The following is a 72,089-nucleotide window of genomic DNA, read 5'->3' on the forward strand; positions in this document are numbered from 1 at the left end:
GGGAGTGCCATGGAGGGTTCACGTTTTATTGCTGGCGAGTGCTCCATAATATCTGCATGCATTTCAGGCTGCCATAACCCTTCAATTAGGGTGTCTTTAAAGGGTGTGGGTGGTCTCTGGTTCATTTCTTCTGTGTGTGGTGCAGGCAATGTTTAGCTGCTTTATGAGAAACCTGAAAAAGTGAAGAAAGCTTAACACCTCTTCGTTGCTCATCACATCACATAGCCTTTGTCGCCAGGACACAATGGTGATGCAAGAAACAGACAGATTTATCAAACTGAAATTCTGGAGCCAATGCTTGGCACTCTTCACTCACATGACTCTCATTTGACATATTTATGTATTGTTTTAGCTGCTGACAAGCACCTACAAACTCCAAGGACCGGCAACCTAAAAGGAGCCAATGCGGCACTTCCAATTCTCTCTTCACCTGTGCTCAAGCTGCGACTACTGTTGCACCAAGTCATGCATGTATTGGCCATGTTAACTGCTCCCACTATCACTGTAACCACTTTTTCTGTTAAGTTAGTGCTGTTTTTTGTGTGCTTTGTGTTGCAGTAGAGTTGTAACTGTGAGGATTGCAAACATGAAATAAAGAACGCCTGATTTTTCTGGCATTTTTTTGTTGCTTTTTGTTGCAAAGCAAACAAGTTGAATTTTTTACTGGGGATACCTGAACCCTGCCTATCGGGCCGAGGGAAATGCATTTCGTATTTCGCCTACTGCACAGCTTGGCAGCCCCACGCGATTTCTGCGGCGCAGCCAAATCCACACCCGTCGGGTTAACTGTCTGTACGCCATGTACCTGTATCTCCTAGTTATAAGAGAAAGAAAAAAAACTGATTAGCAAGCATATGGAACTAGACTGGCAAGGCATCACCATGGACAATGACCAGCTGTCTTATTCCTTTTTGCAAATGCTGACAGCTACTGCTATTTTTGGGCATGTATGCTAGGTAATGGCTGAATTTTTATTTTCGCATGGCATGACGGGAAATGAGAATGCATGCATGGAGTCTGTTTATGCCCAGTATGTGCATATAAATTCTCGGATTTGCTTACAAAATTCGGGGGTTGAAGAAATGCATCGTTTGATTTATATAGTTAAATTCCGACTTGTAAGATGAAATATAGTGATAGAGAGAGAACACATATACATTGAAAAAAAAAAGTTGTGGTGGCCATGGCGTTCTGCATTACGCAAAAGGAAGCTAAATCAAGCCGCTCTATCGTTGCGGTGCGCCGAAAAATCGCTTGTATTTATGAGGTATCTTCTGCTGCACGTAAACATGACGAACGCTTAATAAATAAAGCTCATTTGCTTAAGTGTGGATATTTGGTGCATCGACAAGCGATGGTCCATTTTCCCTGAGGGCGTAGTACGCCACCTCTAAAGCATGCACATTCAGGCATGCGTGCACGAATGTGGGGTGGCTTGTTACGCACTCTGCCCCGTCAGGCACACGGGCGGCCACTCGCGGGATTTCGCGGCAGCGCACTGACTCCCGTTCGCTATCCATCGGCAGACAGTGACCGCAGGTGCACCTGCAATAAATATACATTTCATTGTAACGCGTAGTGTACCGTATGCCATGCAGACAGAAAGCGCCATAATGAAGACTGCGTGCGCCCGCTGATTGTGTACTACATACTCCGAAGTAAACACCGCAAAGTGGAAAACGTTACATCAGCGTTACCGTTCGTAGTGTCTGTAATGACCGACTATACCGCAATAGGCACTGACGATGAAGACGTAAATACGTTTCTCTTATAAGCACTAGTAATAGTGCACAGCAGCGGGAAGAAAATTGATTTCACAGAGCGACAGGGCAATATGCATGAAATATATACTACTCCGATGAATACCCCGTCTATCGGGCTGCGCCGCCAACGTTGAAGTGGGTGGTGCAGCGCGAAGACACGAAGCACACAAGAAGAGAAGCACTACAGACCAGCGCTCCGTCTGTTGTACTTCTCTTCTCTAGTGCTTCGTGTCTTCGCGCTGCACCACCCACTATGCAAATGTACCAACTCGCCCAACTGTCCATCCTACTTGAAAACGCCAACAGTCTTACCAGTCAACGTTGCCACTGCGCGGAACTTGTTGCGCCGGAACTTGCTGAGCATCCATCGCTTCGCTGTCGTCATAGTTGGCGAGCGGATCGACGCGCTAATGATTCTCCGGATTTTCAATTGCGTTTTCACCGCCGTCCTTGCTGAAAAAGGCCTCGATGTCCTCGTATTCCGAAGACGAAACACTTTTATCGGAATCCGATTCTAACATAGAGCTTGCTTGGCTGGGTGCGCCAGTGCAGCACGTGTATGCGAGAGCAGACGATGACCAGCAGATTGTGCCACTGCTATTTGTCCCCACGTGACCAAGCCGGTGTGTCGCTTTCCCAGCTGTGACGTCAAGGCCTAACCCGGCGCTCAGAAACCGAAACGAAAATCGCTCAGTATAAACATGCAATAATAAATTATTCATCGGACATAAATGATACCTAGGTCGTGCATCATGCTCCCTGAAACAAAACGCGACATTTCAAACAAAGAACGCGCAAACGAAAAATGAGGCGTCCCAACCCCTTTAACATATTTTGATTCATAACCAAAGTTGTCCAAAAGAACAGAGAAGATAAGCGCGGAACTCCGCTACTTCATTATTATTTTATTTTGCCCCGAAACGATTTTGGCAGAAAACCCAGTTGCAGATCTCGTCTTTCCAGTCATCGGGCCATAATATATAAAATTTTCAAATAAATATAAAAGGTTGACCATGCATCTTTTTTGATCTTACGTGGAAACACTCTACTATTTCTTTATTCCTTTTCCACCACGCAGCGTGGTTGAAATCATCGAATCTAAACTAATAGGAATATGAAAATAGCAAGAAGAATAAGATTGAGATGGAGCGCATTTGGCAAGCACAAGCAGATTATGACTAGCAGCATGCCGGTATCGCTCAAGAGGAAAGTGTGCAACAGTTGCATCTTACCTGTACTGACCTATTGGGCTGAAACGTGGAGGCTAAAAAAGGGTTCTACTTAAGTTGAGGGCAACGCAAAGGGCTATGGAACGAAACATGGTAGGGGTAACATTAAGAGATAGGAAGCGTGCAGAGTGGGTCAAACAAATAACTCAAGTTACTGACATTCCAGTGGAAATAAAGAAGAAATGGGCATGGGCACCGGGGCTTCTCATGCTCACAGTCTGCGTGAGAAACTGCTGTTTTTTTTTCTTTTTTTACCACTGTGTGAATGCCCAAACTAAAATGTAACATCAAGAGTCTTCCTGCTTTTCATTTTAATAATAATAATAATAATGTTTTATTTACACCCAATGTGTACATAGGATGAGGGAGCACAGCAGAAAAAGTTGTAATGACAACTTGACAAGGCCGCAGGCCCCCAAAACAATAAAAATGACAGCTTCACATCGGCAGTGCAGAAAATATACAATCACAAAGTATACACACTAAAATTAACATAACGTTGCAACAGACAACATTCTTCACAGGGCGGGAATAGAATGAGAGAAAAGACAACACTAGTACAACTAATACAACACTAGCACAGACTTCTAGCATAGGAAAATAATAATGCAAACCTCTAAACGGTCAAAAAATGTTTTCTAAGCTCTTTATAAGTGATTGATTCAAGTTTAATGTGTTTTCTATCCAGATTGTTTAATGTTCGTGGCAGTATGTTGCGTAATGTTTGGAGACCATAGTTTGTTCTGTATGTGTGTACCTTCCATTGTTCATTTTTGCGTGTAGCGCACGCGCTGTCGTTTGCTTTCAGTTCAGCTAGTGACTGCAGAAATCTAGAATTATTTATGAAATCTCGTTTAAGTGACTTGCATAGTCGATAGTCGTAAGCTTTAGTAACTGGCATAATATTGTATTTTTTAAAGAGATCATGAGTATGAAAATAACGTGGGACATTTTCAATAATCCGAAGAAACTGCTTTTGTAATACATAAACGTTTTGCGTGTTTTCTTTTGTGGTTGAACCCCACACTAAGCCACAGTAGTTAAGCCGCGATGTAAATAGGGAGTTATATATTAGTGTCATAATATAATTATGACACTAATATAATATTAATAATATAATATATAACATAATATAGTTATATATTAGTGCCAGGGCTTATATCTAGAAATTACACACAGCGTATTTGGTTCTTTCCCCAGGTCAACAGACGATGAAGCGCGAAGTGCCTTATGAATAATGCAAAATCGCTAGAACAAAAATGTGACTGGGAACATGGTCATTTGTTCGATCAACTTCCCTTGAGGCAACGTTTTCCTTTTTGGCACTGTAAAGCTACCTTCTAATCACTAATTTAATGTCACATGATCGTGAAATGACTGCACGGCTTCGTTTTGTATGCACATTCTCACTGACAACTTGATTTGTTACTAGAGGTTAAGTAGATACAGGCATGTAATCGGCGGCCAATACAGGCATATTGGGTCGTGAGTGCTAGCCGGCTTCCTGGCCAAATGCCCGAGCAACCGTTGTCAAACAGGTCGGCATTCAGTTGAGATTACAAGCTCGGGCCATGGATGTTGTCCGACTTCTGCCCAACCTAGTACATGGCCGACCACGGGCCGCCCAATGGCCGAGCTACCTTTGCCGAATTGGTTGGAGTTCAGTCGGGTGCCTCGGCTTGGGCCTTGGTTGATGGCCGACTTCTGCCCAACTTAGTACATGGCCGACCATAGGCCGCCTAGTGGCCTAGATACCATGACCGAATTGGTAAGCGTTCAGTCGGGTGCCGGAGCTTGGGCCTTGGTTGATGGCCACTTCCGCCCTACCTGGTACATGGCCAACCATGAGCCGTCATTCGGCCGAGCACCAAATGCCGGCCAGGTCGGCTGCCGACCAGCTGCCGAAGATCGGCTATAGGTCGTCAGTCGGCCAATGCTGTCTGGGAAGCGCTGGCCGATTGCTTAGATGGAGGAACCACTTCCCTCCTGGTGTGTTCAGGCGACATTTATCATCGTTCGCTTTAAGCAATGGCCTCCTCGTGAAGTACTTCTCACCCGACAGGACAGCGCAGCTGCTTGTTGTGCGTAAGACCTCCGGCAGGAAATTGTGCAGGCGTTGCATGATGAGCCCACAGCAGGCAATCTCGGGTTTGCGCGCACATTGCGTCGAATCCAGAAGTACTACTGGCCGCGACTGCCTGTCAAAGTCGCCCACTACGTGAAGAAGTGTAGTGAGTGCCAACGACGCAAGACGCCGCCAATCAGACTAGCAGGACTACTAAACCCGATTCCGCCCCCAATCCTGCCCTTTAAAGAAATTGGGGTGGATCTCCCCTGCCCCTTCACATCTTTGTCTATGGATAACAAGTGGATAATCGTGGCCACCGACTACCTTACCCGTTACGCCGAAGCAAAATTACTACCCAACGGTACCGCGGCAGAAGTCGCCAAATATTCTGTCGAACAAATTTTCTTCCGACACAGTGCCCCAGAAGTGCTCATCGCGGACAGGGGAATGATGTTTATGGCAGATTTGACGCAAGCCATCCTGGCATACAGTCATAAAGGCCATCGACGAACACCTGCGTACCATCCCGAGACCAATAGTCTTACTGAGCGCCTGAACAAAATGATCGCGGACATGATCGCCATGTTCGTCGATGCTGAACACAAGACCTGGAACGCCATATTGCCATACGTGATCTTTGCATATAACACGGCAGTCAAGGAGACGACCAGAGCGACCTTGTTAAAGCTTGTGTACGGCAGGGAGCCCGCGATGACGCTCGACGCAATGCTGCCTCACGTAACCAATTAGGAGAACTTTGACGTCGCCACCTACCTGCAGCATGCAGAGGAAGCCCGACGACTCACACGGCTGCGCGTTAAAGACCAACAGCTCGCCGACACCCGACGATACTACTTATGACGACGCCACACAGAGTACAATCCAGGAGAACAAGTGTGGGTTTGGACTCCAACTAGCCGCCGTGAACTAAGTGAAAAACTACTACGTTTATACTATGGGCCGTACAAAACCATTCGCTGCATCGGACAACTTGACTATGAAGTCCTTGCGGACGGTACGACAGCATCACAATGGCGACGCGCGCGCCCAGAAATCGTACACGTTGTTCGTCTCAAGCCTTATTACGCGCGTTAAGTAATCCGTGATGTTTAAACGTTTTAATGTTTCAATAGAAGTTGCTTTTTGTTTATTTTTGAACATCGAGGCGATGCTTTTTAAGGCGGGGGTAATGCCGCGAAACCTACAAATCTGTATTTGTTGTTTTTTGGAAGCCGCCGGCATGCGGCCTTATCACTCTGATTCTGGATCGCGTATCAGTTCTGTATTCTTTGTTTGTTAATGCTCGATGTCGCAAGACGCACTTTTATCAGTTTCGTTGTCGTGCAAGATGCGCCGAGATGTGTCTCGAAGATTCCGATCACTCGTGTATGTTTCTACAATGTCCCAGATTGTACTAGTAGCAGTTTCGGACGTTATCTAGATTTTTCTGAGCAGTCTTTAAATTGACCCGTGTGTGTCAATGCGCTCGTGTGTGACCCGTGCGCTCGTGAACTGTTGTGTGCGTTTCTTCCTGTGTCCTGTTTAAGTTGTTGCGCATTTTTCTTATATACTTTAAATTGAGCGTTGATGAGTGCGACGGGCATTCTTTGTTCGACGATCGACGAGCACGTTTGTTGCTATCGCCGCCACCGAGGTACGTAGTGCTTTTACAGGCGCAAGTCAGCCCAATTAAGTTCTTCATCAGTGCAATCACAGACTCTTCATTTGTGCCATCGACCTTGTCACCACCACGTGACAATATGAATGTGACATAAAACAGCACGTGAAGACACTTAAATTACCAATAACACACACACACGCACAAAAGGTAGAAATCACTGTGACAGAACACTGTTGGTAGTGTTTTGGTATAGATCAGCTTCTTACATAATTTAGCAAATAATGAAGAGTATGGCGAAACATTTGGCGACCATATTTTGTTCTAGTTTTCGGCAGAGTCCATGCAAAACGAGCTCGAATAGAATACTTCTGGTCTTTTGCTTTTAAAAGGGACGGCTGCGCCATAAATGAGCTTTGTTGTAAAATACCAGTCTCGTAGTACCTCCTAAAAAGTTTGCTGTCTTACAGCTGGGGAATAGGGATTATGCCAAGTGCCCCAAAAATTGGTTTAGTGTGTTCAAATCACGAAGCATTGCTCATACTACGAACAATTATCTTTTGAATTAGATGCAGCCGTTTATAAACATTAAACGAGGCTTAGGTGGGGTGCAAAATCTATATTTCTTTCGTTGTAGCTACTGTAGCTGCGCTGATGTCAAATTAAAGGTTCTAAAGGCGAAATACTTGAAAGCGATAATGATATCATAAAGTTCTAACTCGGTCATAATTGCCGACAAGAGAGCTTCACTAACTTCGGCCTACAGCTCTGCCTTCCCTTGAAAATGAATTCATCTCGGCCCGCCACTGTCGTCTGCTCTTCGTGAACGGTGTTAAATCATTGTTTAACTATATGCTAGTTACGATAAGTAAAAACACACGATAACTGCATGTGATTTTACTCTTAGAAAGAAACCCCCAATACTATGCCTTATTCTGGCTGTGTTGATGTTTGATCGCCAACAAAATGCCAATTTATTCATCATAGTATAAGCTTTAAAATTGATTTTTTTTTTCCATGCCGCTTCATTCAAACATAGGTCGTCAGTACAGAAGCACAACTACGTAACTAGCATTTTTAAGCTGTAAACACCTTACCTATGTTCAAAGCTACGCATGGGTAAACTATATAGACGTCATCGCCCTTCTTTTGCGAAAATGACCTATGACAGCATTGACTCCGTTTTATATATTTTCTTCTTCGAGATTATAAAAACAGTGTTTGCAAAAAAAACTAGCCTCTGACATAAGGCGGCAATATATAAATACAGGTTAACCTCAATTTCTGGCTAATGTCTCCAGCGTAACACGGCTTGCACCTATTCAGGGTATACCTGTGAATGTCACTGCACTGAGCCTTGATACATGGTCTTTTTGAGGTATAAAGATGACTTCTATTGCATAGCAATACCACTTTCTGAGGACATTGAAAACGCCGAATCATGTTTAGTAACTTGGTTACGTAATTTGTTTGGATTGCTTTGGTTTACGGGATTTAAAAAAAGCATAGACGCCAACTTTGAAGCATCGAAAGGAATACCTTTGGTTTCTTGGTTAACAGAGATGCTCTTCGGGCGATCCCAGCCTCGCATGTTGCCGGGAAAATATTTTAATGCGATTTTAAATACAAGCCAGGTGAATTCTCCGTTTTGAAAACCCATCGCCACTGACATCTCAATGACGAAAACGTGTCCATAGGTAAATACATTGACGTCATCAAACAGCTTTGACGTGGAGTTTACAAGGCAATGAGCAGTGACGACACAGGATGGCTCCCTATGCCGGACTAGAGCTGTGGTGGTGGCGCCGCCGCTCGAGTCCACTCCCCCGCCAGTCGGTGCAACATGCACCTGAGACATGTAGGTGCATGTTGCACCTGGCGTTGATTCCACGGTCAGCGTGTTTTTTAAGCGCGAAGTTTGGGTGTACTTTGTGGGCGCGCGTGGGCACACCTCGTGCTCCGAAAAGGGGAATCAGAATTTACTCCTTTTATATTACTCCGCACTCGTGCAACGTGAACCATAACAACTTGAACAGCATGCTTAAGCATGCTTGCACAGGTGGCGAACGTTGTGCAGCGGCGCCTCCCGCTGGCGCGCCGGAAGACGAACTGCGCCGCTCCCCGCTTGCCCTAGACGACACTAGTAACTGGTTTCAAATCGAAGCGGCAGCGGTTGACGGCGCTTCGGAACGCGCTAATGCTGTAATAAGCATTGGTCTTTCGCGCCGCCGTACTGGGAAACCCATATCATAATAAAATGCGCTAATTATTTTCATGACGCCTTCAGCAGCGGAGCTAGCAAACGCCAGGCGCGTCGCACCGGGTAATAGCAGCAGCAGCAAAATGATTGCGGGAAAGAAGGCTCGCTTGTATCTCTGTTATCACTTCAGTACATCAGTATTTGCCGAACAATCCTTCCAATTTATCCGTTATTAATAGTCATTTGTACAGCGAGTTGTTATGTAAGCGAATAAACTGTGATTCGCGATAGATTGCCCGATCGCGGCGGCCACGGCTTTACCACTGTCGGACTGAATGTAGCGGCGCGTGCTCTCATTACAGCCTGAGCAATGGAGGTAGCACATGCGGCCGCAGTTTGGAGGAGGGCACTACAGCCCTGACCCTGCGCCACCGCCACTCACGCTTTGGATTGCATTCGCACAGGCGCTGCTGCATCCAGTTTGAGAGGGTTCTATATGATTTCCCGGCTTGACAGAGCAGACGTGCAGAAATCTTTCTACAGTGGCTTAGTATCAGGAAAGCAACAAGCTGTGAAATGACAACACAACCACCCCGCGACGCATTTCCGGCGAGTTTGGTGATTTTTCAGTCTCAATAACCGAAGAAGATAAATACAGCACCTAAGCAGTCCGTCGCCGATTGAAAATGCCTTTTTTGCCTGTTGCGGAGTAAATAGGATGTGTACGGGCCTGCGTTCGTGCTAGTATATCGGGATCGAATTCCCTAGAAGTAACTCCTACAGCAAGCTGTGGCTGCCCATCCCTACACAGTAAAGATTCCGAATGACAAAAACGAAGATCAAAATCTTTGGTCTCTGGCGTATGTATCAATTACAGTGACAAAATTTATCGGTTATCGGTTCACACCATTCACATGAAAAAAAAAACTACGAATGATGAAATACGTTTTTTTTTATCACAAAGTAAACTTTGCTACGGAACCTATCACACAAGCAAGCGAGCAGGAGTAATTATAGATCACGGATTTCTTCTATCAAATATTTGGGTGTTCAATTGCATTTTAATCTATCTTGGAATATTCATATAGACCTCATCACCGGCAAAGCTTTTAGGAAACTTGCCATGCTAAGGCGCCGTTTTCACCTCGCAAATTCTAACACAAGACATCAAGCTCCTTAGAATATGCTTCCGTCATATTGCATCCTCACCAGGAATCCCTTTCCAACCTTCTTGAATTCGTGTAGAATAAAGCAGCAAGATTCATCAAATCATCCTACTCATGATTTTAGAGTGTATCATCAATTAAAGAAGTTCTAAACCTACCATCGCTCTCTTTCAGAAAGAAGTTTGCGCGATTATCATTCCTTCTCACATTATACTACAGCAATTCGTGTTTTGCTCGCTCCCATCTTCTTCCTGCTCCTCACGTCTCATCCTGCCTTGAGCATGCAAATAAAATCCTCCCAATTTTCGCACGAACAAAAAAATACCAATTTTCACCATTCTCTTTAGCAATAAATGAATGGAATCTGTTGGCATCAAATATCGCAGTTTTGACTGATTTATCAGTTTCCAGCAGCATTGCTAGCTTCTTCAGACGCATCGTAGTCAATTTGCGCGGTTTTTTCGTTCCCTTTGTAGAGTTTCCTTTCCTTGATTCTTTCGGTGTCATCTGTTTTCTGAGTTGGTGAGATCTGAAATGTTTCATTTATCATCTTTTTTCTGGATTTAGTTTCTATATTCGTGGTCAGCTCTGTAGTGTCTGTCATGCGCGATATGCATGTTTTTCTTTTTTGCTGAAATTGCTGAAGATTTTTTCTTTTTACAGTTATCATATTATGTTGAAACGTTGCTTTCCCGACTATTTTTTCTTAGTTCTGTATAAAGATTACTATGACTACTTATATATTTCCCTTATATGCCACCATAACATATCACCTGTTATCCTGTTTTTGTTCTACCCTGATTTGCTTCCACATCCCCCCCCCCCCCCCCCTATGTGATGCCCTATTGGGTTTTTAGGGTGTTTCAAATAAATAAATAAATAAGCCTTGAAAATGTTTCCTTGAATGCTTGTGTACATAATTAGATGACATATATTTTTCAGCGATAGCTTTCGTTTAATTAATAAGTATTCTACGAATTTCTCAGCAATTAAAAATACAAGGTTGTTGTCCGCCTTCTGTGCATCTGAGCAGAGCTGACCATTCAAGCTTCGGTTCGGTTGTTGTCGGGATTCTGAAGCACATTAGGAATATTGTTTTCAAGATCACTGCTCCACAGCCTTTTCAAAGAAATTCAGATGTCTGTCTAAAACAGCCATGAACTCCGGCTTAGGATAACAAAGTCCACTTCTTCCTCGGCTCTCCAGATAATTGAAAAGTGAATCACGCTAATTACTGGTCGTGACAAGCAGAGTGCAGACACCCAATTACCGCGATTGACTTTGCTATTGTCATATAAAAATTACAACAGCGCCTCCTCATATTTTCTGAGATGAAACTTAGTCCAGGGCTCACAATCTTGGTTTCTGCCATGGCACTAGTATTGAAGCAACGAAGCCTGCAGCCACAAAGACACGCTCAAAGCGAAGGCAGTGAGATTGAAGTTAGGTGGCCAAACCCATCATTGCACAATGCTAATATGTCTGCTGTTGCGGTTGAAAGAGGTAGTTGTAACCGCCACTCGATGCACACAGGTGGCCCAACAGAGTACGGGAGAGGCTGGACAGTATTATACTGAAGTTAAATTTGAAGTAAGAGGACAAGCGGCGCGAGTGGCAAGCAGTACCTCCAGATATAGACTAGGGCGCCTGTTTCTTTTGCTGTATTGGTTGTGCTGTCAGGGAAATGCTAACAATAAAGTGGTGCGATCATGCTCCATCACCAGCTTTATCGTTCCGGCAGCATACCTGTTCTCTGGTAGGAACCCTCCTAGATCTCCTACAGCTTGCATCCGGCTCCAATTCAACGGGCCACTGGCGCTACTACGGCAGTGCAGAGGGCAAGCCTGACCACGCTCGGTCTCGAGGCACACGTGCGTGCTTTGTTAAGAAAAGCGCGCGCCGCTGCATTAAGTCCGGCCGTGGCCTGGTATCGAGCTCACACGACGATTGGTGGCCGAGGCGCTAATAACTTTCATTTGCTCTCTGGGGGGAATGTGAAGGCCGTAATCAGAGGTGGGCAAAAGTCCTCATTTTGGCCTTCCATCAGGCCTCAACCTCGATTTTCCATCAGTGGCCCTTCCTCCCCCCCAACCTAACTTAAAAAAAATCCGCTCCTCACTCGCCTTCACCCTCATTTCGTCCGCCCGGACTCAGCATCATTATCAGCTAGCAGGCTTAATATTCAAAATATTTTACATTATTTTCGACCTATGCCAATCTTATTAGGTCGAAGTAGGCGTAAAGTGTTCTTCTCTACGTCCGCTTTCAGCGGTGTCAAGTCGCGTTCACCATTTGTGCTTAAAACCTGAATTTGTCAAAGCTAACATCATACTTAAAAAAATGACGAAAGCTCACTCATGCTGTAGCGAATCACTGGCAAGTGTCATCTGGTACTTGTTACGACAGCCGCTGAGAATAGGATATGCAATGCGCAGTGAAACCAGGGGCCGTGAAAAGTCCAAATAACCACCTTTACAGTGCGCTAAGCAGCTAATAAAAGCTGAAACTGCTAGGAGGAAGAAAAAAAGCCTCCGCCATTAGTGACCGGGCAAACTTGGCCACCCTTCACACTCCACGTGCTTGAAGGGGATTGGAGCGATGAAATATCCCCACCGCATCTGTAAGGGCTGTATTCGAACCTATAACCAGCAGCACACGGAAGCACGGTGGAAGAATAGACTATTCTTCCACCGTGCACGGAAGGCATGGGGCGTATAAGTCCTACCAGACAGCAGAACAAAATAATTCAATGCAAGTAACAGCAAAATGCTATCACAACGAAGCGTAAATTTCGAGGCAGTGAGGGGGCCCTGATTCTCAATCGTTTCGCTCAGTGGTGGGCAAGGAAGGGAATAGCATGCAAGCCTGACGCTATGCGCTACAGCTTCAGATATGTACAGTCGTGAGCAAAAGTGGTATGGAACACTCAGCCAGTGAGAGGACTCAGGAAAACTGCTTCGAAGTGCCATCTATAATGACAGCGTAAGGGACAGCGGAAACGGCACATGCATGGGGATAAAGGAGGGCACCATTAGCATTGTCTAGATCTTAGATAGCTGTTGCTAGATAAAGTTTTGATGCAGTTTTCTCGAGCTCCACCCCCCGCTGAATGTTGCATACTTTTTCTCACGACTGTACTTAGAGTGTCATCTCGGATACGCCGCTTAAAAGACCGGTTGTTTGGACACGGCGAAGCATGAAACCCCGAACGATGCGATCCGATCGCTTGCTGACTTCCCCCAAGAGCAAACAGAAAATGTAAAGTAAAACACATAATTCTGCTGTGCTTCTGATTTGCACGAACACCGCCGCAATAGTGCTTAAGATGTTTTTTTTTCCCTTTCATATGGAAGTTACACGAGAACAGACCGAGAGAGAACAGTACAACGGGCAAGGTGAACTGGTCAGCACTTCCTGCATAATGTTTGATTACGCTTCCTGGAGAGAGCGCTTAAAGCTAGGTTCGCGTAAGAAAAGAAAGCAGTGCTAAGAACGGCGACAGAAAAGCCACATATGCGCGAACTAGCCTGAATCCGAACTCTGCATCAGATCACTGATGTTCACATCTCCTCATCTACTTCATTCTGGACAGTAGCCGCATATGCAAAAACCGGAGGCCTGATTGCCTGCACTGTGAAGGCAAAACCCGCAAAAGAATGAAACTCACCTAAAAACCTGCATGACGTCGTACACACCTTTCACTTGGACCACGCATTCCCCAAAAATATCCAAGAACACTCCCGCATTAGAAACTTATTCGCCCACGTTGTACATGGACGCCCTTGAGCACATATAGTTTGCAACAGCGAACCAAAATGTTGTTTTTAACATAAACGTCAACATCTTGAGCGATCCGATCAAAATCTTCACAGCAACACAAACTGGGGAACTTGCCCTGTTGTTCACTGTTTTTTTTTCTTTCTTGAAGGGGAAGACTGGGGGCTGAAGGAAGGCCCTAGGTTCCGTTTAGACAGAGAGAGCAGGAAAGGAACGAACGGCGGTAGACGCGTGTGTACCCTTCTTAGAGCAATGCTGCGCCGTGCACCCATGTCTCCATCCGGCGCCTCAGGGAGATCTGATAAGGCCAGCCACAGCCGCCGCCTGAGTCCGGCAGTGCACCAGCGTTACGTCGGATAGATGCCAAGAAAAAAGTGGCACCGAGCTATCAAAAGAACCCCCTCCAAACAATAGCTGCCGAGCTGTACCAGAACGTCAAGGCCGACAGTCTTGCACCTACGAGTAGCGGTTGGAACGCGGTTTCTTCGAGTGAGTCAGTGCTGGTAAATAGTTCCTAAATGCTTCATGAGTTCCAGAAAAAAAGCATACCTTTACTGAATTCAATGGATAGTCGTTTGCTCATCACAGTACAACAGGTGAAAAGACGATTCTGATGGTGAATTTCAGCACTTTCGAGTTTTCACGAAACCGTTTCGTTGTCCTGCGCTTCACTGTATCTTTTCTCCGCCATACAGCCCTAAGAAGTGACACCACTGACGACACCGACCAGCGCCTGCATCGACGGACGGACGCGACAACCCGAGGCGGCCGTTTGGCCAAACGTCCGTGAGCTCGTGAGCGCAGAACACGTTTTTTTTTGTCTTTTCTCGTGTCTTTCGTGACGTCACACATTTGGAGCGATGCACTGGCTGGAGGGGGTACTTTGAGGTCTTTATGGCGCTTTTGTCTTGACCTGTATCCGACTTATTGGTGCGCAATATGCCCGTTGCTCCGAAGAGTTTTGAAACAGCTTTACTAATGATAGCTGCCCTCGCTGTAGGGGCGGGGGGGGGGGGGGGGGAGTACAGCTTGTTGTCTGCGCATTGCCACAGAGAGCAAAGCCCAGCACACATTTGCTTGGTTTGCACTTTATCTGTCGCCTCCCATGTAGTGTGGCTTACTGTTCTTGTGCAAAGTCAGTCTTCAAAAGAGCTACAAAAGAAGCACCGCCAGACAGAGCTCTCGGGCGTACAGGCCGAGGTGCACCCCGGCTACCAACGGTCCGGCTACAGCCTTCTTGAACACAGTACACCGCCGAAAAATTATGCTCCGGGCCATATACGAGTACTGACTTTTGTTGCCTCATTTTTAGTTTATTTTGCAACACAGACGTAGTGCATGCGTGTGTTTGGCACAAGGCAGAAAAGGGACCGGACGCTATCTGAAACCAGTCATCTTCCTGCTTTTCTAAGGCGAGGCCTGACCTTCTGCCCAACGAATGACAGTTTTAATGAATATGAACTTCACCGAGATATAACTGAATTCGCAAGAAGAATGCGTATTAAGGAATTCTTTGCTGAAAATCCAAACAATGCACCGGAAGCTTCTAACCTACTCAGAGCTGCCAGCACATGGTTTGCTGATGCAGAGCGCAGCGCCGAAATGGACCTATACATTAAATACGGCTGAAAAGAAATTATTGAAAAAACAAAGCTGGCTCGAAAGCCCCAAAACCTCTCTATAACTGAACTAGAACTCTTGACAACCTAGCTTCTAGAACTGACTTAGTTATCAAGCCTGCAGACAAAGGTGGTAGCATAGTGATTCTCCCTGTTGAAAATTACAAAAAAGAGGCATATAGACAGCTTAGCAACTTTCGCCACTACGAAAAGTTAAATACCGATCCGACAGAACTGTTCAGTGAAGTCATCCTGAATAAAATAAGAGATCTATTAGCCGGGGAACTAATTACCGAGATGGACTATAAATTTCTTAAGCCGTCAAACAAACAAGCAGGTCGATTTTACCTACTACCCGACATCCATAAGGTTTCCGCAGAAGCATTGTTTACCAAGGCATGTCAGGAAGACCAATTGTTTTTAACTATAATACGTACACAGGAAACCTCTCAATATTCCTAAATCACCACCTAGCAGACCTCCCGACCCAGCTTCCTTCGTTTGTGCAAAATTCACCTCACTTTCTCCTAATTATTGAATGTATTAATAACCCACCATTCTTGCAGATGATTGTATACTTGTCACACTTGAGGTCGCGGCACTCTACACTAATATTCCTATCAATGAAGGCATCGACGCCCTCTCCCAAGTATTAATCAGCAACCACCATCCACATGCCTCTGAAGTTTATCTCTCGCTCCTTAAACTAGTCCTAACTTTAAATTATTTCGAGTTCGATTCATCCTATTATTTGCAGTTATTTGGAACCAGCATGTCTACTCCATTCGCGCCGACTTATGCGAATATATTCATGGGAGTTCTAGAATCCAATATGCTAAATTCATTTCTGGAAAAGCCACTTACATACTTTCGCTACATTGACGATATTTTCATGATATGGCAGCATGGATAGGAATCACTTCAGTCGTTTGTCTCGGATCTTAATAATCATCACACTAGCATTAACGTCACTTGTCAGGCGTCGCAATTAAAAGTCGACTTTCTCGACACCACGGTGTCAGTGGAAAATGGAAAACTTAAAACTTCTTTGTACAGAAAGCCAGCGGATAAGCAACAATACCTAGAGTTTACGAGTCATCAACCGAGGCATTGTAAGCAAGGAATATTTGTAGGACAGGCAACACGGCTTAGAAGAATATGTAGCGATTATAGTGACTACCTAAACGAACTACATTCATTGAAAGAAACACTAATCCAGAGAAACTATCCCGGTCATTCCCTTAATATGGCCCTCGAAAAAGCAAGCACTTTAAACCGCAACGATGCGCTCACGAAACGACCAAAGGCCAACACTGAACACAGCCTTCTTTTGTAACTAACTACTCCAATGCCCTTCCAAACATAAACAATATTCTGCGGAAATACCATTCCATGCTAACGTGTAATGAACGCCTCAAGAAAATATTTCCGGAGGCACCAAGAGTAACATACAAACGTAACGCAAACCTCAGAGATATTCTAGTACATTCTAAACTCGGCAACAAGCATCCAACACAACCACGCCCTTGCTCTCGACCTAGATGTAAGACGTGCAGTCATATACAAAAAGACACCACGGTTAAAAGCAATGCAAGCGATTTCACTTTTCACATAAAATCAGGCTTTAATTGCGCATCTTCAAACGTTATCTATCTTCTAGAATGCTCAATCTGTCATAAACAGTACATCGGAGAGACAGGGCAACCAATGAACATACGGATTAATGACATCGGGCAGACGCAGACAAAAACCTCCCGAAAGCAGTTTCCCAGCATTTCAATCAGAGAGACCATAAGTTCGAAGAAATTAAATTATATATTCTCCAGTCATGCTCTAAATCTGCCAGGGACAGAAAATATAGAGAGGCATATCTAATTCATAAATTTAGAACATTTGAACCAGCAGGAATAAATATATCTAAGAGAACGTTAGAACCCCTTAGGTATATTCCCTCTGCATCATAACTATTCGGGAAAACAATCCCACATAGCGTTAATTGTACAGTTTATTCACAACGCATGTACTCTATTCCCTTCCGGAATAGCATAACCATACATGTTCCTCTAAACACATTTCCTCCTTATCACTTGTTGCTTGAATTTGTCCTCAAGTATTTTTTTATTATTATTTTTTTCATGTTAGTTGCGGTTCCCTGTGCGGGTATTATCCTGTGACTTTGTACTCTCCCCCCCCCCCCCCCCTTTGCAGAAAGTTTTAAGAATTGTTCCCCTCAGATATATGCCTTATCAGGGCCCTTCGCAAAACCTGCCCTTTTTAACATGTATCTGCACCAAACCCGCCTAAGTGGTGACTAAATATCTACCCGGTACTGTGGGTTTTCCTGGTACTGCCGCTTTTACTTCTTTTGCAGGCCACAGGATCTCTGGTTCCAGGTTGATATACATACTTAAGATTATTATTATATATATTTTTTCAGTTGTGGCTCAATGTGCGGTTATTATCCTGTGACTTTGTACTCCCCCTTCCCTCCCTACCTTTTAAGAATTGTCCCCCTAGATATATGCCTTACCAGGGCCCTTTGCATAGCCTGTCCCTTTGTAAGGTGCACCAGCGCCAAACCCGCTTAAGTGCTGACTAATCACCTACCCGGTATTGTAGTTTTTCCTGGTACTGCCGCTTTGACTTCTTTTGCAGGCCACAGAATCCCTGGTTACAGGCTAATAAATACATACTGAGGATTTTTTTTTCTTCTTTTTTCATTTTTTTTTTCTTTTTTCACTTCATGACCCACTTTCTACTTACCCATCCTCTCCTCCCTACTCCTTCACACCCACTTTTTTTGCACCAACTTTCCCCTCCCCAGCTTTCCTTCTTCAGAAGCAAAAGCGTATTTAAACCCTTGCCAGTGATGATCGCTATGACCAGATGAAGACAAGTCCACTTGTCGGAACGTTGGCTCATCTGCGAACTGAGGCGTACCCCATTTACCCTTGTTCAGTTCTTCTTCATACCGTGCTTTTTCCACTGCATCACAAAAGCGAAAAACCGCTTACACGCACAACACGGGGAATCCGCAAAAGAGAGGAGCTAGAGCTCCTTCCTACCACGGAAATCGTTAAGCACAATCTGGTGTTCAAAACGCAGTGCTGTCATAATTTGAACCTGCCAGTTAGAGATCCAAGGGCACAACATGACTACATAGAATTGGGTTTAATGTAACCTAAACTATCTTCTTTATTAATATTGAGTCAGTCTTACCCCGACTGCAGAGATATGTAATTTACTCGGACTTCTAGCCTTCTCCAGTCGGCCACAACGCGGGTCATAAACCGTACTTGACATTAAAGGCAACTTAAGTTCGACTTGTCCAGTCAAGTTTCAAGATATTTCAAGCTCTTGCGCTGTCTTGAAGGCGACTTTGTTTTTTCAACATGTCTGCCCGCCGGAGTGACGTCGCTTGCACGATTGCGTCCTATGAATTTGCTTGGCATGCAATAGATGTGATGTTCCCTGCCAAAGATTCCTCGACCAGCTCTGCGTCATCAGGAAAATCCAATGGAGATTTACGATGAAGAGCAGTTTCTCGCCTGCTGCTAGTTCTACCAGAACACTGTGCGATAGCTGCTCTCGCTGTTGCCTCTAGGGTAGCACTGGTGTCTCCTATGCAGCAGCTACCCATGGCATTAAGATTTTATGCTGCTGGCACCTTCCATACGGCAACGTAGACCTGGTGAGAATACCGCAGTCAAGGGTGAGCTGCGCAGTTGGGAAACTCACCACGCTCATAGCAAAGCACCTGCGCCCGATGCTGGTACACTTCACCGAAGCACGGAGTTTTTTATCACTGACGCGGGAGTTTTACGAAACCGGAGGCTTCCCTGGAATGACAGGCTGCAACACTGTGCTCACGTGAGAATGGAAACGATGAAATTTTCATCAATGTTCAGGTAAGCAGTTAATACTTTTGCGTAGTGGTACGAACGGGCCACTTTTGCCTTGTTCGTCTCGAGTGCCTGTGCACGAAGTAAAGATACGTCATTTGCTCTGCTCGATGTTTAGTTTTCTGCTTTTTACAGAGTGGTAGCTGTAGAATACAGCTTCGTTACCCACGCAGGTAGCGCCACTCTGTTTACGGGATTGATACGCACTGAGAGCGAGTTTCGCGGGTGTTAAAAGGAGGGTGTCGAAGCAGAACCGAATCAAAGCCGGAATCGAACCAGAATTTTCGTCCGGAACCGAACCAAACCTGAATTTCCTCCGTCATATTGGAACTAAACCCAAACTGGAACAAATTCGAGGAAGAGTTCTGAACCGATTCGCGGTACGATTCCGACCCACTTTTACTGGCAAAATTAACTTCATTATTTTGGCCTTTATCATTGCTTGTAAGCACTCTTCTCGCTTATTTTTAAGCGTCAAAGCACATCGCAAACATTAAAACAGCATTCAAAAATTTCTCCCTTTGAAATAGGTGACAAGAACAAAGGAAAATATTTTGCCGCATGCATAGCATCCGTCTCTGGTGCTAGGCTATCGTTTTATCCCGAACACAGGTGGCCGCGGCACTGCGCTATGATCCGCTGATGGAGAAAGTTTCCCCATTCGAGAGCCTTCGTAGGCAGAGAAATAAGTGCATATAATTCGTAAGTTCAGTTACATATTTACATGAATAAATATATACCCATATACAACTCAAAATCCAATTGACGAACCTATTAAAAAAATGTCACGTAAATCATTTTATTTTGCTATTATTCAACAACGTCGCAATGAGTCGCATAACACATGCATAGCAGCCGTATACGATGCGACGCCAGCAGATGCAATATGGTTGAAAGAGATTTCGGATTGATACATCGACGCTGTTATTGGGAAGGCAGCCTCGGGCAGCAATTTACCGGTCTGTTCATGGGTTGTATCTGAACTTAGTATAAAGATGATTTCATAAGTCGAATTCCCCCTTTTTCTTGTTTTCCTTTCGTCCCTAGAGATGTATGCTTGTTTTATTTCCGTTGAAAAGGTAAATTACGTGAGGAATGAAGCTCCGATGTTCAAATGTGAAGACTGGGTAGAGAAAGGAATTGAGTGGAATTAGTGGTAACAGTAATAATTCACAAGATATATTTCATGTGATATCATTTTGGCCCGTACAACTACACTGTAGTAAAAAATAATTTGTTTCATCGCTTTTTCCAACGTTACTGTTGCGGATACATACGAAAGCCTGGAAAGGGGGCACTGAAAGCTAAAATTGCGCTATTGAGAAAAAACATAATTTATGAGTAAATTTGTCCAAGGGTTTTTCATTAAAAAAAAGAGATCAGCAAAAAACACATGGGACAACACAGGAGAAGAAACGTTTCAATAATTGATTGCATCGGAACTAAGTCCATGACGCGGGTGTTTTCATAATTTTCATATATGCTGATGATTTGTTGGGTTGTTTCTAACTTATCCTCAACTGAACAGCTCACCCATTTGGTGAACCAGATTCTACTTATTTTAGCACCTGTTCTAAGAGGATGGTTTTCACAAAGGATTTACAATCTGTCAAGACCATTAGGGCTCTTGATTTAGAGCCTAAGGTTTTGTGTGATGGCCCCTTGTGTTGGAAGTGAAGTCTCATAAGAACTTTTGCCATATGAATTTGACCACTCGAAATTGGTAATGCGCAGCTTTGCGAACTTGTGTTTCATAAATGCACTTAAACAGCGTTTGCCACACGTTAAGCCCGAAAGCATTTCTGATCAGGTGAACGGAACAGCAGCTTCTGGATTTCCGTCCTCTCCGCTGGTAGGGGTTAATGAAAGCTTGGCAACAACATTGAAAAAGGGGTCGGCCAAAAACCCTGTAGAAACAATGAATGTTGCGGTGATTTCTTAACTCCATAAAATTTCTCACGGACTGAAAATGGGTGTCGCAAAGCAATGGAGGAATATGGTATTTTCAGCCCCGCACAAATTCACTGGCCTTTGCACCCAAAAATCTGGCGGGGATAAATCTCAAGCTTGCAGAACCAAGCACCAAAAGAGACTCATTAAGTGTGCGGTTGGTGTTTTTTTATTCTAGCGCGACGTCGTGTGGAAAAGTATATACTTCGGGCAAACTGGCAATGCCTAAACAAACGGCTCAAAGATTACGGCGACTGGTGTCGGCTAGGTACTGGAAGCAACCTGGCCTTGCACGTGAAATAATGCATAAATTGTCCCTCAGAAAAATGGGTTTTGAAACTGTATTGTCGGACTATTAACCACCTTTTGAATATGCTCAATTTCGATGGACATTCAACCCCAGCTGAGTGCAATCTTTAGAGGGCCAACATAATTTTCATTGTGTTCTACCCAATATAATTTGTGTTGTATTGTTTCTATATGCTTTTTGTTGTCAGTTCTCAACGTTCACGAAGAAGTAGCGTATACTGTTCATGCTGACCCATGTTTTTAAGGGGTTTTAGGCGCCAATGATAAGAGCATGATGTAATAATTCCGTTATGCTTTTTTGATCGCACTTGTAATCACCTATTGGCTAGACTCTGCAAAAAGAATTATAAGAGCAGCATGCAGTTGCATGTGCATTCATGTTATATAAAATATCATGGACAGTTTTTAGCATTAACGGTGCACAATTAGCTCAAGTTTCGCAACAATTCAGTGCAAATATGCCCTAAGAACTTCATGATGCCAAAGGCTCCACTAATAATGCAAATACATAGTTGAATGCCAATCACATTTATCAGCAATAGATCAGCGTCCGTATGTCGCAGAAGCTAACTTTAATGGTAGGACATCTTATACTTATCATAAGACAAGTTCAGTGAGTCATCATACTAATAAACAGGATCCTAGATTGAACCTACTATGTAGGGCAGGATAGAGCTTTCTTAAACCAGTTGCAAAATTCACTTTATGCATTATGCCCTAACATTCTGCACAAGCATAGGTGTTTTTGCCCGTAGCTTAATGGCGCAAAATGAGGTGCAGTCCGTATTGGGATCCTCCATCGATCATTGTGTCTTTGGAAAGTTTTACTGTTTTTTTTCTTTTCTTTCCTTTCTTGAAGTGGAGTCAACATGCTAAAGTTAGGTCACTTTAAGCATTGGAGGGTTCTATTAATTACGGATTGATCCCATTGGATAAGTTAACAAGAAGAGAAACATTCGCATATGAAACAAAAACCAAAAACATTATTGCGCGCGCCTTCTTTCGGCGTTCTTTTCAAACACGCATTCGGCCGCCGCCTTGCTCCTGTCCCTACCCCACTCCCCCGTACCCCGCGGACGGCGCCAGCATATCGGGAAGGGTCGAGGGTCGCTTCCTGTCAGCTGAGGGAAAAGGGGGGGGTGAGGGAGTGCTCCCCACAAGGTCTCTGCTGCTGTGCCTTCTCCGTGGTTTCTCGTCACGGAGACGACCCTGGCTTCAGCATGGCCGGGCTCGCGCGGTGGTGGCGGCGGCGGCCTCCCCTTTTCACCGAAGTGAACTGTTTTTAGGCGCCCCGTTTTCTTTGCACGCCTACGCGGGTACGCTGACTGCAGTGGTGGGCCAGTTCAGTTGGCGTTTTCCAGCCACCGTGGTCGCATCTTGCACTGTGAGCGAAGCATCGTATGTATAGGTTCTTCGCTAGTGATTATCACGAAGATCGTTTTGTTCAAATAGGAGCGCGAACTGAAGTGATAAACTTACGCATATGAACTCTTCGGAGGACTCCGTTGTTGGGCGGCAGCTTCTGCACGAGGAGGACGTGTTTAAGAAGTTCGACAGTCTCAGGCGTTTTGGATTCAAGGCGAAAAGCCGGCGGGGGCTAAGCGTCTGCATTTTGGTGAGTGTTTTGCTGTTTTGCTTTTCGTGTTTGTGCCAGTGTTGTACAGTGTGAGCTACAAGTTAATGAAGCGCGCATGTACAGTCGAGCGCGATTTGAAGGTTATCGCGCGAGCATCGACCAGCCTAGCACTCAGGGCACCTGGCGGCCGGTTTTGGAACAGGAAAATCTATGATTTCGCGCTCTTCTCTCCCTCGTTCTCTGTTCTATACAACAACTATTACTCCCACGACAAATTCAACGCGCTTTCTCTCTATTCTAAGCTTTCCATTTGTTGCGGTAAAGTGTCCAATTTCAGATAATACCTAGAATACGTCGTGCGCACTACGATAACTGCCTGTTCGCACAATAAAAAAAAGAAAAAAAACTGATAGCTCAGCAGGGAGTGACGGCTGCTGAAGGAACAGCAAAAAAAAGTTAGGGAAGCTGGCTTGATGCCTCCCTCGCCTTGGCAGAGTTTTCTGGGCCACAGCGCTGTTCCTGTTTTCGGTCGACGCTCGCGCGATAATATTTAAATGGCACTCTACTGTACATATTTCTAGCAGGCAAGCCAGCCTCATCGAAAAAAAAGAGGGGGGGGGGAGAGAACGAGGCTTGTGGCGACATTTTCTTTCCTTTAACCGGTGACCGTTTTTGGCAGGTTGTTCGACACATTGCTGTACTCTTTCGATATGTTACTCGCGCTGAGACGGACACATTAGCGAGATAAATATACGCCTCTCTCACATGTTGTGGATTATCTGAATCTGTGCAGCTCCACAATTTTTGCAGTAAATTTTTGTTTCCACTGATTCTAGTGCCTATAGTTGGTAATTTTGCTTGACGTTTTCTGTGCAGTAATGTTTGTGAGCTCGTTTGCCATTTATATTCACAATTCGATCTTTGGCGACAGCATATATTGTTTATCAGGGAGAAATTAAGAATATGGTAATGCTGCCGAGTTGTGGAGGCAGCGGTCGATGCCATCTCATTGACAACTCATTTTAGACAAGAAATTCAATTTCTTGAGCTTTGACATAGAGCAGCGCACAGATGCCTGTGCTTTATTTTTAGATTAGTATATACCGCACCCTAATTATGATTTCCATTGTTTATTTCAGCATACACAAGCGAGGGGTTTCTGGACTTATCAGCGTTTTACACAAAGAATAGCTTGGCGTAATAACTTGCGCATAAATTCAAATGACGCGAATAAACAACCCAGATCATGTTATAGATTCAAATTCTTTATTTCTTCTTTCTCATTAACGCGCATTTTAATTCTGTTTTCCCTTTCCGTTGCGGAAGGACAGAAAATGGTTTATCATCAACGTTTAGCGAGGAGCAGACACGAGCACATATACTTGCTGCGGTCAGTGAATAAATTCTATGTCCTGCTCGACCAATCAACAATCTAGTCACTTCAGTGTAGGTTAATGAGTAAGTATAATGGGCCTTAAGATATCAAGATCTTTTTGTTCTTTTAAGCCTCACTACGCTTATCACTAACTAGCACTGATCTGACAGGATTGTTGATTGGTCGGGCAGAAGATAGAATGTGGCGACTTATCGCAGCTAGGAGATGTACTGTACTACTTTTGCACTGATGCACACCACCTAGTGTCTGCTCCTGCCAAACTGATGGTCGTGGACGATTTTCTATTGTTCAGGAGTAGAGAGGTAGCTGAAAAACAAAATGCGTCACTTGCAGAGTTTCTTAAGCAGTTGAGTCTGAAATCAACATAATTTAAGTGGTGCGGATTCGGCAAACGCTCTTAAGAAACACCTGGGCCACGTTTCGGTAAGCGCTCAACATGTGGTCAACACTGCACCTTCAGAGATGACGATTATTATCGATAGAGTTTCAACAGCGTATGTTAACACGTGTCATCTGAAATTCTATAGACACCCAGCATGCATTTTTGTATGGGGTTCACCTCTGTTTCACCGCACCAGAATAATTGGCAGGGTAAAGACCAGACACGAAGGGTAGATTTTCGGGGCATTTTATTAAAAAGATTGAGCCGACTTGCATAAGCTATCTGTCTCTGTTTATCACTGAGAAAGAATGCCGGTTTTTATCGGGTCCCTACTGAAAATAACTCTATATAGGACCTATTCATATAGGGTTATTGGACATGGGAGTTGTGGGAAATAGGAGTTGTGGGAAATAGGAGTTGTGGGAAACAGGAGTTGTGGGAAACAGGAGTTGTGGGAAACAGGAGTTGCGGGACAGGATTAGGGATAGGAGTTGAGTTGTGGGATAGGAGTTGCGGGATAAAGGACATATGGGACAAGCAAGCAATGCTGCCGAAACAGTGTGCCTATATATATATATATAACATGGTTTAAATTTCCAGGTGCACTGTTTCTGCAGCACTAACTGCTTTGCATGAAACGGATAAGCAGCTTTTACTTCTCATGGATGAAAATTGTCACACATGCTCCAGCTACAGCGAGCTCGGTGTAGAGGAATTAAAGTGTACATACAACTTAGGAGTGACGTGCCCGTGTGTTTATTTCCAAAATCACTTGTTGAAATCGTTTAACATCTCTCCGATGTATCTGTTCATTTTTTTTTATGCGGGCATTTCCTGGGAGCTCTTATGGGTTTGCAGTGACGTACGCTTGAAAGGCATCTGAAAAAGATAAGCACAAAATGGTTGTAACATACCGATGGGTTTCAGAACGCTCATTTACATCTCTGAATTCCTCGCTAGCATCAATCCTAAACAATGTTTCAATATGCAGCAAATATTATGCAGTCGAACCCGGTTATATCGAATCCGGATATATCGAATTTTGGTTATATCGAACTCACGAAATATCCCCTTGAAAATCCCATGTAAAAGTATAGGAAAGCCGCGTCATATATCGAACTCAATTTCACCGGTCGTTCGATATATCGAACTCCGCACCACGCACTGGAAAGTGTGCCTTCCCCAAAGACGATCGCATCACCCTTGGCCGTTTGCCGCGTGACGTTTTCAAGCCACGTGCGGAAGGAATGAGAAGGGACAGTTCGGCGACAGCAGGTCTGGGCAGCGCCGCACCCATTCCCCAAAGGTGCGCGCATCTGCAGTTGTCGTTTCCCGCGCGCCAACACATGACGCTTGCAAGCCATGTGCGTGGGCGTGCCCATTCTTTTGCTGAGCCATCTCTCTCCTTCAGCACGCGCAACGCATGCGCCAAGCCAGCTCAGCCCGTTTTCAGACAGAGGTCGGACGCTTTCTCCAGCGTGTGTTGCGAACCCTCTACGTGCGGCAGCGCGGCGGCGGACGTGGCTATGGCGCCTGCGGATGTTAAGAAGCGCCAGCTCTATTTTTTTTTTTTCGAGAGTCATTCTTTCCTATCGTTGGGCTGTACACGCGGCGTAGCGAAAGATATGGCGGCTGCGGACGTTAAAAAGCGGCAGGGATTTTTTCTTTTTTTTTTGCGGGATGTTTATCTTATATTTTTTTATCGTTTCTCCTTGCATGATGAATCAGCGAAAGCACGCGGTCAACTGCTGCGATCATGACGCCCGCCCCAAGCGCGGCATGATAAATCGAACCAGGCTTGTGCAATCAAGCCATCACGGGCACTCTGCCAAGTTCGCTCCCCGCCACCGCAGGAGCAATAAAAAGATAAACGCGCCCTGACGTTATTGCTGCGCAGCATCTTGGCACGCTGCCAATGAGCTGTGGATGAGACGACCGAAACGGACTGACGCGCGCCATCGACATGCAAGTAAAGATGCTCGCGATTTCCTGCCGCCGCGGCGACACAGAAACCTTGTTTTGAGCTGCCGCGGTGGCTCGAGCGGTTCCAACAAGTTTGAAAATTTTCGCTCTGTCGCTGCCGCTCGTCGCTTGCATGTGAGCGAGCTAGCCTTAACGCATTTTTATTTTTTTAAATTCTCGGATGCAAAAGTGGAGGGTGGGTTCATTATGCGAGTGGGTTGATTACGCGACAAATACGTTATCGTTTTTTCGCATCGGAAGTGCCGTCGCAAGTCGATTTCTGTATATCGAATAATCGATATATCGAACTATTTCGCGATCCCCTTAGAGTTGGATATATCCGGGTTCGACTGTATTTCTTGTAATTGTAAATTGGGTTTCAAAACTTTCCTGACGTACTGTACACCTCTGAAATCTCCCGTGCATCAGTGCTAAACAATGCTGCAATACACAGAAAACAATCTACTTCCTGTAATTAGTTTTTGCCAAACCTTGAGAAAGTGGCGGTTATTGATCCTCTCTCTCTGGAAACCAATATGTTAAATAGCTAAGATTACAGGGGCGAGCATGCAAAAATCAAGCAGCCCTGTATTAATGTGCCGTGAACATAGATGAAGTGTGGCAAGATTGGTTTAATTCTCTGCCAAGCACTAACAAAGAGTGAATTAAGGTACATTTACAGTGGCATGTGCTATTTGCAACTTTTTGCAATCCTGGCCCCTCCCTATATTTAGAACAAAATTTAGCTGGTGAGAAGGTGATAGCAACTTCTTTTGGAACTGCTATTCGACACTAGTCGAACCCAGATATATCGAACTCAAAGGGGATCGCAAAACAGTTCGATATATTGATAATTCGATACAGAAATCGGCTTGAGACGCCACTAGTGATCGTGAAAAATTATACTATTTGTTGCGAAATCAACACACTCGCATATTGAACCCAACCTCCCCTTTTGCCCCCCAGAATTTGAAAACCAAAAAAAAAAAAAGAAAAGCGTTCGGAGGCACGACCTTCCGTTTCAGCCCTTGCATCCACTGCTCATTATTGGCAACGCACCAAGATGTATGCAGCGATAACATCACGCCGTGTTTATCTTTTGACTATACTTTTGATAGATACTGCAGTAGCAGGGAGCAAACTTGGCGATAGAGCGAAGTGCAAGAGTGTGCCCACTCTTCTGCCGAGCTTTATCTCTCCCCTTCCTCTCCCTTTCCCAGTCTGTGTTCGCAGCAGCCTGCACTACGCATGCGCGGACAAGCCAGATCAGCCCGTGGCAGACGCTTTTTCCAATTCTCCAGTGTGTTGTGAACGCTCTCCGTGCGGCGGCTGACGTGCGTCTCGTGTTCTCGCGCTGCACGTGCGTAATCTACGACGGCTACGGATGCAAAAAGCGGCAGTGTTTTTTTTTTTTTTTTTTTTTTGCGGGAGCTGATCATTGCCATCGTGCTGAACATGCGGTGCAGTGTAAGCCATGGCGACTGCAGACGTTAAGGAGTGGCAGGCGTTTTTTTTTTTTTTTTTTGCGACAGACGTTCATTCTTACATCTATGAATCAACGAAAGCACGCGGTCAGCTGCGATCATGACACCGACTTTTAGCATTGTTCGTTTCAAACGGCCGTGACATTTAGCATCTTGGAGCGCTGCCAATAAATGAGCTGTGGATGCATGGAGGGACGTGATGGTCGAAACAAAGGGACACGCCTCCGAACACTTTTTTTTAATTCTCAGGGGCAAAAGTGGGGGGTGGGTTCATTATGCGAGGGGGTTGATTACTCGACAAATACAGTATCATTTTTCACAATCTCAAGTGGTGTCTGAAGCCGATTTCTGTGTATCGAATTATTGATATATCCAGGTTCGACTGTATTTTACTGCGCCGTTCAGTGCCTCTATGAAAAATTCCGATGAAGACAGAATGCCTGAAGTAAAAGTTACACTGGATATAGCCATAGATTGCACTCACAGTGGGCGGCTGCCACACACCATTTTGTGTGCTAACACGATATGTTTCAAGATATCATTCAGTAAGAGATTGTCCCAAACAAGGTAACTGGCAATTTGCCCCCCCCCCCCCGCCCCCATTAAAGGTGATTTGACAGTTACTAATAGCTCTACCCTCTCATGCAATTGCTTGATCAATTATTTGGACAACTTTGAAAAAATAAAACCAGTCACCTTGCGATTTTACTTCTTGATGCTTCAATTTCTGTCACTGATACGTACTGATAAAAGAATTTTCTGCTCAAGCTACCCAGTTATGCCACATTTCTGTTGTCTTCCCCATTTTTGACATGTTTCCTAATTAGTGGCACAGTAAATGCCATTAACCACACAGTGCATGATGACTTCACTCTTAGAAATTGGATCTTATGAGCCAAGATGAAGCACCACAGTTGTGCATACTCACTTGCAACAGCTTCAAGTTTTACTGGAGTCAAGGCCTTTCTTCCTTGCGTAGCTGGCCCGTTTTTGTTGGAAAACCGCCGGCTGGGGTTCCCTGTCACACTGCGATTCTTGAGGGCTGGCACGCCCCAAAGAACCTTTGTAGCCTCCTTGCAAAACAGCGAATCTCTTGTACTTTTCAAGAGCCAACTCCACTGCTCTGAGGTCACGAAAACCCCTTTTCCGAGAGGGATCTGTATCAAAGAAGCATTTTGCAGATATGAGCAAAAGATGATATATAACTATCATTAGGGTACAGTGATTACCACTGGATTTAGAAAAACAGGATGCATTAGAAAAATTCAACAGGTCTCAACTTTTTGCTTCAATTACATGGGTCAAGATGCACTAGCACAGGAACAGTGATTTAAGTTGGTATTTTCTTCGTCTATTTTCAAATTATGAAAATAAAGATGTTATAGGTTTAGGACGTAAAATACACCATGGAAATAGATAAAATCAAGAGTCCTGAGAAAAACTACTGAGAACCAAACATTCAAGGTGTGGTTGTTTTAGTATTGCTCAGCATGTTCACACATCTCCCATTCTGATACAGTCGAACATCAATATTGGGATTGTGTGGCAGCTTTTTTTTTTTTTTCATAACAGCAGCAATGATGCAGCCAGTCTGCGTCGTCGTGTGTAAAGCTCGCCAGCTTCAATATCACTGATTTGGTGAAGTGCTTTCTTGCCGATTGACTGGGTCTAATGCATCAAATTAAGCTTATAAAGGCCCAGATCAAGGCCTATATTAAATAAATGAATGCAATGCTAACGCGCAGCTGAACTGCCTAGGAAGCCACCCTACAGCAGCAATTTAGCTTGCGTTATCCCACTTAGTTCTTCATGCGGGCTCTTACAAGAGGTGGGTGGCCCCACGGTATGGCCTTGCACCAAATAACGAACCACAATGTAACGAAATTCGCGATGTAACGCCATCAGCCCTAACCCAATAGTTTTAACGGCTTCCCCTGCAGATCCTCATTACTTTACAACTTGCTCAATCACCAATTCCTGAATTCGCGACACTATCATCTCACACCTACTCATTAGCCTATACTCGTGAGCTACCACATTCACCTTTTTTTTTTATTTCCCAATCTCTGCCCTATTGAAAACCATGTTTTTTTTCGTGATTTAACGAAGTAATTTTATGCCACACTTTCAAAGTCCTCGCACATCACATGCATGTATCAGCAGCCACGTTAAGATCCTAACATGAGAACCTTAGCCGGGACACAGCGCAATTTGCATTTCTACGACATCGACGCAAATTTGAGGGGAAGGTTCAATAGGCGAGAGACTTTTTTTTCATGACAGTTGTCCATCCCTCCACCCTTCAATTGTCAAAGAAGGCATGCGGTCAGCCACGATCATAATGCGGGCTTTTAGCATCATTTGCTTCAAAAGGCGTTTACTGATACAGACATTCCAATGATTTTATGGCAGCGGACAGTGCTCACCCCAATCACTGTGTGGTAAAGAGAAATCAAGGCCTATCCTTTGGATGGCGCTGAGCAACCGAACCAGCTGAGCAAGCCACTACCCCGCACTCCTGTCTAAGCCACTGGCACTCTGCCAAGTCCCCCCCCCCCCCCCTCACTGGAGCTAACACCCACAGAATGCACCAGTGAAGTTATCACTGCACGTCATCCTGGCACCCTGCAAGAAGTACACTGGACTATGACAGTGCGCAAGGAAGGGAGATGCTAACTACGAGTGTTTTTTTTTTATTGGCGGGAACAGTGGGAGGCAAGTTCATTAGCATGTAAATATAGTATGTGTACGTGAGGCCTGAACAATTGCCACGCACAAGTAGCCAAAGGTAGCCCAGAAAAAAAAAATGATGCATTTGCGTCCGTTTGCTATCACCCATTATCCTCTTCATGTACAAAACATCTGGTACCCGTGCTATTATTGCCAGAACTTCTTGCTCATTTCCTGAATTCATAATTTACAAATTCCCACCTACTAGAAGTGTTCCACTAACCTTTTACCTTGTTTGGGCAGCTAGAACATGGGAACCTTGCCGTAACGAAATTCGTGGTTTAACAAAATTTTCACCTGCAAGTAGGACTTTGTTATATCGAGTTTTGATTGTATCGGACACCCCACCCAAGGGAAGCGTACAAGCCAGTCAAGATGTGAACTGAGCGAACGCACTAAAGGTGTACTCAAGTGCTTTTTGAAAAACATCATTCTCATTTTAATTTTGCCCATTGGGTTGTGAAGAATGAAGTGTTAGTCACAGTCAATATAGCCAGAAATTAAGCCTACAGATATAACACTGTGGCCATACTTATGTCTTCAAGACTAAACCTCATCACTCTGCAGTGGCCAATGAAAAACATCTACAGTCAAATCTCGATATAAAACATCAAAGTTCGATAGACACCATCTCAGAGTTCCCTGAAGTTTTAAAAGCTTGTCTCGGTCTTTCAAAATGATCAAGGCAGTCGATGGGGCAATGCTTGCAGTATGCAGAGGCCGAATTTGCTTTTTCTCTGCATCGATTTCTTGCAGTGAAAATTTCTTTCGTATCTTCTTGGCGCCATCGCTGTCTGCAGTCATTGCCAGACCTCGCAAAAACTTTGCAGCAAGATAAGATAATCCGTTACAAAAAAAAACATCTTCCCATACGCATGAATGGCACGACCCACTCACCAGCGAGCGACATACAAAACAGAAAATAAAGAAGGCTAGATCTGCTGGCTACCGCGCATTAACCGTAGCTTTGTGGTAGCCCTAGGAGCTGGCACCAGGTTTAGTGATGATGGAAGCTACAGCCCACGGACCATACACTGAAACGTCAGTTTCTGTGTCACGCAAAAGTTGCGGCGCTGTTAATTTAGCCGAATTCGTAATACTGATGTTCCTATATTATAGAAGTAAATATTTTAAAATGTACATTATTCTGAAACATACGCTATATTGAAATTCACAATTCTGAAATATTTTTACATTAAAAACATAGGAAATCTGTTGGCGATTTCTAAAAAGTTCGTTAACTAGACTAAAGACTAAACCACCCTAAAAACAAGCACACATGGCTTGGCCATTCCTGGAGTCCGGAAAAATTTGAGTCTTCTCATCGGATCATGTGAAAGCACTCCATCAGGCTGACCATTGGAATTTGCATAAGCAAAGCATTATGCTGCTGAAAGTTCACATGAAAACATACCCATCACGCAAACTAGCACCTTTAGAATTTCAGCCAGTGGTTATGGGACTACAAAAATGTTCTTACCTGGCCATTTACGTTGGCAAAGAGGGCTGGTGGCAGACTGTGGTCCATAGGCTGCAATTAAACAAAAAAGAGCACCAGGTAACTTATCAGCACAAAACTGTCTTGCATATCATGACTAAAAAAGCTGCCCCGTCTGTACAATATACATTAGGGGCTAAAAATGTGTGCAACCAAGAAAGCCTTGAATAATAAAGCACCTGACTTAGCGACTCTAATGTTTGCATCTTTGCAAGAAGCTGATGCAATCGTGAAATGAGACTCGCATGTACACTGACAAAGAATGCTGAAAGCCCTACAGGCTCTAGCACTCGCCACCAATCCACCGCAGCCAGGAGTGAAATAGTCAATTTATGAACCTCAGTGGGAATGGTTGCTAAATTTTACTATTTACTTGAATCAGTGACATAGCAAGCATAATTTCAGGCTTAACTAATAAAGCTATAGTATGCGACACAAGTATGCTCTGCAGCTACCATACCTGGTAGGCCCGCCGGGGTGGCGCAGTGGTTACGGCGCTCGACTACTGTTCCCAAGGACGCGGGATCGAATCCCGGCCTCGGCGGCAGCTTTTCGGTGGAGGCGAAAAGCAAGGCGCCCGTGTGCTGTGCGATGTCAGTGCACGTTAAAGAACCCCAGGTGGTCGAAATTTCCGGAGTCCTCCACTACGGCGTCTCTCATAGCCTGAGTTGCTTTGGGACGTTAAACCCCACATACCAACCAACCATACCTGGTAGGGTGACTCTTTGGCAGCCTCTGCTGTAGTGTCATCAGTAGCCTGAACCAAGAATAGAAGAGTGATGCTGTGATAAGTTCCCAGGTAAACTGTCAGGGATTAAAATACACCACTGACACAAAACAATCATCTATTTCATAATTAAGTCCAGCTGAGTACCACATAAGCCCCACAACTGGAACTAAAATGACTGCTACTGTCTTTATCACATGCTTTTGGTTTTTTTACCTGGCTTAGCAGAACGGCAGGCCCTCGATCACACACAATGTTCATTTCATGTCCTTGAGCCTCTTCCACAAGCTAAAAAGAAACAACATAAAACTGCACTCAATTGAGCATCTAGGACACTAATACACCACAGAAGCTAAAATCACTACACAGTTTCCTGCTTTACATAAGAATTTGTATGCATGCAGTAGCAAATGACTAATACAGCAGCAGCTCAACACCAATCATGTTACTGTAATATGCACATGTGCAGTGAACTGGCAAAAACTTGATATTAGACATCCAGTGGGAAAAAACGCAGTCCTGTAGGTAGCACAGCCCTCCAAAAACAATGCTGGTATGACACACACTGAGCTATTAATCTAGACGTAAATGACAGCCAGAATTTACTTATTACACTGTGCACATTTTTAGGCTGTGGCAAATGACATGCTGCAGGCACGATTCCAATTTCTCTTTTCATACCTGGCCGGACGGCTCCTGAAAAGCTTCATACTCGATTTGTGCCACAACCTGATGACAGAGCAAAAGAAAACAGCAGGCCAAAATTAGTGAATGAAGCTTTAATACAGCTACAAATAAATTGTAAGAGGCAAAATTCCAGCACACAGGGGTGCTACAGCTGAAATAGGATATGTAGAAATTTTTGGAGCAGCAAAATTTTAGTTTTGGAGCAGTAAAATCCATATTTGGAACAGCTCAGAGGAAAAAATACTGCATCTTGTAGCACTAATTCAAATTCAGGAGCCGTTAAACATTGAATAAACCTTAAAAACTTCAGTAAAACGCCAAGTTGCGCGAGTTAGTGCATAATCAGGCAAGACACAGCGCAACAAGGGAGACAAGAGAGCAGAAAGAAGACTGGACCAGCGCTGAATAGCAACTGAAGATTTTATTGAAAAGAACACAAATACATACTCCATTCACAACCAAGAGCATTCATGGGCAGAACTAACAGCACTGATACCTGAAAACGTGAACAGGATCGTTGTGCTCACATATGCGGGTATTCATGCACCTGCCCGTCTGGCCTATATATCTTTTTCCACAGGTAAAGGGAACATCATACCCTGTGCCATGGTATGATTTTCCTTTTACCTGTGGAAAAAGATATATAGGCCAGACGGGCAGGTGCGTGAATACCCGCATACGTGAGCACCATGTTTCTTTGGATGGGGCCCCTTCTTCTAATTTGGCCTTACACTCAGATCTCAGTTCTAACTCAGTTCCAACTCAGATCCATGTAGTCTGCTCTTTAATGATACCGGGATTCTTTACAAGCCCGGCGATAAATTATTCACGGAAATCAGCGAGGCATTTCACATTCACAAAAATCACGACACGTGTTAGCACCCCATCTATTCTTATTCATGATTGTGAACTGCGGTATCTTGATTGTTAATTTTCACGTTTTCAGGTATCAGTGCTGTTAGTTCTGCCCATGAGTGCGCTTGGCTGTGAATGGAGTATATATTTGTGTTCTTTTCAATGAAATCTTCAGTTGCTAGTCAGCGCTGGTCCAGTCTTCTTTCTGCCCTCTTGTCTCTGTTGTTGCGCTGTTTCTTGCCTGATTAAGAAACCTTACTTTCAGCACAAAAAATGAAGAGGTGTGAACATCGAACCGTATGAACGTGATCCAAAGGAAATCTAGCAAGGGCCGCCTATCAGCGGTTCTGCGTGTACCTATCTTTGCAAATAAGTGGTTTGTACTACAAGGCATGCATAAGACTGAAAAAAAAAGTGAGCCATAAAAACGAGGAGGCTCATTTTTCAAACATCGGAAATCGAAAAAAAAATTGAGAAAAACTAGAGAATATGCATTTTTTTTCGCATCTAGCGCAGTTTTACAACCTTAATCCCAGGATCTAATCTTGCTTGCGAGACTCATAAAACAATGTTTTACTATCTCCTAAATCCACAGCTTGTGTCGTGCAAGGGCAGCTCCAGAAAAGCTCAATTTGAAGCCTTGACTGCGAGCTTCCTATAGGCTGGCGATGACTCTGTGGTTATTTCGGGATGGCATGATGCTGTTCTAATGCCCATTCATACTTTTATCTCTTGCATTCACATGCCTCTTCCACTCTTGCAATACCGTTGCACTTTGAGGATGCTGCATCACAGGGTCATAAGTCGTGCGGTGAATTACCACCATAACACAAAGGTGTTATTTGTAACAAGTGCTACTGTGTCTTGCTGCAAAAAGGGCCACGGTGTTACTTTTGATTTTGGAGCAATTCTTCATCAGTCCCATGAAGTTTGCGAAGTTTGCTCACTTTGGCATAATACTTCTGCATGCACCATGTCACTACAAACTGTGTATGCTAGACTGCATCTTTATTTTTGATGAAAACATTAACTATAGCAACTATATTAACTATAGCATTAGCTATGCCTTTATCACTGCTGTCATTCATTCTGAGTTCTCTTGAAAGACACGTCAGCCAACTTAATAACAGACAGAATTTTGTCTTTTTTGTTCTTTACTCCATAAAAAACTGGACTCTCTAGCTTACAGGAAATTACCACGATCAAAAACAAGTGCAAGTATACATAAGCTGGCCTCAGATGACAGTCATTCATAAAAGTGCCATAGTGAGTCAATCGCAGAAGCACGTCTAGGTTGTGAAAACTGTCATTGTAGCAAAAAAATATTCAACAGCAAAATATCAAAACGCCACTAAACATGCATTAAAGCTTCCATCCTCACTGTATTTACCTGGTTGGGGAGGACAGGTGGCACAGCAGCTGGTATCGCAACTGCTTGCCAGGTGGCTGGCACCTGAATGCCATAAGAGAACAGGAGAAAACCACGAATTGGACATCTCAGATCAAAACTGCAGTTGACTGGCTTTGCCTAACAAACTATGGTCAGCATGAAAGATGAGCACTTGACATTAAAAAAAACCAGAGCAACACGAACAAACAGGATGCATTACCTTACGCGGGAGAAACTTCGTGCTTGTTGAACAGCAGTCGCTGTCACTGTTATTTGCTGTGCCAAATGCCAAGCTTTGTCTATCAGATTTGAACCAAGCCTCTGCAGAAAAGTAAGTGAACAAATAATAATCATTTTCAGCTTCAACACTGACATAATTTCGAGTACAAAAGAACACTTGCTTGTGTAAGCGCAGAGCAATACCTGAATGCATTGCCCATTAAACCTGCAAAGTCTAACTCACCCAGCTTATTCTCCAGGAGATCTTGGAGGTTGGTGTACCGCTCTTGGAACTTTTCCAGGAGCACCTGTAGTCGTTCGGAGCGGTCATTGGCAGCTTCCAATTTGTCCTCTGCGTGGCGCAGCCTTTTCTTCAGTGATCTGCAGCGCTCTTGTTCTTCCTTGAGTTGTTTTTTTGAAACCAAGTCGTCATCTGATTCTTCTTTATCGCTAAAGAACAGCTCTTGTTTTCTTTTCATCGATGTGGCCACCTTCCTTTTTTTCCTTTCAGACAGACGGACTATAAAAATAAAAAATCCCTGACATATCAGTAACTAGAAACTAAAAAGCTACAGCTGTCTAATATATAATGTGTGAAATACACAGTGCCACTTGCATGTACCAACACAGTAATTTTGGCTTCATTGTGAACATAAAACCATTGCCTAGAATGAAGTAAACACTCCTGAACAGATGAGAATACTTCACCAGAATATTATGATACATCAGTAAGAGCAAGATGCATTCTAGCTTCCAGCTTTTTCTTTACAGCATGCAAATATCAAACCCAACCTCAATGCAAGTGTGGGGTAATGCAATGACAATGTGTTAAATACCAATATAGAAAGCCTGTCGACTTATTAGCTGCTTTCTTTTCCTACCATAATTACTCAGAATGCTTTATCCATGATTTTCTCAACCTAATAACAAGCAGAAACTTTGCTGTCTGCAATCAAAATTACGAGCTTGTTTGTGCAGTTGTCAGTGCTGATAGAATGACAAATGAGGCTGTTTATATACCACGCTATATGCTGGTGTTCATGCATGCAGCCAGACCCCAAGGAAAAGCACCCATTAAATGACAGGTACATGACAGCCGTCTGCCACCAATGCACTTTAGCAATCAAGTTTCATAACTTTAGCATTGCCATAGACGTTGTGCACTAAGACAATCTTTCCCTAACACAGCTTAGTTCTCTACATGTGTATACATGTAAACGCATGGAAGTGCCACCCCCTGGTTTCCTTGTAAGGGCGGCATCTGAACTTTTCACAGCTCACAAAGCAGCCTACCAAAAAACAAAAGTTTATAGGACATTCAAGGTGCCGCCCATAGATGACACTCAATGCCACGGGTCATAATCTGTATCAACCTTTTTCTCTCTCACGAGCACCTGCTGTCCATAATCCGCATCAGTATCACCAGCTCGTTTTTTGCAGCTATTATAAGTTTGAGTTGTGGTGGCACGGTATTTCACTGCAGTTGTGGCTTTTGTGGTCTGATTTTTTTTGTCAAGAACTGCGAAAAATTGTAATTTTAGCATGAAGTGCAAGCACCTTCACAGCTACACAGCTGGCTTGTGCCTTGTCTATTGTGAACATGTAGCCACTGATCTGCACTTTACTATCACTTAACAGGGAAACTCTTCTAGTTTGGGAAACTTGTCCAGCCACTTTGGGATGTTAGACCCTATAAACTGAACCAAACCAAACTTGTCTGGATGGACATAAAGATGGGCTTCGAGATAAAACATGAATCAACCCTTGAGAAAAATGCTGAGCTCTCAGGTTGATATTAAAAATCTGAATACAGGACATATAGTTAAAGCACTGTACATCATCATCCAGACTCAAAGTTAAGGTGATGGAACCACAGCTGGCCAAGAGTCTCGAGTGGTCATAAATTGCAGTGTAAGAAGGGGTGCAGAGCTACAACACTGCTTGCTCTAGGCCAACTGACAAATGAGCATATGAAGCAACAGCTACGCACGAGTCAGAACTCTCGGCCAAATTTTCATCCGCTCAAAGGGCCACTGTCCAGGAAAGGAACTTCTAAGCAAAGGAGCCCACTGTTTCGATCAAGTACCGGAGATAGTCTGTGCAAAATGTTACAGTGACAAGCGCGCCGCAAAGCAACGAAAATACAAATCAAAACTCTCTCATGCTCTCCTTCAGGAAGCCAGCTTCCCCGTTTCCTGCGCTGGCTCGTCGAGCCACAGTTATGACGTACTTGCCGAGAACGACATCCATTGGTCCGTCTCGCTGACTGACGGGAGAAGCTAGGATGGGCGTACACCACTAATTGTGTCCACCCATCGCTTCTGCACTCTTTTCCCTTGCCCATTTCGTTTCGCGCAGCAGAGAGTGCCACCATCACCACCCCCCTGCTCCAAGTCCGTTCTGTGTGCTACGGCATTTCTACAGCCTTCCCTTCTTTTGCGCAACCTGAAGCCTTCACTCCGACGTGACCTCTCGTTTTCTCTCCCTTTTAGGAGAAAGGTTCGGCGACTCGGCCCAACGTCAACGACACAGCAAAAGCGAAGAAAAAGAAAAGTCTCAAAGGCGGGGCCATGACGCACGCGAGTGACGTTCTCCACAAGACACCCCACCTCCCGTCAAACGCGAAGGAGGAAGGGGAATTTGGCTTACAGAGGCTAGGCGACCGAGCAGGAGAGTGAAAAACCTCTGAGAAGGGACCGAAGGAGAGGGAAGTGCAAAATCGGTTGATTGCGGTGGCTGTAACTCCCGTTATTAATTACTCTTTTCAAAAACTTCTGGTGGCCTTGCGTTGTGGGGACGAAGCCTCACAGCCACCGAGGAAAAAAAAAGTTTTACCGGAGGGTGGACAGTGGGCCTTTAAGAATTAAATGACATTGATCACATGCGAGATTTCAACTACTGCTGAAATAATGATTTCCCTTTATGGCCTTTTTGGAGAGAACTGCTTTTGAGCGGTTGAAGAGCGTAGCGCAGGGAAGGCTACAGGCATATATCAATGGCCAGCAACATGTGCTAACAGTCACAAGAGAATGGGACACTTCCATTTTTTTTTTGCACCCCGCCGACTGCCAACTGAATTCAGAACCGTGTGTCTCTCTACCACAAGCACGGCTGATGGACGCGGCCTTTTAGCGCATTTTTTGTTATTTTATCGCTGTTCCTTGGGATTACTGAGTCTAGCTCTTCTATGGGAGGAGCTTGAACGGCTTCATGGAATACATGCTGTGATTGCGAGTAAACTCTTGAGCACGGTGTTTCTGCACACGCTTCGACGCTTCCAAAGAAAACGAGCGTTGCCGGGGCACCACCCAGTAGAACCATACGGTATGTGCAACAGAAAGGGCATCTGTACCCTTCTCCACCGCGATTCTTTCCGGTCGTCTCCACCAGCCGCACATGCCAGGAATTGTGCCTCCAAAACGCTTCTATCTCCGTGACCCCTAAATTGGAGTTATGGCAATAATACGAAGAATCCAAACAATCTATGAACCTGCTAAGCTGACTGTGAACGAGCTCTGCACCATGGGAGGAAAATACGACATCATCACCAAGTAGATAACTAACCATATTGATAAATGGTGCTGTTAATGGAAAAGGTTGACAAAATTCACAGACACAAATAAACCACAAATGCAGCAAAGAAAACAATAGTAGTGCATGCTTTCATGTTCACAGCACAAACCGAGACGATGTGCACTAGTTTTATAGTGCTTGTGTACTGCTCAGACAAATGCCAAAGGCAAGCCAGTGATAAGCGCAATGGGCATACACATGTACAAGCTGAAGATGAGGTCGAAACACAGCACAATTGCAAAAAAGCAGGTAGGTGTTGCTGCACTTTGGTTTAGTTTAGGGGGTTCTTCACCCTGAAACAACTCAAGCTATGAGAGACATCGTAGTGGAGGGCCCCATATATTTTGACTATCTGGGGTTCTTCAATGGCCACTGAATCACACAGTACACAGGCCTTAGCATGGCGCCAAACCTGTGCCTTTCAGGTCAGGAGCTCAGCCCTGCTGTGTTGTGTATTTGTGATACATGCATTACTGTCTTTATAATATCAAAAAAGTTCAAAGGCAGAATAGGTAAATACAGCACTTTTTCTGAACAAAATGCAGCCTATTCCAGTTAATTTCATAAGTATGATGCCACAATACTGTTTTCATCTTTGTCAAGCTATCTTCATCTTACATGCGACGTCATGCCGCATCTTCGAGAAATAAATGATGTAAAATCAATTACCTTTTGCGAAAGTGTGTCTTTCTCGGCAGTTTCCATTGGGCATTCCCCAAATATATTGTCAGGCACAGCAATGTGCTTCTTCTTCATAGTTTTGATAAGGTCCTGCAGGTTTGCTGAAAAAAATGGGACCACTTGTGAACAAAGGGAAAAAGAAAAGTGACAGCAGAGGCAAAGAATTATTTACTACCACGGCCAACTACTCCTGTGGGCTTTTGTTTCAGTCCCCTTCCCCTAGCGTAGCCGAATGGATGTGCACATCTCGGGACACTGCGGGGCTCTGCCAAAATTTTGCTATTTTGCTACGGCGAAGACTGAAACAAGTGAGTTTTGCACGAGGAGTCTGCCTTCAGTCTGCTGAATGCTTATGTGGGAGTAACCACCGTCAAGTGAAAAAAGCGCACTGCTTCGGACAGCCGGCAGAACCTACGCGCAAAGCTGGGAATGACAGCAATTTGCGATAGAGATCGACTGATTAAGTAGCTCGTTAGCGCTCACTCGCTCGCCCAGACAGCGGGCCACCGCAGAAGCAAAGTGTAGTCTCTGACTGCTTCTACATAAATTCGACGGACATGCGTGCACGAACAGAACAGCGTGTTAATGAAGGTGCACAGCAAATATTTCAAATGGGACGGGAATTTATCACTGCAGCGTACACAGCGACTGCGCGGCAAAAATTACTAGATCAACTTACCTCCGAGAAGTACCACTTCGCCCGGGTAATGGCCCTCCAGGACCTTGCCATCCTCCACTGACCGCCAATATATTTCTTTGAACTTGCCGAGACATTCACTTCCAAGCTCGTAGTCCTTGATCAGGCTTAGGTTCACAATTGCTCTCCAGCCGTCCTCGTAAACTACATATGCGAAGGTATGCCCTGACATATTTCGAATAAAAAAAAAAGCTGGCCAAACATGCAAACACGCACAAGTCGAGTGCTTATGATTGATTTGTCTGACTAAAGCCAGAACCTGAAAACCATACGCGTGTTTACAGTAGCACACTCTAGTAACGTGGTTATCAACAGTACCATGCTTGTCACATGTATGACAAGCAGACTGCCGGATAGAAGTTCGGATGGCTTTGGATACTTCCTTTCTGGAAAACTACAGATTTAAAAATTTGATTCCAAATAAACTTTATGATTGGCTCTAGTGTTATTGTTTTGGTTAGTTCTGTAATTGTAAAATATATTTTGGGTATGAAATATTTTTTATATCTTGAGCACGGTGATCTTGAGGCCATGAGGCATGGTTACAGCAGTTACGGCACTGCGGTGTGTCCTTCTCAGCCACTGCATTCTTGTACTTTCTTTTGTTGCTTTCTAGTGCGGTCTGCATGGCGGTCTGCTTCTTTCGCGCTTAGCTCTGCTTGCGACTTGCTGAGACACCAAGGATATAAAATACTTGTGCGTTTTTACGGTGTCTCCGGTCGTCGTCATGAATGACGGCGTCGAAAAGAAGAGAAGAAAGTTGTATTTGGGCCCGGGTGAGCCTTTAATCGTGCCTCGGTCGACTTACTACTATGGCAAGCTCCGTAGAGCAGAAAGTTTTGTGGCTGTTGACGAATCGTCTTCGACAAGCTTGGACTACTCCAGTAGTGAGCATGACGATTCCATCGACAGCAATAACGGATCACTCGCACATGATGTGGAAAACGACAGCGAAGCAAAAGAAATCGATAGTGTGTGCGATCAAGGGAGTGACGAGGAAGACGACCTGCTCCATGAAGCCACTGCTGTTCCGGATTTTGATCAGTCAGAGCTTCTGGCAAAGTGTATTGGCGACTTCGGTTCGAAAACTTTACCTGGCTCGAAGACGACAGTGGCAGTGGCAATAGTCCTTATTATGTCCTTTATTGTAGCTCATGGCCTTTCCTGGTCTGCGACAGACGACCTCCTGAAACTTGTGGATGCTCTCTTTGGATTTCAGAAAAGCGGTCTGCCTCGGACAAACTACCTCCTGAGGAAGCTGTGGTCGCACAAATGTGCGTCTGTGGTAAATTACCATTACTTTTGTGAGGTATGCACATCATTGCTCAAACCCGTGACAGACAGAGTGCATCTTTTTTGTGACATGTGTCAAATCAGTTCAACTGTTCAAGTTGTGAAAAGTGCTGGCAATTTTTTTGTCATCCTCGACCTCAAAAAGCAAATTTCGGAATTAATTGGTAAACTGAAGGGCATCCTTTATGAAAACCTTTGCCATCTGAGGCAGCAAATTCAAGAAGATTCACAAGAGCTGCAGGACATAACAAGCGGATTTGTTCATCGATCCCTCCATCGCAAAGGTGCGCTGAACTGGTGTGATCTCACAGTTACTGTGAACACTGATGGCAGCCCATTATATAAGTCATCGAACGCATCAATTTGGCCGATTCAGCTGACAGTGAATGAGCTGCCTCTTCCCCTGAGGCACCAAAACACGATATTGGCTGGATTGTGGTTTGGCCATAAGCATCCAGACATGTTGCTGTTCTTGGCCAAGTTTGTTGATGCTTTGGGACATCTCGGACAACTTGTCTGGGAGTACGGGTCAATTTCAATTCGTACCAGAGTGTATGCTACGTGCATCTGTGTCGATGCTCCTGCGAGGGCATCTGTGGGCAACCATGTCCAGTTTAACGGATACTTCGGCTGCCCATGGTGCCTTTCATGTGGAACAAGAAAGGAAGGTAGGCCAACTGCTAAATATACAACAACATAGAAGGCAGCTCATTGCTTTGTTTAATCATTGAGAACATAATCAAAGAAAGGCAGGAATTTTCACCACAGCATAAATCCACTTAAAAAGATAAAACCAAAACAAAGACATACCAGGGTAAATGGCTAAAGCCTGCAATCCAAATTTCTGCCTTCTTTTTCTGGCAAATCAATATTTTTTTTGTGTCTACTTTATGGTACGGCTTCTGCATTGCCTACAATGTATTTCTCGCTCTCATCTGTTTCATTAATAAAGGTTCTGATCTGTATTTTCTTTTCCTTCGTTAAACTGCCTTCCAATTTTGGTTCACAGCATTATAAGTAGCTGATTTATTGCCATTGTCCTTTTTATCATTCTGTCTACATAGCATACATGCTTCAATACTCCCCCTTCAATATCAGTAATGCTGCCTTTCATAAGCAGTGTTCACATGGACTCGACAGGAGGGGGTTGAGTTGAGTTATCGGGTCGAAAATCGGTTACAGGGCTCGTGTAAATGCTGTCGGTTTGGGTAGAGGGGACGAGTCAACTCCGGCGCAGGAAGTGGGTTGACTGGACTTGACTCCGGTTCAGGAAGCGTGTAAACGCTGTCATGTTGAGTCAGGGCACAGTGGGAGAGAAGAATAGTACAGGAAACACTAGAGATGGACAGGGGAAAAACCAGAATCATGTGCCATCTGCTATGTCTTTGCCTCGACGCGAAGTGCCGCTGTACTTGCCGCTCGTCCAGAGTCGGTTCTGCGCTCATCTTATTGGGTTCATGTAAACTCGGTAGTGTCGAGACCACTCAAATCCAACTTCTCAACTTGACCCCTCGCCATCAGTTCTATGTAAACAGGACTATATATTCGTGAGTGTTTTGGTTTTTATTGTTCACAACTAAGGCTATCCTGTGCCAAAGATTGAGTTGAAAAAATTACGGCAGTTGTGATGAATTACTATATTTACAATGTAACACTTGCTTATTTCTACTGTTGCATCTCCCTAAAAGCAAGTTTGGGTCGAAAAGAATATTTTACTTGTAAAATACAGTAAAATGCTTTCTTTCGTTTCTCAAGTCTTCTGTTCGCAGAAATCAAAATAGCCAAATGCTCTTCTTTATTGGCGGCTTTTACAATAACTACTTTTCTCTTTACTTTCCTCCGATATCACAGGGAGATGGTTATACCTGGACTCTGCGCCTGGCACCGAAAGAACCACTGCAGGTGTCTGTAGAGACATTAAGCTAGCATTGAAATATGCGACTACAGTGAATGGACTCAAAGGGCCATCGCCATTAGTCAGACTCCCTCAGCTCGACCTTGTCTGGTGCTACACAGTAGAATATATGCACTGTGTACTTTTGGGTGTCACCAGACAATTCACGGACTATTGGCTAGATCCATCAAACAGCCATGAGCCTTACTACATTGGTAAGTGCGTAAGTGTATGCAGTGCTAATTGTGAACAAACCTCAGGAGGCTTTAAACTTTACTGCCTGAAATCAGGCGCCACAGTAGAAACCGCCAGAATGAGGATATGTCAAAGCATGGTAGATCACTTCAAATGTGCCTATTATTTTTTGACTATGGTGTTGAGTGAACCTTCGATGAAAGTTGCGTGGCCACTTTTCTCCCCCTTTACATATGACATGAAAAGTATGAAAGCTAGAACATGCACTGAAATTGAAGCGCTAACACCACACCGGTGTCGTCTAAAAAACACTGAATGGTGCAGTCTAGTATTCATTGCTCTTCAGCCCAATTTGAAGTAATTGTATCATCAGATGCCCGTAAAGGGCCTTTAGGGTATGTGAAAAAAAAAATAAAGCAAACCTTTATATGCAGGACGCCCAAGCTTGCTCGAGGACCTCAACAAGCGCCTACTGAATATCCACCTCATCACATCACTCGCCTGCCCCGCAACCTTAGGGAGAGGTGTTATTGGAAGGCTCATGAATGGAGAAACTGGCTCCTCTTTTACTGTATTCCTTGCTGTCGCCTTGTTCTCCAAGAGAGGTACCTTCGACACTTCGGGCTGCTTTCAGAAGCAATTTTCATTTTGCTACAAGAAAGCTTCTCACTGGAGCAAACTCATCGTGCAGGTGAGAGCTTTTTATCTGTTCTTAGCTTCTTATGCACAAGTATATGACTAACACAGATCTTGAGCTGCTAACTTTGATATACTATGTAATGTGCTGCACCACAACTCTTGAATCATGCGCAAAGAGAATTGCGACATTAAAAAAGTGTTGATGACATTTTAATCTCTTCCTTGGGTACTGTTTCTTTGACGACTTTATCTCTTAACTGTCCATTTTAGATGAACTGAATATAACCATCTTTTGTGTTGTATGTATTAACAGTATTATGGTCCTGTTGGACTAGTGCATCACTTAATGTGCTCATTCACACTGCATGGAATCTCATTTCAGAACAACTTCTTGGAAGATTTGTCTAGCGTGCTGCTGGCCTTTATGGGGAACGCTGCATGACCTTCAATTTGCATCAAATCTTACACTTGGCACAAGCAGCGCGTAACTTTGGCCCTCTCTGGGCGCATTCTGCCTTTACATTCGAGAGCGGCAATGGCCAGATTGTAAAGCTTGTGAATGCGGCTAAAGGCGTTCCAGAGCAAATTCTCGAAAGAGTAATTCTTTCACAAGAACTCAGCCTGCTGATTACAGTGATGCCTATGCCAACAAATGTGAGAGATATGTGCATGGGCTTTCTCGGCCACTTAGATACACAAAATGCTCGGCATGTCAGTGGTACATGTGTATTTGGTGTGCCAAAACAAGTGCCCTCCCTTTCCCCACAAGAGGCTGCCTGCCTGGAGTCGTTGCTCGGTGGTGTCCCTCATCTACAGGAGCATTTCAGATTTTCTTTCCTTGGAACCATTTTTCATAGTGAAAAATATCGACCCAGCAAAAAAACTGTGCAGTGTTTGAATCCAGAGATGGTAAATTTTACTTGATAAAAAGAATATTTGAAGTCTCAGACACCTATTCTCCAGCACATGGAAAACTTTTCTTGATGTGTTCTGAGATAGTGGCTGAAGGCAGTGTTGCAGAATTCCCACTGCATATTTCAGGATGTTTTTTTTCTTTGGTGTATTCTTTGCTTGCACTCAGTGTTTCTGACATTGCTAAACCTTGTGTTTTCATTTCATTCAGCAGCAGAGAGCAGTACATCTGCTCTATTCCAAACTTGGTTGAACGAGACTGAGCCGTTTTGTGGATTTCAAAGATGCAGTTGCCTATCTGCGATAAGAATTAAAGGTTTTGTTTGAATGGCTAAAGCTTAGTTAAGATCAACAAAAATGTGGCTTTTTTCCATCCAGACACTCACTTCCCACCAATGGCTGTCCAAGATACAAGCCAGTGTCCTCAATCTCTTCAACTTGCCCCACTTCTAGCCTTAACAATAAAAAAGTGTGGGAAGTTGTTCACTTGTCTTGGATATTTTTTTGTATGGCTGCCATTTGCTGAAATGGAGTGCTTGGAAAGGAAAAGTTGCAATTTTCGGCTAAGAGACTTATTCATATTTTGTTTTTATCCAACATGCTGTTAGTACAGACTTGAATGACAGTTTACTATACTAGAATATTTGCATCTGATTGTAGAGTAATGCTGATTGCATGAGGTGCATATATATGATGTGGCAACGAATTGATACTATGGGAACACAATGTTTTGTTTCCCTTTCAACTTATTTCTGCACTTTCAGATTCGTTGATTACATGTATGGTTTGATTGATGTTTAAAAATAAAATCAAATGTGTAAATACTAAATTACTATTTACTCTGTTTTATATCTGATAGCCAGCTTTGTGGCTACCTGTATGTCACAAGCTGCCTCACAATAGAGCAGAAGTTACAGAGTCTCCTCGCTCCTCTGAGCATGCTTCGACATGACTCTCTGGGGCAGTGACTGGCCAGCGCGCATACCTGACGATGGGCCACAGTACAGCCAGCCAACAGTATAAAAAGGCAGACTGCAGCACGCCCGCGGCAGTACGCTCTGGGGAGATGTGGTCTCTCGGCCCACTCTCGTGGCCGCTTGCTCTGGGAAAGTGTCTTGTTTTTTCACTGAGCCTGCGATCAACTCGTTTCTCTTCATCTTGTACGGCCGCCACTACTGATCAACTCTGCGACTACGATGGAACATGAAGGCCGCCAGAATGCGTTTTTTTAACAGACTATCGGTTAACTGATTATTGTTTTTGTCTCTGTTTAAACCTTGATCTGGCTTAGTATTTTACGCTCTGTGTAACTCTTGCCCTTACTTACTTTATCTGGAATACTTGCTTTTTTTTCTTAGTCTTCTTTTATCGCAGTGTTTGTTCATTATCAGTTTTTCCTCTTGTCATTTACCAAGTCATCTTTTATCACTATCATGACCTGGCATTTTTTTTATTATTATGCAGTGTAATTTGGACTACTAGTTATAAATATCCAATTGTTTGTAAACAAAAAGTGACTTTCTAGAACATGTTCCTCAATCACAAACTGACAAACATTCTTCACGGGTTGACCAGCCTAACCTTTAACTGTGTCCTTAAGCCTGATAGAGGTATAGCGGGTAACTATGAAGGGGATCCCGCGCCTCTGTTGACCGAAAAGGCGGGTGTTTGTGACACTCACAGCCATCATATTATTGCGTTATTTTCATGTCAATAAAAAAAAGGTGGGGACTATTTTTTTCTTTGCTTTTGTTATTCTTCATTATCTTCCTCATATTCATTATCCTTATGCAAGTTTTATGCTGCCTAGATATATAGGTACAGTTTGCATATGTATCTTTAATGGTGATACTATATACACAAATGTGGCAGTTATTAGTAGTGCTGCATGTATAAGATGTTTATTATTTTAAACAATGTAGCCTATAGACTTTTTCATTGGGCAAGGAGGAGGTCAGAACGCCTCCTCTCTTGGCTGTTGCAAACAGATTCCACTGCCGCTTCCATTGTACTGACGTCAAGTACTCGCAACAGCACAGTGAGCATTGCGAAGACTCCTAGGGGGCCCTCGTTGCAAAGGTCTGTAGACTAGTGGTGTTGTGTCGCTCGCAACAGCACAGTGAGCATTGCGGAGACTTCTAGGGGGCCCTCGTTGCAAAGGTCTATAGACTAGTGGTTTTGTGTCTGCCAACATTTTGTCATTGCCCATAGTTTTAGCATTGTGTGACATTGTTTGAAATAGAATTTTTTCTTTGGATACATATTTATCAGTTTTTTCCAGTGTACATTGTATGCAATAAAGAAACATGAAATTTTGTATGAAACAAAACATTTTTCTTATGCCATATTTCTCAACCACCAAGTATATTTACTTGCAGCCCTGTCACCAGTGCATATTGGATATCACATTCTCTGACTTTGCTGCAGGTAACGCAGGTGGTTAGCACCTTTTGCATATTGAAAAATGAAATAAGTTTGCAAAGAAGCATACATGCTTTTTCGGCCTTGGGCCATGTGTCTCGAGTCGCTGGTATCTAGTTTTTATTATGCCACTCCTGCTTAGGCCAAAATGAGTTGCAGTATTTGTAAATAAAAAAAAAATTGCACGGCATTTGCACGCTGCCCTAAAATTAAATAGCACTGGAAATGAAAACTACAGCAGTCTTAGTCCAATTTTAAGTCAAGTGAATATTTCGGGGAGTTCCGTGAGATACATCACGACAATAGTAATTTTTTGCCGCAAGTTAATTACTATTATTTGACATCAATATGGTTATAATATGCAGGAGTAGCAAAGTTGTTCAGCACGACATTAAAATGTCGACCCCACCGAGATACTTCCGATGGAGTTGTCTTAGCTTATCCCCTATTATTCGGTAGAAATGAAATGCCAAAAAAAAATGTAAACAAGCTGGCAGCTGTTCCGGTCGTGCGCCCGTGAAGCTCCGCAAGATCAGGGTCGATCGTCCTATTTTTATGGCGCTCGATGGCAACAACTATATTTCACGGCAATAAGCATAGATCGATTAATTATTAATGCCATACATATATTGAAAGCTATATGTGCCTCAACTCTCGAGTTTAGGTTCGTGCAGGAGATAAAGTACAAGTTTGTTCCGGACAAATAGGCGCGTCTATCGACACGCTTAATTGAGATATATACGTACGTATCTCGACCGAAGCCCGCTGCCTTCACTGCAGGGCAGTCGGCGCTCCCACGGCACGAGGCCATGTAGGAGCAATTGGTCGCGACACGGATTGGGCCGTCGTAACCGCGTAGCATATATGTACACGGCCTCCACCGGCCGGCAATGAACGCGCCGCAGCGAGTTGACATTTCCATGCGCCGCGCGGTCCGCATGCAGCTGCTTGATCCATGCTTATAAATTCGTCGCGGCGATCCATCAGATATACTATACCCGCGCGACATGGTGGTGCACCGCGGGCATGCGCCGTCGACTGTATACATACCTAGCACGTACTCGATCGATCGGACAATTAAGGAAAATGAACGAAGTGAGCGCGTGCGTGAAAGCTATAGGTGCACGCACGTATGTATGATATACAGCAACGTACGCGATCACGTGGAATTCCCGGTGTTTTCCGGCCGCATATTTTTGCGCGATTGTGGTGCGCGCGCGCCTATAATATGCACGAATGTATTCGCGGACTTAATTCATATCTCGATCGAGACAATATCCATTAGAGTCGATTGCAGAACAGTTGTTTGCAGTCATTTTTTTTAAATCATGATCCAATTGAGCTGCGACACCCTGTATATAAAGATTTGCCTGCGGACGTACGTCGTGCGAACATGTACATAATATCCTACATGCGGTGATATAGGAGCACATCCAGCTCTTGTAATCTAGTACTCAGGACCTGCATGTGTGGGACAGGACCTACTCAACCTCCTTTACCTCCTAAAACGTATCCTGCATGCAATATGCAGGAGTTATAGGAGCCTCTAATGGGAGTGCACAGGACCTCTTCCATGTCCTGTACTTTCTCCCACCAGTCCTGTATGCTTATTTGCGGGTGCTTTATGCCCAATATCGACTCCTGCATACTCCCATATCGTTTTATAAAGGACCTATTCAAATCGCAAATAGGTTTTTTCAATAGGGGTGTTTGAATTACGAGCGTACTGTGTTTTTGTTTTTTTGTTTTTTTTAAATGTGCTTGCGCAGGAAGGTGACTATAGAGCGTTTTTGTGCTAACAACAAATCAGTTGTAAATCCGGCGACCGTATGTGCGCATGCGTTTCTTCTCATGTGTCGTGCATCTTTTTTCGCTGGCTTTTCGTAGCAGACATGAACCAGCTAGCCCTGCAATTCACCCTCATGGTCAACGGGTTGCGCGGTGACGATTAAGGTCCATACTGTTCTCATCATCATTAGCCTGACTATACCCACTGTAGGGCGAAGGCCTCTCCCATATTTCTCCACTTAACCCGGTTCTGTGCGAGCTGCATCCACTTGACCCCTGCGAACTTCTTAACCTCATCCGCCCACCTAACTTTCTGCCGCCCCCTGCTACGCTTTCCTTCCCTTGGAATCCAGTTTGTTACCCTAAGCGACCATCGGTTACCCTCTCTTCGCACTACATGTCCTGCCCATGCCCATTTCTTCTTAATTTCCCCTATAATGTCGGTAACTGGAGCTATTTCTCTGACCCACTCTGCACGCTTCCTATCTCTTAACGTTACCCTTACCATTTTTTGTTCCATAGCCCTCTGGGTTGTCCTCAACTTAAGTAGAACACTCTTGGTTAGCCTCCAAGTTTCAGCCCCATAGGTGAGTACAGGTAAGATGCAACTTTTGTATACTTTCCTCTTGAGCGATACCGGTAAGCTGCTAGTCCTAATCTGCGAGTGCTTGCTATATGCGCGCCATCCCAATCTTATTCTTCTTGTTATTTCCTTTTCATGGTCCGAATCTGCGGTTACTATCTGTCCTAAGTAGACATATTCGCCTACTACTTCCAGTACTTCGCTACCTAATGTAAACTGCTGTTCCTTCCCGAGGCTGTTGAAGATTACCTTAGTATTCTGCATATTGATTTTCAAGCCTACCTTTCTACTTTTCTTGTCTAGGTCATCAACCATTATTTGCAGTTCATCCCCCGAGTTACTTAGCAAGGCAACGTCATCAGCAAATCGCAGATTACTGAGGTATTCTCCATCTACCCTTATCCCTAACTTCTCCCATTTCAAGTCTCTGAATACTTCCTCTAAGCAAGCTGTGAATAGTACTGGGGAGATTGTGTCTCCTTGCCTAACACCTTTCTTTATTGGAATTTTGTTACTTTGTTTATGCAGAACTACGGTTGCTGTGCCGCCACTATATATATCTTCCAGCACTTTCACGTACGGCTCGTCTACTCCCTGATTTCGCAATGCCTGCATCACCGCCGAGGTTTCAACTGAGTCAAATGCTTTTTCGTAATCAACGAAGCTATGTATAAGGGCCGGTTATATTCCGAGCATTTTTCTATCACCTGATTGATGGTATGGATATGATCGATAGTAGAGTACCGTTTACGAAAACCTGCTTGATCCTTTGTTTTATTGCAGTCTAAGGTTGTCCTGATCCTATTAGCGATTACCTTAGTAAATACCTTATACGTAATAGACAGTAAGCTGATTGGTCTGTAATATTTAAGGTCTTTCTTATGAATGAGGATAATGCATTCTTCCATGGTTCCGGTACCGTTGATGACACCAGGCACTGCGTATACAGGGTGGCCAGTTTTTCTAGCACGATATCCCCCCCCCCCGTCCTTCAGCAACTCTGTACTTATCTGATGCTCTCCAGCTAATTTCCCCCTTTTCATATTGTTCTAATTGTCGGTAACTCAAGGGAGCCCAAAATGCAAAGGTCTATACTTTAATTCCGCCGCTTACAACGGAGGCCCCGGCTTCGACGCTGGGTGACCCCTGCTCTGTCTACTTTCGTTGCCGACTGCTCTTCTTCTTGGCTTAGGAGTTCATCTGCAAAAACATCTTCCCCAAGGCATTCATCAAACCCTGCTCGCTCAGCGCCTGTCTTCCATTGAAACGCCCGGGTGGACGTGGCCGGTCCAGCGAATGCCGGATCAGCCCTAAAAATCGCACGTACGGCCATGCAGTTCCTTTTTCATTTGCTGTGCCATCTGCTGCGAATAGCGGATACCTCTTCTCAGGTCCCCTTTTATGTGCCTAGCGACCCTGATGAATTCTACATGAGTCCCAACTCCCTTGACACTGCTTGTAGAGCTAAGTTCCACTCCTGTCTTCTGTCCAAGCTTGGCGCTGTCTTTATCATTAGCTACTGCCAGCACAGCCTACACCACACTACTACGAGAAAATCGCCTGACCCACTGGTCGATCTTTTCCCGCGCAGACTCTGCTTCGGCCCGGGGATCACAAATTCCTACATCGGTTTGGCCCGCATGCAGCACGACGAAGTGTTCATCGCCCTCGTGTGTTTGGAGCTCGGCCTGCGCCCTGTAAACTGCTCCCGCAACGTGGCATGTGGCTTAGTGTGAAATATTAAGCGACTATCTTCACGAGTTACTCCGAGAGCACTTGGCTTCATTCTTTCTGCGTTAGGGTCGCCCACCATGAAGACTCAGTACTGTCTTCGGTGGGGGTCTAGTGTTCCCGTGCTCTTCATTCGAACATCTTTGCTGATCTTGGTGAGGATTCACTGGTTTCCTCACACGCTCCTCCAGGTTACTGCGGGATACGGGGCCTTTCCACTCATCATTGTTAAGTGGTTCGCAAGATACTATAGTAGCTCTCTGTCGGATCGCCCGGTGCTCACCAGTCTCTCATTGAGCTGGGTTCCCTGCTTGGTCTGTAATCCCATCACAGTAGCTTCACACAGTACGATTGAGCCTTTGGCTGCTGGCACTCCCAAGAACTTAAGTCGAGAGACACCGACAGCAAAGCTCTGTTCTGATCTTCCTGACTGGGGGCTGCCTCTTCGGGCATCAATGTACTTTGCTGACCAGTAGCCATCAACTGACACACAGTCTGCCGCAGCTGCCTTAAATGAGCTTCAAGTGCCCTGCGGCTAGAGGCCTCCTGTTGCATCTCAGTTCGCAACTATTGCAGCTCCCGTTCCTTGGCTTCAAGAGCCGATCCCCATTAGGCAACTTCGTCCTGCAGCCGCAATGTACAGATCTCTTGGAAGCGCGGACAGCTTTAGCCAAATCTCCCTGTAGCAGGTTGATGCGTACGCATTGCCGGCAAACTCAAACTGCTGTGCCGCCTTGGCTTCCTCCAGCTTCTCCAAAGGTGTTGCTTGTAGCTCCAGCCCTGACATTTGAGGCATGCCACCAAGTTTTTTCGTCGGGCGCAGTCGTCCGCTTCGCTTCGCTGCGTGTTTTGCCCATCGTGCCGCAATGCTGTTACTCGCAAGGCCACAATTACTCGAAGGTCACATACAGTCCAGCCCACTTATAGCGAACTTGATCGTCACGCGGCATTTGTTCGTTGTATTCAAAGTTCGTAGTAAGTCGACCACCTATAGTACGGGCAAAAAGATCTAGCGAGACGAAAGTCAACTTTATTTTTGAAAAACGTCCGTGATGCGTGTCTGCTTCGTCAAAGCTGATTGCATCACTGCTGTTTCTAATTTTTCCAGCGCGGTAATATGCTCATCGCCAAGGCCTCTGCTGCACACGAGTTCCTTAAGCGACGCGATGTAACCGATCGCGGTTGAAGCATTCACAGCAACCGGCGGTAGAGCAGCATCCTCGTCATCGTCCTCGTCGTCTCTGGGCAGTCAGGGAGTGCGCGCACTTCACGCACAATAGCTTCGTCAGTGCATGGCTCCGCAATGTCGGCGTTGTCATCAGCAGAAACGAAATCGTCCCAGGCAACGTCAGGTCCGGCCAGCTGCGTGTCAACGACGCACTGCCACAAGTCCTCGTGCGACCGGCCTTCCGGTGGGTGATCTATGGCGTCCTCGGGGCCTGAGCCCATAAAACCCGCCTTGCGGAAGCAATTTGGTATGCACTCCGTGGTGAGTTCCATCCACGCCGCTTTCAACATCTCCACGCCGGCAAGCAAGCTGATGCGAACTGGCATGGCAGCATCAATCGCGATCAACAAGCTTTGGATGACGCGCCGCCGGTAGCACACCTTGAACGCATGAATGATGCCCATATCCAGCGGCTGAATTTCGCAGGTTGCATTGGGAAGCAAGAAGTGCACTATCACCGCACTCAAGGAAGGCTGCACATGGTGCGCCACACAGTTATCCAGCACGAGCAGGACCTTCCTGTTTTTTCGTGCCATGTCGCGGTCGAACTCGACAAGCCACTCGGCAAATAAGTCACCACTCATCCAGGCTTTTGTATTGTTCCTGTAGCGTACGGGCACGTAGCTTCCAAAGCATCGCGGCTTACGTGACTTGCCAATGACAAAAGGCAGCCGCCGGTCACTTCCGTCCATATTGACACACAGAAAAACGGTTATGCGCAACTTGCTGTTCATCCCTCCTGCTCACTTGTCGCCTTTCAAGGCATGCGTTTTAGATTGCAACATCTAATAAACAACGCAGTCTTGTCGGCATTGTAAACGCCCCGTGGAGCATTTTCTTGATTGATAATCTGTTCAGATGTGTATTATACCAAGGCGCTTTGCTGTTAGCGTAGGTGGTTCTAAGGGGGACGTATCGGATGGTTAATTCAAAAATTTTATTTTTGAACAAGTCCCAGTTAGTTTCTATGGACCGATTGTAAAGTGATGGCAAAAACACAGAGTTCGCTGTTGATGGCGGTGTAGTTAGCTTTGTTAAAATAACATATAGCTCGTGATTGTTGGGAGGTTGTCGGAAAGCCACGCATCGACGTCCTCGTTGTTCACAGACGCGGCCTCGCCGACGACCGCCTTGAAAACAATTCCGTGGCGAGCCTTAAACCGGTGGAGCCATCAATTGCCTGGGCTGAAATCGGGAAAGTCCAAAAGAAAGGCGAAGTCTATAGCCTTGGAGAGCACCAGCGGTCCACTGATCGGAACGTTGCGAGACCGGGCGTCAGCGAACCACTTCAGCAGTGCATCCTGAACGTCCGCGTAGGTCGCCTTCCGAAGGCGCTTTCTAGTTGTCTGGTCGGGTCGGCATTCACGGTAGCACCAAGGATCTTTTCCTTCCCTTAGCAATGGTTGAAATGGTCGATTTCGACAGTCCGTACTTCTTGAGCAGTTGGCAGTTTTGTGCACCTTGAGCAGGTTCGTTAACAATGGCCATCTTCGTTGCGATGTCGACAGCTTTCCTTTTAGCACCTGAAGAGGTCGGCGTGTAGTCCTCCATCGCACCAGGCACAAGTCAAGCCCTTGGGCTTGCGCGTTGAGGCAGCCTTCAACTCCCCGATCTGGGGAATGCACGGATGCGGCAACGATGTCAACGCAGTGCCATCTCACAGAAAGAATCGATGGCGTAATGCCCTCAGCGCGGGGTGGCAACGGAGCAACAAATAGAGAACCGGTTTGAGCCGGTAGAGCAGGCGCCTGACTTTCCGGATTGGGCCGACGCAGATCACGTGGATGCATCACAGCGACGCGGGCGACGCCACTTTCTGTTTCGTCACCGCGCTCGCGTGCTTTTTCGCTTTCATTTTTCAGCGCACGCTTTTTCTTTTTTTACTTTATTTTACCCGCAAAGGAGCGCCGGGGGACGTTTTGTGCGTTCTGTGTTCGCGTCGTGTCAGGGGAACACAAAGTGCGCGAAATTCGCCTGCTGCGGGTTCGCAGTCGAGCGAAACCGCGCCAAATACCGCCGGCTCGGTCAACTACGGGAGCCCGACAGCTTCGCGTTCGCTCTAACCGAGTTTTGAAGCCACAACAGTTAATTCTATGTGAGACACTGTTTCATTGCTCCAATATATATTTTGACGGCAGCACCGCCCTCGTTCGTACTAATCGAGCGTCCGTTATATCTGCGGCTGTTATAAGTGGGCTGGACATCACCATCACACCCGGATCCCACCAGCACGGACCCTTGAAACCTCACTACTCCACACGGTGGTTTTCTGGTAACACACACTGGCAATCACACGCGTTCACTCGTTCAGCCGTAAATGTTATGGTAAGCCTCCATGGCGATTGAAGTTTGGTGAGTTGTTATCGAAGCACAAGGTACGTTTCGAGTTCCGCTAGTCAACTTTTGCAATATTTTTACTTCGCGACAGCAAAACAAGAACAATTTTTCGCGAGCAAACTGTGGCAAACAAAGTCGCAACAAGCTACACACTCGCCTTCAACAGCTGCGAAACGTCAGCAAGGATGTGTGCTGTGTGTGGTTCAAGCTTTACACATGGCACCGCAGGATCACTACTCACCGGTGTTCGTTGCTCGAGCCCTAGAAGGTCAAAGAGAAACCAGCCAAAACAATAGGCCTTGTGCTTGCGGTGCCTCGCACGGGCACTCCGCAACGTGAAGATCAAATCCAGTGGCTACGAAGACTTAAAAAGTACTGCCTGCAGCCATGAACTTGGGCCTAGAAAAATACCAAAAGTTCAAATGCATATTCCGCAGTACGATTCCCTTCCACATCATCGCCGCACATGTCCACAGCCACCAGTTATCCATGCTCTGACACACTTCACGCGTTAGTCAGCTGTCATGTACAGTGTTGCCAGCCACAACCATAATTCTTTCAAAAGAAGTAGGAAACGCTGTTTGCAACGCCCATTAGTACCATGTTTCTTTCAAACATGCGTCTATGAGTGTTAAGTAAAATAAGTAGTTTTATTGCCATACAGGGCACGTTATTGTAATTGAATGTTCGGTAATCTCGATCACAGCGAGCCCGGCGCGGTGGTGCAGAGGGTAAGATGCCCGAATACTGTGCCGAAGTACCCAGGTTTGATCCCGACTGACGGCTGCTGCGTTTCGGTGAAGGCGAAATGGAGCGGCGTCCGTGTGCTGTGCGATGGCAACACAAGTTGAAGATCTCCAGGTGGTCGAAATTACTGCGCAGCCCTGCACTATGGCTCATCTTTCTCCCTCTCCACTTTCACTGCCATCTTCCTCTCTTTCCTTACAGCTTGGGTTTTGTGTCCACAGACCAAGTGTGACAGGTACTGCGGCTTTCTGTTCCTGTTAACCAATTTTCGGTATTATTATTATTAATAATATTAAGAGCACTTAGTAGGGAACCGCTTTCGTCCACTCATGAGCTTCCGTCGAACGCTGATTGGTGGTGCGCTCAAATTTATATATTAATATTGTCACGACTGAAGTCCGAGGGAGCCGTGAAAGTACCAAGTAGCCAAGGACCCGAGAATGAGGTCGGCTTGTCGTTTCGAACACAGAGTCACAGCGTCCAGCACCAGCGCGCCGCTCGTGCCAACCACCGCTTCGTTGTCGTCGGCCCCAAACACGGCTGTCGCGCGGCGCTAGGCACGTGGCATTATTCCCCCCCGTGAAAGAAAACATCGTCCCGATGACAAGGTGATAGGAGAAAAAAAATTAGGCGTGAGGTGAACTGTACAATAACGCAAGGTTTCACTTGCAGGGAACGCTCAGTCACGCGAAAAATACGGCTTTAAGCGCACCACATGCACAATTTCAGGCCGCTGGCGTCGAACACCGACGGTCACAGTTCCATCTGGAACGACTTCATAATTAACGTTGTTTAAGCGGCGCAAGACTTTATAGGGTCCGAAATAGCGGTGGAGTAGTTTCTCGCTCAAGCCTTTGTGACGCACGGGGGTCCACACCCACACTTGGTCACCTGGTTCGTAGTGGGCCTCCCTGTGCCGAAGGTTATAGTGTCGCGCGTCGGTGGCATGCTGCTCCTTGATGTGTAAGCGGGCCAGCTGACGGGCTTGCTCGGCCTGTTCCGCGAAATGGGCGGCGTCGGGTTCGACCGCTTCTTCCAAGCACGGGAGCATCGCGTCCAACATCGTGCGGGCCTCTCTGCCATATACGAGACGGAACGGCGTAAACTTCGTGGTTTCCTGCGGCGCCGTATTGTAGGCGAAGGTGACATACGGCAGGATCTCGTCCCACATTTTATGCTCAACGTCGATGTACATTGAGATCATGTCCGCCAAAGTTTTGTTTAGTCGTTCCGTTAATCCATTTGTCTGAGGGTGATACGCTGTTGTTGTGCGATGCTCGGTATGGCTGAGAGTTAAGGTGTCCCGCAGTAGCCGAGCTGTAAACGCCTTTCCTCGGTCAGTAATGATGGTCGACGGTGCACCGTGTCTGAGCACAATGTCGTTCATAAAGAATCGAGCAACTTCGCCGGCAGTACCTCGGGCAAGGGCCTTCGTTTCAGCGTAGCGTGTTAAGTAGTCTGTGGCGACTACAATCCACTTGTGTCCGTTCGAGGATAAAGGAAATGGGCCTAAAAGGTCCATGCCCACTTGTTCGAAGGGTGTGAGGGGCGGTTCTATAGATTGTAACATACCGGATGGCTTGAGCGTGGGTTTTTTTCGTCGCTGGCATTGTCGACAGGTCTGTACGTAACGTCTAACGCTCGGAGAAAGATGTGGCCAGTAGTAGTTCTGCCGGACTCGGTTTAGGGTGCGTGTAAAGCCAAGATGCCCTGAAGTTGGTTCGTCGTGGCAGGCCAGGAGGATTTCGTGCCTTAGATCAGCTGGTATGACTAGCAGGTATGTTTTCGCACTCGACGTAGAATTCTTCTTATAAAGCACCCCATTGCGGAGGCAATACGACGACAACCCCCGAGCAAGGTACCGGGGTATTGTAGGATGCCCACCTTCAAGATGGTCAATAATCAGTCGCAGCTCGCCGTCGGCACGCTGTCTGGAGGCGAGATCGGACGTAGTGACTGCTCCGAGGAAGCTATCGTCGTCGGTGGCATCTGACGAAGGAGGGCCGACGGGCGCGCGGGACAGGCTATCGGCATCGGTGTGCTTCCGGCCAGACTTATAAATAACATCGAAATCGAACTCCTGTAGGCGCAATGCCCAACGTGCTAAGCGGCCACAAGGATCCTTTAAGTTTTTCAGCCAACACAACGAGTGATGGTCAGTGATGACGCGAAACGGTCGGCCATAAAGGTACGGGCGGAACTTGGCAGCGGCCCATACTACCGCCAAACATTCTTTTTCAGTGGTGGAATAGTTACACTCAGCACGGGAAAGTGCACGGCTGGCGTAGGCAATTACTTTCTCGACCCCGTCTTGGTGCTGAACTAGAACGGCACCAAGGCCGACGTTGCTCGCATCCGTGTGTAATTCTGTGTCGGCATCATCGTCGAAATGTGCCAGGATCGGGGGTGACTGGAGCCGGCGTCGTAACTCGTCGAAAGCCATCTGCTGCTCGGCGCCCCAGGAAAATGATGCGTCATCTCGAGTCAGGAGAGTCAGAGGGCTGGCCATCTGTGCAAAGTTTTTGATAAAGCGACGATAATAGGAGCACAGCCCCAAAAACCGTCGGACTGCTTTTTTATGGGCGGGGACGGGAAAGGCAGCAACGGCAGCAAGTTTCTCAGGGTCAGCTCGGATGCCATCAGCACTCACGATGTGCCCAAGAAACTTCAATTCGGTGAACCCGAAGTGGCACTTTTGAGGCTTGAGAGAAAGGTTGGCAGACCGGACAGCTTCGAGAACAGTTCTCAGGCGGCGTAGGTGTTCCGTGAACGTCGCTGAAAAAATTATTACGTCGTCGAGATAAACAAGGCATGTCTGCCACTTAAGACCTGTGAGCACAGTGTCCATCATCCGCTGGAAGGTGGCAGGAGCACAGCAGAGCCCGAATGGGAGGACGCGGAATTCATAGAGCCCATCTGGTGTTACGAAGGCAGTTTTTTCACGGTCCCTCTCATCAACTTCAATTTGCCAATAACCACTCCTGAGGTCAATGGAGGAGAAGTACTTGGCTCGGCGAAGTCGGTCGAGAGAGTCATCAATCCGTGGTAGCGGATAGACGTCCTTCTTTGTCATACTGTTCAGTTTCCGATAGTCAACGCAGAAACGAAGTGTTCCGTCTTTCTTTTTAACGAGGACTACAGGCGAGGACCATGGGCTGTTTGAAGGTTGAATGACGCCATCGGCGAGCATCTCCTTGACTTGCTGTTGGATAGCTTCTCTCTCCCGAGGAGACACACGATAGGGCTGCTGATGGATGGGTCGAGTGCCTTCATGCGTGATAATCCGGTGTTTAATGACCGACGTTTGCTGCACCTTAGATGAAGACGTGAAGCACACACGAAACTCCAGCAATAGATCTTGAAGTTGCCTCTTTTCAACGGAGGAAAGGCTAGAATTGATGTCGACAGCGTGTACGGCATCATCCGGTTCAGTGCTAGGCGTAGCTTCCTCTGAAGCAAAACATTCGGCGACTTCGTGCAGATGGTCGACGTAAGCAATGACAGTGCCACGGAACAGGTGTCGATGTTCATTGGAGAAATTGGACAAGTACCTCCGTCTCTCTTCCACGAAGGAAACAAAGACCTCTTGCCACAGAAACTCCCAAGGCGAGTGAGAGGGAGACATTAGGCTCAACAACCCGGAGGCCGTGATGTGGCTCGTCACAAGTAACTCTGGCGAGGATGCTGGCGCGTGGTGGCACTGTGAGGCTATCATCGGCGACTCGCAGCGTGGAGTGGGACCCGCGGTACTCATGCTTTTCAGTGGCCAGTTTGGCGGAAAACGTCACCAAGCGGTTCGGTAGATCTATAGTGGCACCGTGCTCACGAAGGAAGTCGATGCCAAGAATAACATCACGAGAGCATTCGCGTAGAACGAGAAAAGTCGCAACAAAGGTGCAGCCTCTCACCGTAACCCGGGCTGTACACATACCCAGTGGTGCAACCACATGTCCGCCTGCCGTACGTATGTCTGGTCCGTTCCATGGCGTCATCACCTTTTTCAGTGTCCTTGTAAGCCGCCCACTAAGGATAGAATAATCGGCTCCCGTATCAACTAAAGCGCTGACCTCCTTCGTGTCGACGATAATAGGGATGTCCAGGGAGACCCGGCCAAGACCAGGGCCTGTCGACGTCGGTTCGGAGTGAAGTGAACGGTGTGGTGGCGGAAGCTGGACGGCGGTTGGGTGGTCGGCGTCGGGACAATTCAATGTCGACGGCAGGTCGGAGTGAAGGAAGCGGTGCGGCGACGGAAGCTGGGCGGCAGTTGTGTGGTCTGCGTCGGGGCGATTTAAGCGACACGGCGGTGATAACTGGTCGGCGATGCGGACGACGTCACGGCGATCTGGTCTGTGCGGTGAAAACTGGACAGGAATTCGGCGTTCGACGTCGGGGCGAATCGAGCGGTGCGGCGGTGGAAGCTTTACGGCGAATCGGTGTGCGGCGGCCTCGCCCCCAAAGGTCGCCGGAGCTAGTTTTCCCGATGAGGACTCGAGGAACCATGGCGTCCAGCGGTATACCGTGACCCAGAGGGTGAAGAGCGACGAGGCGAAGGCGAGCGCGACTCGCGACGAGGAGAATGTGGCAGACTGGCGGGTGACGTACGCTGGCGGGTTACGTACTCGGCGATGTCCTGAGGCCGCTGACCAGGCCGTGGACGAGGGCTGTCGGGGGAAAATCCCCTAAGGCCCATCTGACGATAAGGGCACTGCCGGTACAGGTGACCTGCCTCGCCACAGTGGTAGCAGAGAGGGCGGTTATCTGGAGCGCGCCAGAGATCAGTTTTCCGGGGCGCCTGGCGCCGATCTTCCCAAAGGGGCAGCGGTGCCGCAGCGTGCACAGCGACCTGAGGTTGCGTGTAAGGCGAAGGGGTGGGTAGCAGGGCTGGGCGGCGTGTGACATCAGCATAAGTCATCCGCTCGGTGGGGCCCGGGGGTGGTGGTGGAACGACTGTACTTGTTGGTGGCGTGAGTGCATTCTGGACCTCTTCACGGATGATGCTGGCCAGGGAAGCTGCGCCAGGAGCTCCATGAACTTTCTGGAGCTCCTCGCGAACCACGGTGCGAATGAGGTCGCGAAGGGAGCTCATATCTGCCCCGGGATTGTAGTCGGTTCGGTCAGACGGCGGTAGTGTGGATATGGAATTCAGCGGCCGACCGTACTGGCTGCATCGCTGCTGTAACAGTTTCTCCATGGTCACAGCTTCAGCCAGAAACGCCGCGACGGTGGTGGGCGGGTTCCGCACGAGGCCGGAAAAAAGCTGTTCTTTGACGCCGTGCATCAGGTGCCGAACCTTCTTCTCCTCACTCATGGACGGGTCGGCGCGATGGCAAAGGCGCATGACGTCTTCAACGTACATTGCGACCCCCCTCGTTCTGACGCTGAACTCGAGAGGTCAGGGCACGCTCGGCATTCTCTCGGCGGTCACTGTTGGCGTACGTACCGAGGAGCTGACTTCGGAAGGCCGGCCACGTAGAGAATGTGGCCTCGCGGTTCTCGAACCATGTCCGAGCAGCGTCTTCAAGGCTGAAGTAGACGTTCCGCATTTTCGCAGCGTCGTCCCAGCCGTTAAACGTCGCGACCCTTTCATAGTGAGCTAGCCAGTCCTCGGCGTCTTCAAACTGCTCACCGTGAAATGGTTTAGGGGTACGTGGGGTCTGAAGGATGAGACAGGACGAAGGGGTGGAAGGGACAGTCATGGTACGAGCGGGCGGTGTCGTTGCCACAGCCAGAGTCTCTTCGTCAAGAGGGAAGGCCTCGGGGGACAAGCCTCGGAGCCGTCGGCTGGTACGATGAACCGGAGTGGTCACGAGAGGCGGCCGCGTAGGGTCGTCCGCAGGAGAAGGGATCATCGATCGCACCTCCACCAGTGTCACGACTGAAGTCCGAGGGAGCCGTGAAAGTACCAAGTAGCCAAGGACCCGAGAATGAGGTCGGCTTGTCGTTTCGAACACAGAGTCACAGCGTCCAGCACCAGCGCGCCGCTCGTGCCAACCACCGCTTCGTTGTCGTCGGCCCCAAACACGGCTGTCGCGCGGCGCTAGGCACGTGGCAATATAAATAGGTCTTTACGCAAAAATTGTGACCCAATGGATGCTGGTAGGGAGACCGGAGTGGTGTCTAACGATTACTTGGGTTCGAAGACCTAAAAGTATAATTCTAAATCTACTCTTTATTTGATGGAGGAGTCGTAACATGACCTTTGGTTGTCCAAAATGGTCAAAATTAGCGTTTGCAGGAAGTTGCGCATCTAGCAAACCACTGGTCATAGACACATGCGGTGGTTTGCCTCGGCGATATCTACGCAAAATGAGATTTCGATGGATATCTGGTTATGCTTTTGCATTTCAGTGCCTATCGGCGAGGCTGCATATATTTTGTAGGTGCAAGTCGGCCTCAAGCAGCCTTGAATTTCATGCCTCGACGCTTCCTATGTTCACTGCGGTGTCACCACTATGAGTCAAGGTCACCCCCTCCGCAACCCCATCCCCAAAAAAGATGCAATGATTTAGTACTACAAAAGCCTATGCCGTTTTTGAGTGCACACATTGATTGTAGAAAATCGCCTCATACCGTGCGACTGCACGTTGCTAAGAACTAGGCAATAACGCAACTATGCTAGCTATGGAAAACATACGTGGACCCTGAAGCTCGGCCTTAAGGCAGAGACACTGTCTCAAGAGACACCCAAAAAAGTGTTTGGCCACACAGGGACGATGTTTTTCACTTTTTAATTTTTTTTCTTTTTAAAGGGTTCATACACCAATACTTACCATCAGCAAATATTGTCTTTCCATTCTGAGCAGTTTGATGCTTTTGAATGGATTTTCAAATACTTAGTTGACCAATTACATACTCTAAATTTTCTTAATATACATAAAAAACATTTGCGTTCTTACACTTCCAAAGCTGCCTTTTTCCATTTTTCCTATTTAATTCATAAATAATTAGAATGGTTTCATTTACTAATCATTAGCCATCACAAAATAATCTATCACTATAAAACCACAAATTACCATAAAAAATTTTAAATGCAGCCCCCTATTTAGGACGACACCCTTTCAAGGCTCATGGGGAAAATCTCGCGTCGGTGTGATTTGTCCGCAAGTTGTGTCAGCGAGATTTCGCGTGTTTCGGGTACAGAGCCTTTCCTTTCCTGCAGACCAATGATTAAACGCCGGTGAACTTTAATGCTTTGAACGAAAAGCTGGCTGTGTTGGACAAGGTGCGCACGATGTGTGCATCAGCAACGCTCAGGCGTTCGCATTTCACCATTGGAGAGTCTCCAGTGCTCTCGGAGCTTTTACGCGACCGCATAACGGCCCCGTGTCGCAGAAAAGCCGTTGTAACGCGAAAATCCGTAACGAAGGGAAGAAAACAGTGAAAAACAGCTTCCTTCTTCCGTGTATGTGAAATTATTTGCTTAATTAACGGTGGAGCCACCCCCACCCCCTGCGCTGCATCGAACGCAAAAAGCGCGCTCTGCTATACTCGCACTAGGATAATTCAAGTTTTAAGAAGCGATGTTCGAGCTTACCGCTGACGTCATCACTTGCCAGGCCATAGGGGAAAGTATATGGAATATAAAAATGAAAACTGAAAAAACTACTTTAGTTGTGCGAAATGCTATCGAGTCTAACCCCGGATGGTGGCGCTTAAGTGTCCCCCTAAATTCTTTCCGAAACGCAGTGTCGTCTGCTTCTATATCGTCGAGGGCTTTTCGACTGAACGAGCTGTAAAGCTATTGCTTAAAAGTTGGAAGTGGTTTAGCTCTGGTTAAACATATTTGAGGTGCCAATGCAACCGTTGCATGGCTACGCTTAGGATTAGCTCTCTTACTTTCATTCCTTTTATTAGCGGCAGCCACCAGCCAGGCAACCACCTCGGGAGCAGCGGCCGGGGTCTCCTTCTCCATAGTGTTTCGATACTGGGCTTGCGCTCCTAGCTATATATGCACCACACATGCCTCTTCTCCGCACAACCAGCGGAGAGAGTGATGCGCAGCTGGCGCCGGCTGTGGTTATGACATTACTTCTCCAGCACCGGCGGAGCGCGGCCGCTACAGCAGCTCCGACACCTCAGCTGATGCCTCTCACGTTACGCGGCTCCTCCCGCATGCACAGATTGGCCTACACTGTGCCACGCGAAATGGCTCGGCGACTAGCGTAGTGTTGCTTTCGCAACTAAAATTAGATGTTCTCTTATATGCCTCTTTAGAGGAAAATGGCGAAACCTAGCCTTCCTCTCCTATAATTTGCCTCTCATCGTTTGTGTCTTATCGGCGTTCGTCGCAGTGCAACATAAAATTAAAAATGTATTTATAGAAAAGGAAAGACGCAGTATCTGTCAAAATTTCTCCGATAAGTGTGAGTTTGGACGGTGCACCATCCGTCCATCCGTCCATGGACGGTGCACCATCAGTCACGTGACGTTCCTTGGCGAGCGTTCAAGTGTGGCATTGTAGATTGGAGGAATGCTAGACAAGAGCTAATGTCGTATAATCTCGCAGAATATGGCAAACCTGGCGCGCAAATCTCACGCTCAATTCCCGCGCACAGCTCTCGCGCATGGCATTTCTTTCCATGAGCCTAGAAAGGCTTTCGCCTTAAAGAGAAATTAGATGTGTGCAGCAGCAAAGCTCAGGCTCTGGCATTTCCCCGCAGCAGATTCCGCAGTGCTGTCGGAACGTTTTTCCGACACGTAGTAACGCCTGCCACTACTAATACTACTACTATGCCGAGGGCTTTTCGAGGGAACGAGCTGTATAAGCGGAGGTTTGCTGAGATTTGTCCGCAAGATGTGTCAGCGAGTTTTTGCGAATGACAGATACTGCGAATAGAAAACCGATTAACTTTCAAGCTTTAAGGGGCGCGCGATGTGTGCAGCACCAACACTCAGGCTTTCGCATTTCTCCACTGCAGATTGTGCAGTGCATGCGGAAAGTTTTTCCGACAAGCCGTGCCGCTGCTCTACTAATACGCCGGGGTCTTTTCGACCGAACGAGATGAATAACCTAGTGCTTAAAAAAATGAGACGTCTCAGAGCCCATAAAGCTGTTTATCCAGGAGGTCTATTCATTACACATTTTAACGCGACAGGGTTAAGGAGCTCGTGTCGCAGAAAAGCCGGTGTCGTCGGCGTCGGCGGCGTTGACCGTGAGCGATAAATCCCGGCATGCACTTCATAAATAAAAAGCAACATCCAAGATGGGCTGGGTGGGAATCGAACCAGGGTCTCCGGAGTGCGAGACGGAGACGCTACCACTCAGCCACGAGTTCGATGCTTGAAGGAGGTACAAAAGCGCTTCTAGTGAATGCGGTGTTGCCTTAGAAACGTGCCGTAGAACGTTATACAGCGGTGTATATCGATAATTATGAGCATGTTACTTACAGAAGTCGCAGTTACACGAGTAGCGAAGTACGTTTCCGCTACATTTCTTCTGCGCTCTGCGCACATGCAGAGCCATCTTGCGGCAAACTCAGAAGAACCCCTCCTCGCAATGTGCGGCGCTGCCCCGACACGTGGCGCGCCACTCGCCCCTGACGTTTCGCCGTGCACCCTCACGGGTTGTAGAATCAAGCGTCTTTGCTTTCTTTAGATCACTATCTTCGCTCGCCCGCTTCTCCCTTCGGGCCGCGCGGGTACCGGTGCGAGGATGCCCCAATACCCTTGCGTTTAATAAGTTTTCTCGCTCTCTCCCCTTCCAACATCCAGCGTGCGTCACTCGAACAGTGGCGTTTAGGCGACGCGGCTCCTCTTTCCGCTCACAGCGCGATTGTTAGGTGCAGCGTCTGATGCCGGACGCCTCTGACGTGATCGCTGCGCCGTAGCGCTTCTGCTGGGAAAGCGTCCCCTGCGATGTGTGCCGAGCTGCTTCCGAGGAATCATGCTTCTGCGTGGTGCTTCCAAGCGAGATAGAGGACGATCCCATCAAGGCGTCAGCCCCATGATCGCGTCCGCCTTCATGGCGCGTCGCTGCCCGGCTTTCTCCCTCCGAGACACCGAGTTCTTTGGTTCGTTCCGCTTGCTCAGGCACACGTTTCGTTGCAGCACCGAACGCTGCGTTGCTCGGCGCCCACCGCGTGATTCGTGAGTGCAAAGTCCGACGCGGGGCGCCTCATCAGTGAGTGCTGCGCCGTAGCGTATTGTCTTACACTCCTTGGCAGGTCGACGGGTGTTGTATTGCAGGGCCTTGCGCGCTCGCTCTTGAGACGCGTGTGATGGAAGCGGCGCCGTCTACCAGTGCCTGTAGCGCTCGGCGGTGCGAACGAGGTGCAATAACGCTATCGCGTTCCACTCTTGAAGGCGAAGCTTAAGCGTCCTCCAAATTTTTTTGCTTCCGCTCTTTGCAACTGATATTGCAGCATTATTGCTTAGCGCCAACCATGTCGACCCATATTGACTCTCATCCAGGGCATTCTGAAGAACATCTAATTGGTGCATTTTGGAGGGCAGCTCTGAGGCACGCTTTCCATGGCTAACGCGGCGCCGGCGTAGTGCTCTCGTAGCCTCTCAGATTATATGCAGGTGAAACCAATGCGGTTATTCAGGACCTTGTGTAGCGAGCTACATTGGCCGCAAATTCGCATTTTCGCCGTGGCGGTGGCCGAGCTTGGTCGCACCGCTTTTGAATTACATCTGGCAGTCTACATTGGTGTATAGTACTAATCACTAATGGATAGCTAGTCACTAATCAGTGTTAAATAATGGCTAACTAGTCACTAACCAGTAATATTGACTAACTAGTCTCTAACCAGTACTAATGACTAACTACTCACTAACTTGTGCTAATTAGTCATTAGTCATGACTAAATTGTCACGAGTAATGATAGGTGGTTATCACGTCATCTCATGGTGATGTCACCAGGAAATTTACGCATATACGAAGTAAACCTCGCCGGGCGTTCGATCCAGGCGTCCGTGCAGCGCCATTCGCCTGGCGTTTCTCTCGAACACCGCACCCCACAGCATATTGAAGGAGACTCTCTGCAGCTGACATCAGCGGAATTTCAAACTGGTTTACAGGAAAGAAAAGGTGCAGTATCTGCCTCCATTCTCCGCGGACACCTTAACGGAGCCGTAAAAAAAAAGGAAGAAAATGGGAGTGAAAACAGATAGAAAGAGGAGCAGTAGTGGACGTCTTGACACCACCGCGCAACAGACGCTTTCACTTCATCGCACTTAAGTGGTCCAAAGTGCCCCTTGTTGTCCAAAGTGCCCCTTGTGATATAACCAATGCTGTCGCTCATTGCTACACACGAATGACCACAATAAGCTCAGCCAGGGAAGCGTACCTTTCGCTACTATAGGCTTGGCAGCAGTAGTTCTTAATTAAATCACATGTTCTTCTGCAGTGCTGGTGGAGCTTACGACACATTTCATTCCGTGGCTTAGCTCAAGTATGTCAGAATAATATTGCATGAGCGGAAATTGATAAACGACTTTCAACACGGATTCAAATGACATCGGTCTACGGAAACAGCTCTCTTATCTCAGAAAGAAATAATAATTGAGCCTTTTATTAATAAAATGCTTGTAATGGGCATATATATCGACTTCTCCAAGGCTTTCGACTAAGTAACTCAAAAGATTCTTCTTTGTAAACTTCTAACCTATGGCTTCCGTGGAAAGACGTGCGCTCTTCTTGATTTGTACCTAAAGCATAATAGTTGAAAGTCCTATACGCTTATAAGTATTTTGAAATCATCTACACAAAATCTTACCTCTGGTGTACCGCAAGGAAGCATCCTTGTGCCACTTTTATTTTCCATATATATTGTTAAGGTTTATTTACAGAGCACTTCTTCACCTTAGCCTCGTGCGCTAACCAACAGATGGTGAGCTTCTTCTTCCTCCCACTTCCTCTTTTCTCTCTTCAGCGCTGCCTAACATTTGCCCCTTCGCAGACGAAGCGCCGGTGCTGTCAGTCGGAGTCCCGAGAGTGGCAGTGCTTCATTCTTGCGACATGAACCACTTGTGTTTTTGAAGAGGGGCGGCCTTGGGAACATGATCGAGACAACACGTAATTCAAGTAATTGATGCATGTGATAAATGGGGCTGTTTAGTGCGAGAACAGCTTCTGGGACAAACCATGCACGCTTGCGGAGAGGCATCCAGCGCCATACTAAGTCGCCAGAAAGGTAGCATACATCCTGATGCCGACAATCGTAGCGCTTCTTAGAGCGGTCCTGCGCAGCCAGAGGGCGTAATCTTGCTAGTCGACGAGCCTATTCAGCGTGACAGAGGCTGCTGGAAACGGAAGGCTCGGAGTCGAGAGAGAGCGGAAAAATGGTCTCAAGAGAGCATCGAGGCGGACGGGCATAGAGAAGGAAAAATGGACTATAGCAGTTGTTGCATGCTTCGAGGTGTTATAGGCATATGTAATAAAGGCAAGCCTGTCATCCCAGTTCCCGTCATACATCGCAAGCATGTTCGTCAGTGTCCGGTTTGTACGTTTAACAAGGCTATTTGTCTGGGGGTGGTACGGCGTAGGGTGACGTAATTGGCAAGTACAAAACCGCAGAAGCTGTTCCACAATATCTGCCGTAAACTGCCGGCCACGGTCACTGGTAATGACGTGAGTAGGCCCATGACGGAGGATGACAGCGTGAAGATGAAAGAGAGACGTCAGCTGCGGCGGCGGAAGGGATGGCGGCTGTTTCACTCTAACGGGTGAGATAATCAACGCATAAAATGACCCAGCGATTACCTTTAGACCTATGAGGTCAACACCCACTGCTCGTATGGTGTGGACGGTGGTGTCATCGGATGTAAGCGGGCCGGAGATTGAATCTCTGGCACTGCACTCAGAAGGTGACATAGCGCTGAGCCGTTCGACGCATATTTGGCCAGTAGAAACGCTCCTTAAAAAGACACTGCAGCACGTTTTGCAAAAATTGGGCTTTCAGCAGAAACCCACAGCTTGTCATGCTGCGAACTCGAATATTCGGTTCAAACTAGGCAGAAAAAAGCAGAAATAGCCTTTTTTCAGCAGAAATATGTAGCCCGCGCGACGGGGCTCACCGAGGGTCGCGCCGCCGCCTGTGATTGGCCCAGACATCGCGTGACGACATCGTGAGGACCGGGGAAGCTGCCGATGCGGCTCCTTCGCTGCGCTGAGTGCTGATCGCCGCTCTCTGCGGCTTTGTGATTGTCATTATGGCACGCCGTTTCCACACGAATGACCATCGGAACGGAATTTTCGCCGCATGTATCCGTACCAGATGCGCCCACAAACGATGCAGCACTTCCGTTGTGGAGTGCGTGGATTTGGCATGAAAACTTGCTTTGGTTTTATTACGGCATATTACAAAGTGTTGTGTGCCACTATTACCAGAAGCTATACTTCGTCTCACAAGATGTTTGCAGCTCAGCCAAAGGTAGAGGCACCCCAGTCCAATCAGGATCACGTGCACTACAAATAGGCAATTCTGATCCTACGCGCCTCTCGCCCCCAAAATAATGGGGGTGCCAGTCGAAGCACAATTCTCTATTATTGTGCGCAGGGGCGAGAGGAACTTAGGAGCACAATTGCAAGTGCTTCTCGGCCTTTCGCAGTGCTGCAGATATATCTTGTGAGATGAAGTATACATGGCCCTCCACGGGCATATTCCTGGGAAGGAAGGGCAGCGAACGATGCCCTATCTACTACCTCCGTCTTAGACTTCTCGTCCCGCCCAAAAAAGTCCTTGTTTAAAAAAAAAAGACACAAGGCTTGGTGTACCAAATCCTGCTTTGAGTGCCAGTCGTTCTATTTTGAGGAAATTGGAAACGAAGAATTTTATAGAAAGGATGAAGCAGTACACAGCTGCCACCAGACAAATGAACAAGGGTACAACTGTACCCTGAGGGTATTATAAATAAATAAATAAATAAATAAATAAATAAATAAATAAATAAATAAATAAATAAGCGAAACACGGTTGCCGAGCACTGCAATGCATGCGAGACATTGATCACGTCATTGTGCTGGAGACCAAGTCAAATGCGCGCAGAATGCGGCTTGAGTCATAGGATATTTAGCAGACTCAGAGAGCCTTTCCCTTTTATCGTACAATCATATACGTTTCGTGAGTTGACGGCTGACGTATGCTGAAAGCCAGACGGCAAATCCGACGCAGCCATATCTTTATGAGAAAACGATTTTGTTAAATGTGTTTTCTTACAAGAGACTACTCGTTTTCATTTATAACTTAATTTGCATCGCCAAACAAGACAGGACTATGTAAAATGACGAGGCAGCAACGGGTGCAACATCACAAGGCCATATACGAACAACATCGATGATTGCTTTGCTTGGACGCATCGAAGAAAAGCTCGCTCTGTGAGCTCCTTACCTGAGCTCGCCTATACTCAGCTGTGCAGTACACGCCCTATCTTCTAATAAAGCTCCCGTAAGGGACCTGCGAACATATCAGGCATGTGCTGTGCTGGAAAGGATCTCGCAATGCCTTGACAACCTAGCTGTGACACAACAGTGGGCTCTTCTTAATCATCTGCTCGTTCGCAAAGATCATCAGCTCGTGCTGCTGATGAGTTGTCCATGTTTAGCACAGAAGCCGCTGCGCGGAGCTATTGCGCAAGAAAAAAAGCCGCGAGTACAACCATGCGCTGATGCTGTCTGCCCGTCTCATCACGAGATTGCACTCCATGAACGGATCACAATCAACGCTAAACGCAACGGTTCACATACAAATGGGACCTCAATAAACAGGAATTAATGGAAGTAAGAAATACAAGCCTTACCTCCATTTTCTTCCTTTAATAACTGCTGTTCGAGGAAAATGATGACGGGTTTGAGTCGTTTGTTCAAGGAAAGAGAAGGAACTGCCTAATGGTTTAGCCATGCCTTTTTGACAAAGCCCTA

The 72,089-nt window shown here is 46.2% G+C and overlaps 2 protein-coding genes and 2 pseudogenes across 2 annotated transcripts; 2 read left to right on the top strand and 2 right to left on the bottom strand.

The window, feature by feature from the left end:
• Positions 1-660: 660 nt before the first annotated feature.
• On the bottom strand, positions 661-2,289 carry LOC146182935 (P2X purinoceptor 7-like; annotated as a pseudogene).
• A 17,017-nt stretch (positions 2,290-19,306) lies between these two features.
• Positions 19,307-41,907, bottom strand: LOC146182936 (uncharacterized). Its single transcript, XM_084608301.1, has 11 exons — positions 41,441-41,907; positions 40,750-40,862; positions 39,117-39,192; positions 36,752-37,027; positions 36,509-36,609; positions 36,289-36,351; positions 34,038-34,085; positions 33,573-33,644; positions 33,326-33,433; positions 32,612-32,662; positions 19,307-19,414 (listed from the first exon to the last, which is right to left on the bottom strand). The coding sequence occupies exons 1-11, from the start codon at positions 41,628-41,630 to the stop codon at positions 19,307-19,309; spliced, it is 1,206 nt and encodes a 401-aa protein (XP_084464427.1). The 5' UTR covers positions 41,631-41,907.
• Positions 41,908-42,049: 142 nt separating this feature from the next.
• Positions 42,050-43,628, top strand: LOC146182937 (uncharacterized). The gene has a single exon (XM_084608668.1). The coding sequence runs from the start codon at positions 42,186-42,188 to the stop codon at positions 43,449-43,451; it is 1,266 nt and encodes a 421-aa protein (XP_084464794.1). The 5' UTR covers positions 42,050-42,185; the 3' UTR covers positions 43,452-43,628.
• A 372-nt stretch (positions 43,629-44,000) lies between these two features.
• Positions 44,001-47,588, top strand: LOC146182938 (uncharacterized; annotated as a pseudogene).
• The last annotated feature ends 24,501 nt before the right edge of the window (positions 47,589-72,089 follow it).

The sequence above is a fragment of the Amblyomma maculatum genome, chromosome 7 (assembly GCF_055883805.1).
Source record: "Amblyomma maculatum isolate TAMU_Amacu chromosome 7, ASM5588380v1, whole genome shotgun sequence".
In the NCBI taxonomy this organism is placed as follows: Eukaryota; Metazoa; Arthropoda; class Arachnida; order Ixodida; family Ixodidae; genus Amblyomma; species Amblyomma maculatum.

Coding starts and splice junctions, on each gene's coding strand:
- LOC146182937 (XM_084608668.1), top strand. CDS start 42,186: ATGAATGACGGCGTCGAAAAGAAGAGAAGAAAGTTGTATTTGGGCCCG.
- LOC146182936 (XM_084608301.1), bottom strand. CDS start 41,630: ATGTCAGGGCATACCTTCGCATATGTAGTTTACGAGGACGGCTGGAGA. Junction 37,028..39,116: donor TCCTTCGCGTTTGACGGGAG/GTGGGGTGTCTT, acceptor TTATTTTTATAG/TCCGTCTGTCTGAAAGGAAA. Junction 34,086..36,288: donor CACCTGTCCTCCCCAACCAG/GTAAATACAGTG, acceptor CTCTGTCATCAG/GTTGTGGCACAAATCGAGTA.